General features: G+C 38.5%; 1 protein-coding gene across 1 annotated transcript; it reads right to left on the bottom strand.

Annotated features, from left to right (window-relative positions):
- Positions 1-33662: 33662 nt before the first annotated feature.
- LOC132032407 (uncharacterized) lies at positions 33663-44083 on the bottom strand. Its single transcript, XM_059422032.1, has 4 exons — positions 43972-44083; positions 35736-35867; positions 34344-34560; positions 33663-33741 (listed from the first exon to the last, which is right to left on the bottom strand). The coding sequence occupies exons 1-4, from the start codon at positions 44081-44083 to the stop codon at positions 33663-33665; spliced, it is 540 nt and encodes a 179-aa protein (XP_059278015.1).
- Between the last annotated feature and the right edge of the window lie 28006 nt (positions 44084-72089).

Raw genomic sequence — 72089 nt, 5'->3', positions numbered from 1 at the left:
CTTACATACTCAGTACAATGCTCGTACTGACCCCTCTTCTTCGGGGGCTGCGTTCATGCCGCGCAGGTACACCCAGACGAATCGAAGCTAGCATACATGATGTTCCTGCAGGGTTGGTAGGCTCCACTTGTTCTGTGGGGCGGAGTGCTTTGCCGAGTCGAGTATATGAGCCATGATGTTTTGTTCGGTGTTAGAGACTTTGCGGACGAGTCGAGGGTATAGAGCGACGACTTTGTAGACGGTGTCGGGAAAGAAACCGGTTAACATGTTATTATGTTTCATGTCACGGGTCCCACATGGCAATAGACTTTACTTATAGAAAAAAAAAAATTTGAGTTCACTATGTATCCTATTTTTTTTTATTTGATACAGGAATTTACCTATGTGATAAGAGTCAGAGGGTTCGCTCGGCTCCAGATGTGGGGTCGGGTGCCCATCACACCCTGATCAAGATTGGGGTGTGACACCCTTTATGCCTCATACTCTTTTACCTTTGTGTTGCACTCAACATTGATTTCAAAACCAATCATAACCATATCGTATTTGTCTTTGATGATAGCCTTGCTTTATCGCTTTATCGTCGTACGGTAAACTCATAACTCATGGCCACATTTTTCTTTCCAACTTATTCATTTATATACTTTACTCATTCTGTCTTGGTATAGGATATTCGTAGGAGATGCATCTTCATTTTCTCATAATATGACTACTTCTTCAGCGCGCGTACTTCGCATATTTCTTTTTATTTCTATACCCATACTTATTCCTTTACAGTCTTTCCTCCTCAATTTATCTTATTACCTTCCATTTTATAATCAATCCTCTATTCCTTGCACAAGGAACCCTATTCTTAACTCAGTACCGCTTTGTCCTTTAGAATATATTATTTCTATGCAATCTATTCTTCGCTTCCAAAACCTATTTTGTTCATTCTGCTCATCCCCTATGATCCTTACTATGCTGATCCTTTTCCTGATAATTGTTCTATTTCGTTATTCATCTTTCCGTAGTCTTGGTCTTTTACATCCAACCACAGATATCACTCGTGATCTCAATTATATAAATCACAAACTGCTACTACTTTGCCATACCACTATGCTCTAATTTCTTTTTCGAGTTGGCTTCCTTTTTCCTTTTGCTTGCTATCGTTTCTGTCATGGCGAAACCTCTATGCTGGACTTTCCCCTAACAAGGTCTTATAAGCTTCCTTATCTACTGCCCCATGGCTCGCTTATTGGTTTCACACTTGCATTCACTCTTAATTCATATAAAACATGTCACCTCTTTAGTCGTTTCCTCGCTATACTTTACTTACTTTGTATTACAGTTCTTGCTATGTTCTCATTATATCCTGATCATAATCAACTCTATAGAGTGCCACTTCTTGATCTCATTCGCAAGCCTGCTTATAAAATAGAATAATCCTCGTGAAGTAAGCATAAGACCTGTTACTCTTTCTGACCCTATTACTGTCACACCCTTATTCCGATAGGGTGTGATGGGCACCCGACCCTTACCTAGGGCCGAGCGAACCCGCTGACTCTCGTAGTTCTTATAAACATACTGGGCCCTTAAGTCATAACGTAAATACAAAATGAAATTTTCCAGAAAATAAACATACTTTACATCTTTTCAATTCAAATAAAATCTGCAATCGCAAGAAATTTGTAATATAATGCATAAGAATACATCGGCTTACATAGCCGCTCACAACTAACATCTTATACACACGACTCTGTCTGCAAAGTCTCTAACATGATTCAGATACCATGACACAAATATTCTGACTCAGTTGCACTCCGGACGATATGGAGCTCGACCATCCAGCCGGAACATCTCCTACTAATACCTTCAGCTCACCTGGGTGTACCTGCGCGGCATGAAACGCAGCCCCCAAAGAAAGGGGGTTAGTACGGAATGTGTACTGAGTATGTAAAGCATGGAATATAGGAAACGAGATCATATCCGAAATGAGGAGTACAGAATATGTGCATAATAGTCAGAATACCGAAGTACATACATCTGTAATACAAATAGTGCATAAGAGGTACAGAAGACAGATATAATAATCAGAATGCTCAAAATACTTAGCTTTCCTTCGAAAAACATTTCTGTCTCATATGTATATAGGATAGAACATATCATAGTAGCTGACATTAACCGATGTGGGATTCGCCTAAACTAATGTGGGATTCGCCTAAACCAATGTGGGATTCGCATAGACCAGTGTGGAATTTGCCTCACCACTGGGTTTGCCCCACCATTGGGTTTGCCCTACCACCGGCTCTGAAATCAATAGATCATATTTCTGAATACGTATATATAACATTTCATCACCTTAAACCGAATCATCATATTGTCATATTACTAGATTAAACAAAATCGTCATATTATCATATCATCAGAACAGATTCATTATATTATCGGATCATCACATTATCAAACCATCATGTCATCAGATCATCAGATTATCATATCATATACCCTATGCGGTCCGTAATAGGACCCGGCGGACAGAGACATGGTCGCCCTCCCCGCCTGGGCGCCACAACTCATCATACTTACTGGAAGTTTTCATATCTCCGTATCTCCGTCACACATCATATCATATAACCACGGTACCCGGCCAAAGGGGCTCGGCGTGCATCGACACATCATAACACCATAATATTAGTCGCTCATCATACTTCGGAAGCTCATCATACTTCGGATTGTGCGCACGACAGTAACCGGCCCGAGACTCGGCGAAGGAAGTAACAATAATGTGCACGAGCAGAATCATAGGATCTATATGCAACTCAAAACATTTACACAGACTTAACAGAATAATCAAACAAATTATCATTTACAAGCCAACGGCATTAGTCAATTCAAATCTCTTCCGGATATTACTCGGAAACATATCAAATAAAACTCTATCAATCATAGTTACGTATCCAAATCATATGCATACGAATTCTCATTTCGTACATTTACACAGATTCCATAAAACAATCAAACAGACTATCATTTAAAAAAATCCAAACAATAGCCAACTCAGGCTTCTTTCGAATGTTATTCGGGACATATCAAATATAACTTTTAGCAGTCAGAGTTACGTATCAAAATCATATGTATACGGATTCTCACTTCAGACTTAACAGATATATAAGTAATCATATACGGGAGTCAGAATGATAGCCATCTTAAGTTCTTTTAACAAATTGTTAGAACTATACAAAGGAGCGTCTTGTGGGCCCACTGACAAGTATCAAACCGATCCGGGCCCGCCTATGGAGGCTAAGGTCATTATATGCTATCGAACCTCCTACAGACATATCGAAGCGATCCGAGCCTTTTTATGAAAGTTACGGACGTTCGTAGTTTTAGACTCTTTTACAAACATAATCTTTTATGCACATTCATATTTAATCATACAAAAGGCATATGAACCATAATTTAACTACGTTACGAATACGGATATCAAGAAGCGAATAAGGATCATAGACATGCTCGGATCGTAGAAGTAGAGTTACCTCGGGGATCATATCATAGCCTACTTTAACTAGGACATGCCAAAGAGAGAAAGGTGAGCTTTACATACCTTGGCCGCCCCCTAAGCTAATCCAAACTTACGCCTCGGCTTCTCACGCTCCACGATAATGTCATTAGACATCCGACATTAGCCATTGACATTGAAGAACCCAATTTTAAGTCATCACTTTTTCTACAAAAATTCTGGCAGCATTTCCCCTATATATTCACCAACCCCGAGAATTCAACTCGGCCTAATCTTCAACACAATACCAACAATCATATAAACAACATCCATAATTAATTCAAAACGCATTCTAATATCAACAACCTTCTTCCACATAGTTCGACGACATTTCATTTACATTCCATAAACAGCATACAATCAAGCCAACTTCATTGATCATACGTTCAAGTATTAATCCGAGACCATTCAAACACGATTTAAGAACATTCTAAGCGAGCCGCACAATATTCCAAAACAGCCCGTCCAATACACCATGCACCCGAAACCTTCCAACTTCATTAGGGACATTCATAACACGTTTTCTTCTTCCAAATTCATAAACTACGCCAACAATCCCATACATTACAACATTATCCTCATAATTATGAGAAACATATTAGAATCATATTAACTTTCAAAACGGTCCACACGACTACAACTCCCATTTGGATCATTAAATCTTCATTTCACATCATAGAATTCACCATACGACAACCAAATTCTACCAAATAAAATTAGTCCATCTCTTCCACACAAAACAGCCACCATTCGGTCAACACATCAACACACACAACTTCATGCATTTCATCCATTTCAACACATTACAACATGCTCAAAATGTCCATAACAATATCAACCAAACACTAAATAAAATTTATTCGTCATACCTACACCAACTACACATACACGGCTATCATTCAACACACCCAAGTTTCATGATTCTCATCTACCTTCACATACTACAACATGCACAAACATCTATAAGAACATGTAACCAAGATTATATCTCACCTTCTTCATTCAACTTCACCACTCGGCTAGGATTCCAAATTGCAACAACGAATGACTTTATCCCTCCAACAACCACTCCATGTCGTAGAGAACCTTCCAATTAGTAGGGAAACAAGAAGAAACCAATTTTTCTTGGTCAAGTTTTTGGGACCATATTCGGCCAGCTATGGCCGAATGGTTACCCCTCTCTCTTTCTTTCTTTCTCTTGAATTTTCTAGGATGAAAATGATAAGTTGCCTTGTATTGTTATCACTTATGTATATATATATATATACACATGCACATGGCCGGTCATGTGCCATCTTTTCCTCTCTTTTTTTTTTCTTTTTCCTTTTTCTCCAATTTTCTAGAATTTTCTTGAATTTGTAAAGGACGAACTCTAGTCTTGCATGATCATCTTTGTATATATATATATATATATATATGACCCTTAAAAAAATATGAGATGGACACATAACCCCCTTTTATGGCTTAAAACAATTGGCCAAACTAGGGGTGGGGCCCACGACCACTTGTGGCTTCTCCAAGAAGTCATGAATAATAACAATTTCCAAGTTTCAAGTTTGCCCTTAATATTCCACCATACCATAAATGATGAATATGCAACTTATGCATTCTCAAAAAATTTATAACCTTGTCCTTAACTTTCCGCCATTGACTCGGAAGATCCAAATGTACAAAATGCGAGATATAACAATTACACTTACCACATAAGTTGTCTTACCAATGTATTCACATTCGTTATAACCCTTCGTATCTTGTACCCCTGTCTCAGTCATACTGTTACTTTATGTGCTAATAGGCTTGTCATATTTTACTTATGCCTATCCATCCCATCAATACTTCAATATTGCACTCTATTGGAGTTACCCTTTCTCTTGTATGTCATGTTTTAGTACTACCAGTCTCCCTAATTTACTCTAGTATTTCTCTTTACCATATCAATGTCGATCTTTTACTGCTACTATCAATTCAACAACATTTAACTCATCTCTTGTAGTCGTCAATGATACTCCTAACTTAATCCCATCCTGCCATTACTTTTTACACAACATCTTTTCCCACTAGGACATATTACAAGCTTATGTCTTATCTCCTTTAAATTCTAGGAAATTTCGGCAGAGAATCCTCTATATTTCTTACTATCCAAAACCTGCAATCAGCAAATACCAACAATGCCTCACTGGGCTAATATATATATACGACATATCTCAGCCACACAGGGCTGCCAATTTCAAGTAAAAGTACAAAAATGTTGAAACTTACCACATATATCACACCTCGAGATGTACCTGATCCTTTAGCGATCTGCCCTGTCATACTTTTCTATTTACTTTCCCTTTCATTCTTCAGCTTTACATTTCAATCATGCCTCAATATTCTTACCTTAGCCAACATACATCTTTCGTACCGTTGCTTACCTTTGTGCTGATTCATTCAATTTGTTTAGTTCGCAAGCTTATAACTGAACTTATTGTCAAGAGATACATTTAATCAATTCCTCTGTTGTACTTGACTTACCTCTATGACAACCAATCATTATCATATAAATACATATTCTGATAACATAGCCTCAACGAAGTGACTTACCTCTATAGCTTCCAATATCATCACTCACTTTCTTCTGTCGATACCGTTCTTCTGCTGAAATCAAGGGTTAGTATAAGGAATCTCATTTTCTATAACTTGACTCTATCGTACGATCTTAGATGTGAAAGAAAAGTAACCATCCTAAATGCACTGTAGCCTCCTGTTTATAAATGTGGCGCGCAACACACCATAAACAAAACTCTACTAGACACGACTTTGCGTACAACCCCTAGACGAACTCGCTTCGATACCACTTTGTCACACCCCAATTCCGATAGGGCATGATGGGCACCCAACTCTTACTTAGAGCTGAGCGAACCCTCTGGCATTCACATAATGAAACTGGACATATAAAAAAAAATTCAAAAATATAATAAAGTACTTTCCGTCAAACCATAGAAATTTGCGAACGATACTCAATTAATCAAAAACTGATTAAGTCAAGCTGACATATCGGCCTATATGGTTGCTTTACTAAACGCATGACATCTTAACATACTAACCACAGGACACTGTCTGCAAAGTATCTAAGAGTAAACACTTGAATCATTGAATCGGGACAGGGCCCCGACATACCCGTACACACATATGATAACCATAATGACTCAGCACTGCTCTAGGAAGAAAATGGAGTTTGCCAATCCCAGCTGATAGCCAACCATCCTAGCTGAATACTTTTACCTACAAAATAATCTGGGACTATGTGGCATGAACACAGCGCCCCCAGGCAAAGGGACGTCAGTACGAATAATGTACCGAGTATGTAAGGCATAAGAACATCAAGTGCAGATGGATCATGAAAACCAGTATCAATAATTGAATGCATCTGTGGCTAACATCTAAGAATATCTGCGTATCTCTATATGACTGAAACTAACTCTATGGCGTATGATAGGCATAGATTATAATATACTGATAGTGCCGTGAAACGTACAGCCCGATCCATATATAATATAATAATGCCGAGGAACGTATGGCCCGATCCATATATAATATAATAATACCGAGGAACGTACGGCCCGATCGATATATAATATAATAATTATATATATACCGTACCCGGCCCTCTAGTGAGGGACTCCGTGTATAATGCATTGAAACTGTGCACGAATACATACCCGGCCCGAAACTCGGTGAATGATATATTAACAAAGATGCACGAGTAGAATATCATGAGCAACCATATGCAAACTATATCATCAACTGGGACTTAATAGAATGATTAGAATGAACCGACACTTGAGAATCAAAGACAACTGTCATGTCAAGTACCGCTGAGAACTAGAATTTATTGAAATTATGTACGTTCATCGTCCGTTCATTTTATGTAATTCATGCCAAAAAAAGAAGGAATGGATAGCCTTAACATACCTGGTCTTAGCTCAAAGGCTCAAGAACTCAACTCGTATTGTCTCCACGATCTATATGATAACAACAATGATACTATCGTTAATTATAGAAATGATTCTCTTAATCGTATAATGAAACTTTAACTTATCCTAAAATAAAATGGGCAACATGTTATATCCCGTATTTTGTACATTGGAATATTTTAAGCTAGTTGTGATAAGTTAAGGACAAGGCTATTTTTCGATTTTGTTTAATGCACAAGTTGCTTGTAAATTTTATTGGATGGAAATATTAAGGAAAATTAGGGGCTAGAAGTTGAAAAATATATTTCATGAAATGGCCGGCCGTGTGGGTGTGCGGGCTCCCACCACCCATGACTTGGCCAATTGCCTTACGCCATGAGATGTACATGTGTGCACCTTGTATTTGTAGGGGCTATGTATATATTACTACTATATATAAGAGGGAATGTGAGGACTTTTGTAGTCCTCACAATAATTTCCCAAATTTTTAAAAACTTTTTCATTAATTACTTTTATGTCCTAATTTTATTTATTTAAGTCAATTTTTTTGTTTTTTGTTTTTAAAGTCTACTTTTCAAAAGCTATCGAGCACAGGGACTTTTGTAGTCCTTACAATAATTTTCAAATTTTTTTAAAACTTTTTAATTAATTACTTTTAGGTCCTAATCTTATTTATTTATGTCAATTTTTTTTTTTTTTTTAAAGTCTACTTTTCAAAAGCTATCAAACCTCCTACCTCATTTTTCACGTTCTTTGATTTTCTGATTGGTGCTCGATATCCGCATTTGAGCCCAATTAATCCAAATAATTCGCGCTGCATCGCGCCTATTCGGGGTTCCTCCAAAGATTTTTTTCCATATCCATGTTCGAACCCCTAATCCCTAATTAAGAGAGGAGCGATCCGTCTGCACAAGTTAAATTATGTATTTCTCTTAAAAGTTCATTAACTATGTATAGATTATTTATTTAGAACTAAATAACTTCAGAAAATTAGGATACATAAGTTATAATTTCATCAAAATGGAAGTTAAAATATTAAAGGAGTGGAATGAAAATTTTGCTTTTATATAACTACCCACTTGTGGGACTACAATGGGTATATGGTTGTTGTTGTTGTTGTTGTACACTTGTACTAACACAAATTATATTTCTTTAGTTAAAATATCTGCTTTTATATCTTGAGTTTGGGCCCGGGCTTAGCACGGGCCTCACATAACTAGTATATGCATAAGTGATGACAAAGCAAGACAATTCATCATTCTTTCACAACTCAAGAAAATTGGAGAAGCTTGGAGAAAAAGAGAGACCATTCGGCCAAGGCTAGCCGAAATTGAGGTCCAAAAATCTTGATCAAAAAAAATATTTTCTTCTAGCTTTTCTACCAATTGGAAGGTCCTCTATAACGTGGAGTGGTTATTGGAGCAAGCAAGCATTCATTTTTGCAAGTTACAAACCCTAGCCAAGTTGAGAAGTGAAGTGGAAAGGTAAGGTTTAATCTCCTCTTTCATGTATTATGGATGGTTGTGCGTGTTGTTGGGTGTAGAATTGGATGAAATTCATGAAATTATGTGTGTTGGTGTTGTAGCCGTGAGTGGGCTGTTTTGTGTAAAAGGAAGGAATTAAATTTACTTAGTATTCTTGGTTGTTGTTGTTGTAGATTCTATGATGAAAATGAAGGTTTGATGGTTCAAATTGAAGTTGTAATCGTTGTGGGCTGTTTTAGAAGCTAATGTGATTTTAATATAGTTTCTTGAATTTATGAGAATGATGTTGTTAACGTGTGGATTATTGGTATAGTTCATGAACTTGGAAGAAAGAAATGTGTTGTTGTTGTTGTTCTTATTAAATTTGGAAGGTTTCAGGTGGTGTTGCATAATGGTTGGGTTGTTTGAATATTGCACAGATTGTTTGAAGTGTTCTCGAGTCTTGTTTGAATGGTTTTGGATGGGTACTTGAAAATGTGGGCGTTGAGGTTGACTTGATTTTATGTGGTTGAATTGAATGTAAATGAAATGCCGTCGAATTATATAGAAAGGAATTACTAACGAAATGTTTTGAATTAATTGTCGATGTTGTTAGCATGGTTATTGGTATTGTTGTTGATGATTTGGCCGAGTTGAATTCTCGGGGTTTGTTGAATTTATAGGGGAAATGCTGCCCGAATTTCTGTAAATAAAGTGCTAGCTTAGAATTGGATTCCTGTCATATCCCGTATTTTGTACATTGGGATAATCCGAGCTAACCATGATAAGTTAAGGACAAGACTATTTCGGGATACGAGGTGGAGACTTTTAACCACGATTTTGTTTTAAGGCATAAGTTTCTTATGATTTTATTGGTATGGAATATTAAAGAAAATTTGGGGTTAAAAGTGAATTAAAGGAAGTTCATAATTCATGAACAAAAGGGCCATGTGGCCGTGTGATATGTGTGGGCCATAGGCCACATGTGTTAATTATATATGTGTATATTAGATGATAAGTAAGACTAGTAGTCATCTTTTTTCAACACTTAGAAGCTTAGAGAAAAATTGAGAAGCTTGGAGAAAACAAGAGAGGCCATTTGGCCATAGCTCTAGCCGAACAAGGTCCATGGAAAATTGATCAAAAAATATTTTTTCTCAAGCATTTCAACTCCTTAGAAGGTGCATAACAACGTGGAGTAGTCGTTGGAGTAGAAAGAACGAGTATTAATTCAGGCACCAACCTTAGCCAAGTTGAAGAACTAAGTGGAAAAGGTAAGGTTCAATCTTCCTTTTTATATGTTATGGATGGTTTGTGTATGTTGTGGGATGTAGAAATGGATAAAACTCATGAAATTATGCATATGGATGTTGAGCCGTGAGTAGGTGTTGTATGGTGTAGGAGTGATGAACTAATTTTATTTAGTATTTTTGTTGTTGTTGTTGTGGATTCTATGATGATAATGAAAGTTTAATGATTCAAGTTGAATTTGTATTCGTGTGGGCTGTTTTAGAAGTTAATGTGATTCTAATATAGTTTCTTGTATCTATGAGAATAATGTTGTTAAAGTGTGGATTGTTGGTGTAATTCATGAATTTGGGAGAGAGGAATGTGTTGTTGTTGTTGTTCTCGGGTTTGGGAAGATTTCGGGTGGCATTGTACATTGGTTAGGTTGTTTTGAATATTGTGCGGATTGTTTGAAGTGTTCTTGAATCTTGTTTGAATGGTTTCGGATTAGTACTTGAACATGTGAGCGTTGATGTTGGCTTGAATATATGTAGTTGAATTGAATGTAAATGGAATGTTGCCAAAGTATGTAGAAAAGAGTTACTAATGTTAGAATGTATTGTGGATTAATTGTTGACGTTGTTGGTATGGTTGTTGGTATTGTTGTTGATGATTTGGCCGAGTTGAATTCTCGGGGTTGTCGAATTTATAGGGGAAATGCTGCCCAAATTTCTGTAGCTAAAGTGCTAGTTTGGACTTGAATCCCTAAGTATCTATAGCTAATGTTTGGTATATAATGACGTTATTGTAGATCTTGGTGTCACACCCCGACTTTACTAGGGTGTGATGGGCACCCGACCCCGTGTACGGAGCCGAGCGAACCCGCTAACTCTTATTACACATATGAACTCTTTGGATTCTTAAGACAAAATGAAGTAAAATACATAGCAAATTTTTTTTTTTAAAGAAAATCTTTTCGTCATTTCTCAAAGTAAATACAGTTTGAAAATATGAGGGCTCCGTCTAATAAAACACGTCAACCAGTGAAACTCTTTTTAGAGCTGACACCTTAGACCCACGACTACGTACGCAAAGTCTCTAACGTAATCGGATATCATAGCACGTGTGCGCTGACTCGGCTACACTCCAGAGCAAACGGAGTTCGCCAACTTCGCTGAAACATCTTCTATGCTAACTTTGCGTCGTTTGGGTGTACCTGCGCGGCATGAACGCAGCCCCCGAAGAAGAGGGGTCAGTACGAACAATGTACTGAGTATGTAAGGCATGAATAGTAACATAGTAAGAAATGTATACATGAACAATAACCGCATAGAAACATAGAACATGTCATGTCAAGCTGTGACCTGTACATAGGAATCATATCCTGCATGGTCAACATAGAGCATATCATAGGATAGCAGAGTAACCTGTGCATATGAGTGCCCCCGGGGGCGGATGCCTCGCATGCTTACTTGGTCATATCAGGTCATAGCACCGCACGAGGCGGCTCGCCCACATAGCGCCGGAATACTCCAGCTCTGCCATAAATCCCGCGTCCGGGATGATAAGCCAGCTGACCAGGTGGCAATGAAACATAGTTTCCTTTCCCATTTCCCCCATGTATGCATAGTTCCCATCCCCCCAACCCTTGTTCACATTTAGCATGCAGGGGAGCCCAAGGAAAATCATGTACTTATCGGAGTGACGTAAGGTCGGAACCCTCCAATCGCATTATGGAGTAATCATGGACGCTTTGTCTCACCTTGGAGGAACGATAATCATAAGGCGAGGCTATCAACGTAGAACATATCATAGTATATCGGGTCATAGGCATAGCATATCTGACATCATCATTGTCATCATAGAATCATTGTCATCATAGAATCATTGTCATCATAGAGTCATAGTCATCATAGAACCATAGCCATCATAGAATCATAGTCCCCATAGAATCATAGTCCCCATAGAATCATAGACATCATAGGATCATGGACATCATAGAATCATAGCCAAAGAAAGAAAGTGAAGCCTTACATACCTCTTTCCGCTCCTTCTGCTTCTCCAAATCCTTGTTGCAAATTCGCCAAAATTTTCAATTTGGTCATGTTTACCACATCTTGACTAGTGCATTTTGGAGTTGGATTTCTTAAAATGAAACTTAGCTACCGAAATTTCGGCGTTTCCCCGTAAGTATACCACGCCACCAAGTTAAACTTGGTCGATTTCAACAACAAACCCGAGAATGAAACTCGGCCAACATTATTACCAACAATGCCAACAATTATTCCCAACAATACTTACGATATTCACAATTGATTCCTTAGTACCCGAAATCTTCAACCAAGATGTAATCACACATTTTTCTTGTTCTAGTTTCATAAATCATACCAACGACCACCCACAATCAACATCATTCATACAATGTAAGAATTTAAGCTAATGTCACCTTAACTTCTTCCACATTCCGATAACGATTACAATTTCACTCCAAACCATCAAACTTGCATTTCTCATCATAGAATCCATGATAACCACAACTAAATATCAAATGGAATTGAATTATCATAGCTTATCAATCCATGGCCTATTCGGCCACATCACCACAACAACATATTTCATGAGTTGTCCATCTTTTCCCATATATTACAACAACCAACATGCTACATGCACTAAATCCATCCTTTCTATACAATACATTACATGCATAATTAAACACTATATACACACACACCACAACTCACGGCCACAATCCAACATCCATAACTTCATGACTTTTATTCATCTACACATACTATGATATTCACAAACATCTATAAAACATGTAAAGAAGATCAAAACTCACCTCCTTCCCTTAACTTCTCTCACACGGCCAAGCTTGTTTCTTGCTAAACAAATGGTTTCCGTCTTCCAACAACTACTCCATAAGATAGAGGACCTTCCAATTGGCATGAAACTAGAAAGAAAATAATTTTTCCATGGCTACTTCAAGGGGGCAGTTCGGCCAGCCCCCTATTTGGCCGTCCCTCTTTTTTTTTTTTTTTTTTTCTTTCTTCCTCTCTTGTTTCTTTCTCTCTTCTTAAAATATGATCACTCCTCCCTCTTATATATGTATATATACCTTGCATGCATGTGAGGGGCACATGCCCCTCTCTAGAAAAGTCTTCCATTTTTCTTGATTTTTCTTGAAATTCCTTTTTATCAAAAGATGACTCACTTGTCATCATTTTCCATTCTTTTCTTTTTCTTTGTGTCACATGGCCAATTTGGCCCTTTTTAGAATTTTCATGAATCCTTGGTGAAATTACTATTTTACCCCTCGACTTTCCTTAATATTACTATTTTGTCCCTAACCTTCCACATTATTTTCACGGCCCATTTTGCGAATTTCTCTTCTTGCCCTTAGCCCTTCTCGATAGTTCCACAATACCAATACTCATAAATAATATTCCCGACAACTCCGACACTAAAATAATTTTAGAACATAGTCTTGTCCTTAACTTTTTACGTCGACTTCGAAATTCCCAAACGTATAAAATACGGGCTATAACACTTGGGGAGCCCGAGACTTAAGTTCAGATTAGCTTAGAAAGCGGACGAGGTATGTAAAGCTTACCCTTTCTTTCTTTTGGCATGTCTTAGTTGTAAGTAAGCTATGATACGAGCCTCGGGGTAACTCTATTCTTACGATCCGAGCATGTCTACGATTCTTATTCACTTCTTGACTTTCGCATTCTTAATATAGTCTAGCTATGGTATTTATGTCTTTTGTATGATTGGATTTCAAAGGTTGCATAAAAAGTTTTGTTTACAAAGGTTGTTATGTTGAATAATGTCTCTAACTTTCACAGAAGGGCTCGGATCGCTTCGATATGCTCGTAGAAAGTCCTAAAGTGAATAATGTCTGTAACTTTTCGGGGCGAGCACGGATTGGGTTGGTACATGTCTACGATCCCTCAAATTTCTTTTAATGCAGTCCTAATGGTATTTAGAACGGATTTATCATGACTATCGTTAACACTTGAGCATTGATTTCTCATGACTATCGTTTGATACTTGAGCGTTCATTTGTCTACTTATCTATTGAGACTTAAAAGTGATTTTTATGCATATGGTTTCTCACTACTCTGCTCGTGCTAGCTGTTATTACTTCCTTCACTGAGTCCCGGGCCAGGACACGCATTCATGCGCACTCCACTGCATTGTTCACCGAGTCCTTCACTAGAGGGACGGGACACGCTATATATATATGTATATGATGATGTGATGATATGGGGATGGCGGCCGATGGATGGCATATGATGACTATATATATGATGACTTCATTCACCGAGTCCCTCACTAGAGGGCCGGGACACACTATATGTATATGTATATGATGATTTTACTTCCCGAGTCCCTCACTAGTGGGCCGGGACACGTTATATATGCATATGTACATGATTTATGTTTCAGAGGCAAGTCTTATGGTTTTCTGGTTACCGTACTAATTTTCTATACTCCTTATGTCAGTATGATCCTGTTTTGTATTTCATGCTTTACATGCTCGCTCAAGCATATTTTTCGTAATGACCCCTTTCTTCGGGGGCTGCGTTTCATGCCATGCAGGTGTATACAGATGAGTAGGAGATGTTCCAGCTGGATTGGCGAGCACTATTTCCTCCGGGAGTGCTGCCGAGTCAGAGTGTTTATGATATGGTGTCTTGAGTTATGTTAGAGACTTTGCAGACAGAGTCATGTATGTAACAAGTTAGTCTTGTAAGCGGCTCTGTAAGCCGATGTATCATTATGCATTATATTACAGTTTCATATGTTTACAGATTTTCCTCGATTTGAGAAAGACGAAAAGCATGTTTTTGAAAAGCTTACATTGTGCACTCGTTTCATGGTTTAAGGGCCCAGTATGATTATGAGTAACACGAGAGTCAGCGGGTTCGCTCGGCCCTAAGTAAGGGTCGGGTGCCCATCACGCCCTATCGGAAATTAGGGTGTGACAAATTGGTATCGAGCGAGTTCGTCCTAGGGTTGTACGCAAAGTCGTGTCCAGTAGAGTCCTGTTTATGGTGTGAAGCGCGCCACATTTATAAACAGGAGGCTACGGGGCATCTAGGGTGGTTACTCTTCTTTCACATCCGAGATCATGCCATAGAGCCAAGTCATAGGGGATGGGATTCCTTATACTAACCTTTGATTTTAGCAGAAGAATGGCATCGACAGAAGAAAGTGACTAGCGATATTGGAAGTTATAGAGCACGCAAGTAAGCAAAGGTATGAAAGATATATGTTGGGTAAGATATTATAGTACGATTGAAATACAAGTTGAAGATTAAAAGGGAAAGTAAACAAGAAAGTGTAACGGTGCGGTTGAGTTGGGCATACGAGGTATGTTCATCATTTTCGCATCGTTGTTGATATTGGGAGCCCCGTGTGTGGTGATATATATATATATATATATATATATATATATATATATATATATATATATATATATATATATATATATATATATATATTGGCCCCGTGAGGCATTGTTGGTATTTCTGTGCGTGCAGGTTTTGAGACAGTAGCAATTACAGAGGAAACTCTGCCAAAATTTTCCTAGAAATAAAGAGAGAATGAGATATGGGTTTGTAATATGTCTTGAAAGGTCGTGCCAATAGTAATGGTAAGATTTGACTAAGCTACGAGTACGGCTGACATCGAGAAAGAAGTTACTTGCTGAATTAAGGATAATAATAATTAGAAGGTCAATATCGATACGGTAAAAAGAATTTGGAGAGGGCTTGTAATCCTAAGAGATGATTTAGAAAGGGCTGGTAAATCTTGATGGAGTGTTATCTAAGGTACTGACTGAATTGATAAACAGGGATGAATGATGACGAGCTTATAGTTGAGAGGAGTAATAGTATGATTAAGTCAAGAGTACCGAGGAAAAGAATTGTGACAGATATGAATGTATTGATAAGACAGCTTGTGAGATATTAAGGACAAAGTGGACCAGAAAGGGTAAAGGGTTAAGAAGTGTTACATTATAGGATTGATTACGAATAAGATATAATGTGAGCATAATGAGGATTGTTATGAAAATAAGTAAAGCCTAGTGAGAAGGTGGCCAAAGCTATGATGTGATTGATGTAGCTAGAATATAAAGGCAAGTGTGAAACGAAAAAGTGAGCTATAGAACGAATAAGGAAGGCTTATCAAGTTCTGTAGGGGAAGTTTGGAATAAGGGTTATATAATAACGAAAATGATGGCGAGTGTAAGAAAAGAAAGGGTAATTGGAAGAAGAAAATAAGAAGGAAGCGAGATAACAGTGTAGTAATAGATCATGACATGTGTAGCCAAGGATACGAGTACTATAAGTGACGGGACTGTGAAAGACTCGGTTATAGAAAGGATGAGGAACGAGGTAAAATGAGAGTAGAAATCCAAAGGCCGATAACCAAGTATTTATAGGTAACGACGATCAAGGTGTGTTCCTCACCATTGGGAATCTAGAAGTCTAGGACGGAAAGTAGTCATATCCATAGGTGAAAAGTGAATATTGAGGATTGAAAAGGGCTAAGATAGTAATTGTGGAGTCAGAAGAGTAAGAGACCCTTTCTAATTCGGAAGGGGATGTATTATGAGAAAATTTTGGAATCTGTTAAGACTTCAACATACTCCAGGTTATGTGATGATGGTCATGCGGTGAGGTGGACGCGATTATATTAGCATTAAAGCTTCGTATTTCATCAGAGTTCCAAGGTTAAGCGTGTTGGAGCGAGAGAAATTTTAGGATGGGTGACCCCCTGGGATGTTTTCTGAAAGTCTTACAAATTCAGACGTAAGAAGCAAATGAGAGGCTAGAGTAGTCTAAGAGAAATTAGAGTATATAGAGTGGGCGAAAACCTTAAGAGGTCGCGTAGGCGGGGTTGATTAAGCCGGTGAAGAGAAAGAAAGTGCACCATAGTTCTAGAATCGGGGTGAGTTGAATAGCGTTTGGAAATACCTTGTAAGCAGGATAGTAGAAATTATACATATAGGTATGCACATGATATCCCATACATGGCTATATCAGCGGATATGTGTATTCCGACAACCAACGTGGCGGTATATGGAAGGCATTAATCGGACAGGGTAACGAAGTTCAAGTGAAAAAAATATATAAATGGCACAAATGTTGCAAAGGCAAGGCGAGGCTATTTTTTTTACTACGGGTAAGCTTAGAAAGTACTAATGCAATGATATTTGGAAAATAAAGAAAGTGAGTAAATGGAAGGCAAGGGGATCAAAGTTTCGGAATAAAAGTGTCGCCTAATTAAGATTGGAAATACGGACATAAGGCAAAGTATAATCAGATAATAGTATAAGTACACCCTTAAGGGGGGAAGTGGGTGCGAGAGATGCAAGTGTAAGATGGAGACAATTGACACTACAAAATATTTGATACGGATGTTTGGGCTACAGGTGAGGTTCCTTGCTGAGACAAGCTAGTAAGATCTAAAAGCCAGTAATAAAGGGATAGAAGTCAGGATGATAATTGAGATAGTACTGAGAATTAATTGTGGAGGTCTTAAATGATATGACATTGGAAAGTGGATGCTTAAAAAAAAAGGAGAGAATACGACAAGGGAAAGTAACGAGTAACGTACAGAGACATTGTGAAAGACAACACTGCTATGCTGGATTAGAGGTTAAGATGTGGGCAGTAGAGTTGTTCGCTAATGATACTGCGACCTACAAGTAGTAAGGGAGAAAGATATAAAACCCCCTATAGTAGGAGTGAATAAAGGAAGGGAAAGGAGTACGACAAAATAGGCTATAAGCGAATGTTGGTACGGAGGGGGATATGCGAAGTAGAATGAACCAGGAGAAGGAAAGACCGTGACCAAGATTGAATATACGTTATACAAGTCGTACAAGAGTAGTTATGTTACCTATGAATATTTATATGTCAGAGATGAGACCAAGCGAATACTTAATGAGAAAAGTTTGGATTCAGTAATAACAATATGGTTACGAGATTTTGGGTGCATTAAGGAAAGATGTAAAGGTGGTTTAAGCCAAATTACCAAGACAGAATTAGTACTAAGGGCAAACAGGACATGGCTATGGTTGAACCACAGATCCATCCCGATACCGTTTGTAAGATAAGAGAGGCGAAGACAAAGTAACACATAAGGATTAGTGAAGCCACGCTAAGGTATTGTTTTGGGCTAAATTGAGCACCTTCGCATATTCTTATAAAGATTGCAGCAGAATGTGTGACCGGAAAGTTGAGAGCGAGATCTAAACAAAAGGACGATAGAAGAGTTTGTATTAAAGATAAAGAGATGACACGAGACAATGTGCCTAGAACGTTACAAGTTGAGTAAAGAGGATTATAAGATGATTTAAGCAAGATGATCAGAACTAGCTGGCTACTAAAAGTGGGTAAATTTACATGCCAAAATTCTTTCAGAATTATATCAGCTGATGATAGTTAAAGCAGGGGACGACTATTACCAACTCAGAGACGACAGAAATCATATGACGACAATCGGCGTTGACACTTAGAATTCCAGATTGGCGAGTGAGTATTCTTGAAGATATCACCCATGAAAAGTGTAATGAGATTCGACAAGAAGGAAAAGCTTAGCCCGAGATGTATTAGGCCTTATTACATTCTTCGTAAAGTACTACGGCGGAGCGATAGCAGGGAGGAGATGACTTGAGAAGCTAAAGAGAAGATGAAGAAACATGATTGGTACATAAGACTGCATGCTATAGTAATAAAGGAAACCCCCCGAGATCCTTACAAGACCGTATGAAACTAGTTTAACATTCGAGGACGAATGTTCTAAAGGGGGGAAGGACGTTATATCCCTTATCTGGTACATTGGGATAATCCGAGCTAACCATGATAAGTTAAGGACAAGACTACTCCGGGATACGAGGTTGAGACTTTTGACCTTCGACTTTGTTTTAAGGCATAAGTTGCTTATGATTTTATTGGTATGAAATATTAAGGGAAATTAGGGGCAAGAAGTTGAAATAAAAATTTCATGAAAAGGCCAAAGTGGCCGTGTGTTAAGGTGGGACCCACATGTCGGGATTTTATAAAGGACATATGAAGAGATATATGGGTAGTACATGTGAATTTGAGCAAGTCCTAAGAAGGACCCATAAGCTAAAAATGAGTGTAAGCCCTCCAAAAGGACGATTTAAGAAAACGTCTTCGGGTGATCCGACTTCGAGGGGACAAAACGGTATTATGAGTTTGGAATTTGGGAAAACTCCCAGAATGAAAGTTGTAGATAATTGAAATAGATTTCCAACCATAGGTGGTGGGTTCACAGGTGATATCGGGATAAGGAGATATGGACGTTTTAAGGTAGAAAGGTCAGTGGGCCAGGCCCAACCCGAGCCCAACCGGGTCAGGCCCATTACCCACACCTTTTTAAATGAAATATCAGCCTTTTCTCCTCATTTTTCATACCAAAACACCCAGAAAATTCTGGAGAAAAAGAGAGAGAGCTAGAGAGAAAAACTAATTTTGACCAAAATCCGCGCCCCGAATTTCGAAGCCCATGAAGAGAAAAGTGTCGTACGTCGCGTTGCCTTCAATTTGAGCTAAAAATCAACCAAGAATAAGAGGTTGGACGTGGTGGCTGCACACTTGAGGTAAGATTAAGTTTTCTTTTCATTATTAACAAGTTTATTCAGAGTTTTAACGGATTAGAACGGAGGGAATAGTGTGTAGAAATGGATGGAATTCATGAAACTTTGTATGTTGATGTTGAGCCGTGAGTATGGGCTGTTTTGTGACAAGGAATGAATTAAATTTACTTAGTGTTTTGGTTGTTGTTGTTGTGGATTCTATGTTGATAATGAGAGTTTAATGATTCAAATTGAAGTTGTGATTGTTGTTGGGCTGTTTTGGAAGTTAACGTGATATTAATGTAATTGTTGTATTTGTGAGAATGATATTGTTAATGTGTGGATTGTTGGTGTAATTCATGAATTTGGGAGAAAGAAATGTGTTGTTGTTGTTCCTCTTGAAGTTGGGAGGTTTCGGGTGGCATGGCATTGTGGTTGGGTTGTTTCAACTATTGTGCGGATTGTTTGAAATGTTCTTGAATCTTGTTTGAATGGTTTCGGATTAGTACTCGAGCATGTGAGCGTTGATGTTGTCTTGAATGTATGTAGTTGAAATGGATATAAATGGAATGTTGTCGAATTATGTAGAAAAGAGTTGCTAGCGTTATAATGCATTTTGAATTGATTATTGATGTTGTTAATATAGTTGTTGGTATTGTTGTTGAAGATTTGGCCGAGTTGAATTCTCGGGGAAGTTGATTTTATAGGGGAAATGCTGCCCGAATTTCTGTAAATAAAGCGATAGCTTGGAATTGAATTCTTAAGTGCTTATGGCTAATGTTAGTACTTAATGATGTTGTTGTAGATCTTGGGAAGCCCGAGACTTAGGTTTGGATTAGCTTAGGAAGCGGACGAGGTATGTAAAGCTTATCCTTTCCTTCTTTTGGCATGTCTTAGTTGTAAGTAGGCTATGATACGAGCCTCGAGGTAACTCTATTCTTACGATCCGGGCATGTTTATGATTCTTACTCATCTATTGATGTTGGCATTCTTAATGTATTAGAATTATGGTCCTTACGTCTTTTGTATGATTGGATTTCAAATGTTGTATAAAGAGTTTTGCTCCAAAAGGATTTTATGTTGAAAAATGTCCCTAACTTTCATAGACGAAACCGGATCGCTTTGAAACGTTCGTGGAAGATTCTCTAACGAATAATGACTTTAACTTTGGGCGGGCCCGGATTGGTTTGATGCATATCCGTGGTCCCCGAGATTTCCCTTTGTACAGTCCTAACGACTCTTTTTGAAAGAACTTGACATGATTATCATTTAACTCTCGAGCGTCGACTACTTACTTATCTATTGAGTCGGTAATGATGATTTATGTGCATATGGTTTCTCACTACTCTGCTCGTGCATGCCTCAATGCATCTTTCACTAAGTCCCGGGCCAGGACACGCATTCGTGCAACTTCACTGCATTGTTCACCGAGTCCCTCACTAGAGGGCCGGGACACGCTATGTATATATGTATATGATGATGTGATGATATGGGGATGGTGGCCAGGATGGCACATGATGATTCTATTCACCGAGTCCCTCACTAGAGGGCCGGGTACGGTATGTATATATATATGATGACATGATGACATGATTTTACTTACCGAGTCCCTCACTAGAGGGCCGGGTCACGCTATATGTACATGTATATGATGATTTTACTTACCGAGTCCCTCACTAGAGGGCCGGGACACGTTATATATGCATATGTACATGGTTTATGTTTCAGAGGCAAGCCTTACGGTTTTCTGGTTACTGTACTAATTTCCTATACTCCTTATTTCAGTATGATCCTGTTACTGTATTTCATGCTTTACATGCTCGACTTTTTCGTAATGACCCCCTTTCTTCGGGGGCTGCGTTTCATGCCACGCAGGTGTATACAGATGAGTAGAAGATGTTCCAACTAGATTGGCGAGCTCCATTTCCTCCCGGAGTGCTGCCGAATCAGAATGTTTATGATATGGTATCTTGAGTTATGTTAGAGACTTTGCAGACAGAGTCATGTATGTAACAAGTTAGTCTTGTAAGTGGCTCTGTAAGCCGATGTATCATTACGCATTATATTACAGTTTCATATGTTTACAGATTTTCCTCTATTTGAGAAAGACGACTAGTATGTTGTTCTTGAAAAACTTTCTTTATGCATTCCTTTCATGATTTAAGGGCCCAGTAAGATTATGTGTATCACGATGATCGGCGGGTTCGCTCGGCCCTAAGTCGGGGTTGGGTGCCCATCACGCCCTATCACAGGTTAGGGTGTGACACTCTATGACCTTCTTACATTCCAGAAATTATGAGTCTATGTTGATGAAGAGGCTCATATGAGATAAAGATAAGAGATACATTATGAGTATGATAATGATGATGATGAGCTTAAGTCTAAAGATTCTAAAGTTCATGATATGATGCTTCTACAAAGCTAATGATCCTAATTATGATTAATTGATGTCGTCCTTTGTACTACACTCACTTTATATGCTAATTCCTTCAAGGTGAGGCAGAATGCTTATGAAACTCCATAATGGAATCGGGAGTTCACGACCTTATGTCACCCCGATAAAGTATAGTTATTTTTGAGTTCCTATGCATGCATTATGATGAGTACATGATGATGATATTACACCGTGCCTATATGGCCGGGCAGACACCGCTAAGGCGGGCAGCGTATACACCATGTCTAGATGGCATGGGCAGACACCACTAGTGGGCGACATGAGATGGTTACCCCGGACGCGGGTGGCCTGGACGCGGGCTAATGATGATCACACCGTGCTGGTATGGTCGGGCAGCTTATACATACATGCATACAAGATATGATGATGTTTATGAAGTAAGGTAGCATACATTATTTCCTTCTTGAATGTCAGTCAGTTACAGGTTGTTCCATACTTGATGTCTCCTGGTTTCATTGATGTATCAGTATTGTTTATGCCTTACATACTCAGTACACGTCCTCTTCTTTGGACGCTGTGTCCATGCCCACAGGTGGACAGGGAGACGGCTCAGATCCATAGGAGTTATCAGCAGATTTACAGGAGCACTCCATTACTCCGGAGGTGCTATTTTGAGATATTATTTTGTGTACATATTTGGGCACGACGGGGTCCTGTCCCGTCCTTATGTCTAGTACTCTAGTAGAGGCTCGTAGCTACGTAAGTGCGGGTAATATGGTCTCACGATTTTCCTTATTGTATATATATTATCTTGATAGCCGAAGGGCTTATGTATATAAATTCAGATATCCTTGAAATTGAAAACGGTTTCCCTTATGACAAAATGTGTGAGGACAATAAATGTATGTAGGATAAGTATGATGAGTATTAGAATGAGTGGTGCTTGGTAGTTAGCTCCGGGTACCCGTCATGGCCCCTCGTCGGGTCGTGACAATTATCAGCATCATCATTATCCTCATCACTATTATCAACATCATCATTATCCTCAACACTATTATCAACATCATCATTATCATCATCACTATTATGAAGAGCTTTTACCCAAAGTATCTCGAGAATCTTGAAAGTCATAAACTTCTAGCATTTCTAGGAATAGGACATTGCGAATATCTTAGATGACATCTCTAGAATTGAACTCATCATCATGGTCATTATCATTATCATCTCAAAGAACATTGTCAACAATACCAAGAAAATCTCGAAGATTATGAATTTATAGCATTTGTAGGTGTTGGAATATTGTAGATATCATGTGTAGGTTTACGATAAGGAAATCATGCCTTTAGAAAGAAGGGTTAGCATTACATACCTTCACGTCTTCTTAATTACTTAATGTTCCTCTCCAAAGTTCGAAAAATCTACATTCAAGAGGATTCACACTAAGGTTAATTATTGAACACATTCTTAAGTTCAAACTAGAGCAACTAAAAGGCTAACGGAATTTGGGCAGCACTTCCCCTATTTTATCAACATCCACCATATGGCAAAACAACTCCCAAACAACATTAACATCATCTATAATGTCATAATAAAGAAGTTATATTCAATTAAATCTCAAATTTAACCAAAATCCCCTTTTGAGTTCACGTTATAGTCATCTTCTTCATTACAACACTCATAGCTTCTCCACTTTAATTCTTTTCCTTTCTAAGGGGTACTAAACCTTTACATCAACTCAACCATAAGAATAGGATGGAGAACATACCTTGTAGTAGTAGAATTTCACCTTACTCAACTCTCTCTCCAAGACCAATTTCACCACAACTTTGAAAGGAAGCAAGAACCATCACTCTCCATGGATTTACCTTGAGGTTTTGATGTTGATTCTCTCTTTAGATGATATGGAAAGGTGTGGAGTGTTAGGGAAACTTCAAGAAGTCTCTACAAATGTAGGGAAATAAGTGTGGATGGTTGGAATGAAAATGAGGTCTTTGGGGATTTAAAAAGGTGGGAAAAATCGCTCCCTGACTCAATTGGCGATGAGTATGCGGCCTAGCACACTAAGTGTGCGGCCGCACACATCACACACTCTCCACCACTTGGGGGTGGTATTTACTAGTCAGTACACCCAAAATGGGGAGTTGGCGGTCAGTATGCAGCTCAGCACACTCAATGTGCGATCACACACTGGCCCAATTTCTCCGTTTCCGTGAAATCGCGTTCTTTTTTATTCGTTTGACCTTCAATCCTTGTGGAACCTTCTTAGCACTTGTATAAAACTTCATTAACCATCTAAGGGTCCTTATAGCTCCCCATTCAAGACATTACCACACAATGCATAACTCAAACAATATGAAATCTTCCCAAACCATGACTCAAATTTCAATCTTTCAACAAACTTACTTCCACCGCTACATATGACCCTGAAACCTTAAGGTACATTCTTGGAATTGTTGGATAAAATTCTTAACCTTATAAGGGATTCATTTCCCCTTTAGTCCTGTGCTAGTTTACTCATAATGCAAACAACACGAAATTTCCAAGATGTAACATTCCTCCCTCTTAGGAACATTCGTCCTCGAATGTTAGGCTCTTAGGGATTTTACAAAAATTTCGCCAGAGTTTCCCCTGTAATATGTCACTACCATCCTATCACAATAACCCAAAATATAAATATCACCTCACAGGGCTACAACTAATACAACAACAATGGCCATACACGACCAAGAAATCATCGAAAAAAAGCATTACATACCTAAGGACAATGGTGCCTCCATCTGAATCTCCTGCGGGGGGTGGAAATAAATGTGGATACCTTAACTTCATATATTTCTCAGCTTCCCCAGTCATTTCTTCACTATTATCGTTTCTCCATAAGACTTTAACTGAAGCTACATCTTTGGTTCTGAGTCTCCGAACTTGTCTATCTAGAATAGCAATAGGAACTTCTTCGTAAGATAGTTGTTCTGTGACCTGAACATCATCCACAATTACAATTCTAAAAGGATCTCCAATGCACTTGCAAAGCATTGGCACATAGAAAACTGGGTGGACTGATTCCAAGTCCAAAGGCAAATCTAACTTATAAGCGACCTGGCCTACCTTGCGTATAATCTTGTAAGGCCCAATGTATCGAGGGCTAAGCTTGACCTTTTTGCCAAACCTCATGACGCCCTTCATCGGCGACACCTTCAAGAATATACAGTCATTCACTTAGAACTCTAAGTCTCGTCGACGATTATCTGTATAAGACTCTGAGCTGTTAATAATCGGTCCTGAATAAGCTTGACTTTTTCCATGATTTGATGGATCAAGTCTAGCCCTATTAACTTAGTTTCTCCCACTTTGAACCACCCAACCGGTGATCCACACTTGCGTCCATATAAAGCCTCATACGGGGCCATTTGGATGCTAGAATGATAACTATTGTTATATGCAAACTCTATAAGCGGTAAGTGATCATCCCAACTACCTCCAAAATCTAACACACATGCCCATAACATATCCTCAAGAGTCTAAATAGTGCACTCAGCTTGTCCATCAGTCTGTGGATGAAATGTTGTACTAAGACTCAATTGAGTCCATAAGCCTTCTTGGAAGGATTTCCAAAAATTAACCGTAAATTGTGTCCTTCTATCAGCAATAATAGATACTGGAACACCATGGAGTCGTACTATCTCTTTGACATAAAGCTCTGCATAATCATCAGCTGCATATGTAGTTCTGACTGATAGGAAATGAGTTGATTTTGTAAGTCTATCCACAATTACCCAATTTTTTTTTCCTTGGCTTACTTCCATTTTCACGATCCCTGATGCTTCTGAGTTATTCATTCATTGTTCACTCGCTTTCACTTTTGTTACCTGTGCAGTTATATCTCTTTACACCTTTTACAGAACTCGTTCAGTGATGTGTTTCTTGTAAGTTGTTACTCAAAATCCATCATCGTTCCGAATTATTGAAGTTTACAATATATTAACTATTTTTGTCAATCACTCCCTTGGTATTCTTCCAAGAAATATGTCACGACCCAAACCGATGGGCCATGACCAGTGCCCAAACTAGACACCCGTATACGAACCTGCTCGATATGATCAGACCGAAACTGGAAATGATATGGCAATCTGTAAAAGCACGCTATAAACTAATCATATCATACATCAAAAAGAACCTGTCTCTTGAGAAGCCACAGCTAACCAAACATAACAAAATATGCAAGCTCATAAGGCTGCCACTATGCACAGAAATATCCAAAACGAACTATATCTGCATAGCTGATCAAACCGTAAATACGTAACCCACATATGTCTACAGACCTCTAAGAGTATAACAAAGCCTATGTTGAAGGAGCTGTACCAAAACGACTCGAGCTCCGGAACACTAGAGCCCTCCAAGCAGCTGAGCTGAAGTCCTAAACCGGAGGATCACCAAACTGAGTGTTTGTACTTGCGGGCATAAAACGCTGCCCGCGAAGAAAGGGGGTCAGTACAAATAGTGTACTGAGTATGTAAGGCATGAAATCAACATGTACATAAAATCCTATAAAACATTTGAGACATGTCAATGAATGGGCAAAATAAATGCATCAGTACAACTATATCAAAGAAACACATATATCCATAGAAATATCACAACAAAGGCCACAGCGTCACCCCCTGTCAACTGTGCCATAAATACACACACCACAACAAAGGCCACAGCGTCACCCCCTGTCAACTGTGCCATACATATACACATCACAACAAAGGCCATAGTGTCACCCCCTGTCAACTGTGCCATACATATACACATCACAACAAAGGCCACAGCGTCACCCCCTGTCAACTGTGCCATATATATACACATCACAACAAAGGCCACAGCGTCACCCCCTGTCAACTGTGCCATATATACACACAACAAAGGTCACAGCGTCACCCTGTATCAACTGTGCCTTATATATATACAACAAAGGTCACAGCGTCACCCCCTATCAACTGTGCCTTATATATATACATGAAGAATGAAAATGGGTGTAGTGCATAATCAAAATGAAATAATAGAACTCTGTAATGTCACAAAATAGCTATATACATATATTATACACATGGCATGCATAGGCTTTCAACTAAAAACTATCGCTCTATCCCACCTTGAAGGAACAATTTATAAGGTGAGATCAACAACAATGAAATTAATCAAGAAAATCATGAAATAACTTAACATTTTTACATCATCGTTGAAATCATATTTGAGACCTTTAAGCATAAAATCATCCTCAACGTAATCCTCATAAAACATTCTCATTTTTAACATCATAAGAAGCTTTAAGAGTCATAAACTTCTAGCTTTTGAAATCAAGGAGGTTATGGAAACACTTATGGAATCATGCCTTTGAAAGAAAGGGACGAGCCTTAACATATCTTTCAGTCGCCTTAGCCGTTCAACGTTTATCCTTCCAAGCTCGTAAATCTACATATAAACCATTCATACTATTATTAGGCTCAATGTCATATGCTCATCTTAAGCCTTCAATTTAATTCCGTTTAGAATCTGCCGAAATTCGGGCAGCACCTCCCCTGTTTATATGCCTAGCCCGAAATCACAATCCAACAACCAACAACAACAACAACAATACCAACATCACAACAATATTATCAACACCAATAGGCTCCATAAAACATCCCACACGATGTTTTCCAAATTTCTCAACTAACCATAACAATATCCACACTACCATAATCAAAAAATTATATTCAATTTAATCTCAAATTAATCCAAAATCTCCTTTCAAATTCATTCCATAGTCATCATCTTCACTTTAATAATTTGCAACTTCTATACTATTATTCTCTTCTTTTATAGGACTTGCTAAACCTTCAAATCAACTTAATCATGAGAAATAGGATGGAAAACATACCTTACACTAGAAGAACTTCACCTCACTCAACTTCTTCCAAGACCAAATTTATCACAACATTAAGTGGAGACAAGAACAATCCTTCTCCATGACTTAGCCTGGGGCTTTGGAGTTTAATCCTCTTTTGTGATAGTATAGAATGTTTTGGAATGGAGGAGAGTGTCACGACCCGACTAGGGGCCATGACGGGTACCCGGGGCTAACCACCGAGCACCGCTCATACCATTACCCATCGTACTCATCAAGCGTTCATTCATTAATCTTATACTCAAGTCATAGGAAAAAACCATTTTTCACTTCAAAACATAATTACCTTTATATACATAAGCCCCTCGGTTATCAAAATAATGTACATACAATAAGGACATCGTGAGACCATACTACTCACACATACGCATCTACGAGCCTCTACTAGAGTACTAGACATATGGACGGGACAAGACCCCGTTATGCCCAAAACATATTATATACACAAAAGAATAAATCAATGGCACCTCCGGAATAATGGGGTGCTCTCAAAATCTGCTAGTAGCTCCTACGAGTCTGGATCACCTCCCTGCCTACCTGTGGGCATGAACACAACGTCCAAAGAAAACGGACGTCAGTACGAACATTGTACTGAGTATGTAAGGCATGAATGAAATGAACATAATAGAGAAATCATAAGACATAAGATGAAGATATAACCTGCATAACTTTTAAGGGTGGATACGTTTCATATATAGTCGTAGTACATGTATCATCATAGCGCATACATCATCATATCATAGATATCATCATCGTTAACCCACGTCCGGGTAACCATCATATGCCGCCCACTAGTGCTGATCATGTCCGGCCTTCTAGGTGCGGTGGAATCATAAGCAGCCCTCCTTAGCGGTGACATGTCCGGCCATTTAGGCACGGTGGAATCACAAGCAACCCGCCTTCGCGGTGACATTTCCAGCCATTTAGGCACGATGGAATTATATCATCGTGCATATCATAGACTTATCATTATTATACATCTCATAGGCATATCATGACCTTATCATAACTTAGCATCATTATACATTTATCACCAAAACATACATTAGAACTTGAAGGCAACTATAGCTATATCGGGGTGACATAAGATCGTAAACCCCTGATTACCTTATGAAGTGATCATAATCGTTATATCTCACCTTGGAGGGACTAACGTCTTAAGGTGAGTGCACACAAGGAAAAACATCAATGGAACTATACTTAGAGTCATTAGATTGTAGAAACACCATATCATATTCCTAGCAAGAACTTTATGGAATTAACATATCATTGACTTTAGAACTTTTAGGCTCAACTTTTAGTCCTCATCATCATGCTCGCATCGTATCTCTTTTCTTTACCTTATGAAAAGCTCTTTATAACTATAGACTCATAGTTTCCGATGTGTAGAAAAGTCATGGAAATGTAGAAAAATTCATGCCATGGAGTCATGCCTTAAAAAGAAGGGACTAGCCTTATATACCTCTTTCATTTAGCTATTCTATCATTTGATCATTCTCCTTCGATGCTCGCGTTTCTACCTTCAAGAGATTTCGCATTAACATTAGCTAATCGATTATAAGAACGTGCTTACTAAAGCTAGAGAAAATTGGGCAGCATTTCCTTTGTTTATACAACTTTCCTCGTATTACATATCAACTCCCAAACATCCATAACAACATTCACAATATTATAGGCAACAATCATCATTCATTTACATTATTCATGTTACACAATTTCACTTCAATTCCTCCATAATCATGGTCATAGTTCACTATTATGTTCTCTCACATATAATGCTTATCCCATGTTCTAAATTTCATTCATAACATCCTTACAATCATAATATATCAATATTCATGATTTAATCCAAACTACTACTCAAAAATGACACTATTCCCACATTCATGACCCATTTTCTATATTCTTCTACAATCCAAGTGTTTCAACTTCTTAATACCTTAAACAACATGAAAAGATCATAAAACTTAGCTTAGATAGTGTAGGAATAAGCCTTGAGTGGGAATACTTCTCTTGCACTAAAACCCTACTTCACTCCCATAGGAATTCCTTGGCTTGGGTGAACTTTAATGTGTTTCATACACTTAACTCTCTTGGTTTGATGAAGTTAATCTTGAATCTCTCTTGAGTTCTTATGAAAGAAGTGTGTGGAACCCTCTAGAAGCCTTGAGAGAGATAAAGAAGTGTGGGAAATGAAATTAGTGAAGTGGGATCACATTAATATAATTGAACTTAACTCAGCCCGTCGGGACTTCCACGGACACTTATACGGTACGTAGAACATTTCACGGCCCGTATAAGTGGTCGTGGTTCACCATCAGGCAAACATCAGCTCTGCTGGGTGTTATACGGACCGTATAATGTTATGCGGACCGTATAAGTCTGTCGTATAACCCCATTCCTCTGAAGTGATTTCCATCGTTCGTTTAATCTCCAATCCTTATGGAACCTTTTTAACACTTGTTTAACACCTCGTTAACAATCTAAGGGACATTATAAATCTTCTCCAAAACATCATTAAGCCATCATTAATTCGATACTCGTAAATCTTGCCCGACACACAACATATACCTTGCTTTTCTTAACAACTTTCGTCTCCTACCTCAAATGTCTTTGAAATCTCATTTAGAATCATCAAATGTTATTTCTTACTTACCAAGACATTGTATATTTCGTGCCCTTCTTTAGTCTATTCACTGTATGCTAACGGGAAATTTCTGAGGTGTAACAGAGAGCCTTCAAGAATATTCTTGTAGTGGAGAGAGAAGTGTGGAAAATTCTAGAGAGGTGTGGAGAGGTTAGGGGAGTTCTAGAGGATTATGGAGTTGAAGAAAATGACCAAAATGAAGTGTATAGGCCCTTTTATAAGTGCCAAATTCGGATTGGGCCGGGTCAAAACATAAGTGGGCTTTTAAGTGGATTTTTCCGGATTCCTGTCCAGGTTCGGGTTCCTCTGACTGTCCGTTTTAAAATGCCTATAACTCCATACTTCGATGTCGGATTGATGAACGGTTTGTTGAGTTGGAAACTAGACTCGATGAACTTCATTTTAGGCTTTTGAAACACCTTGAAACTCCTCATATGCTTGGAGATATACCCCTTCAAATTTGACCCAAAATCTATCCAGAATTTTGTCAACTTTTTTTCCAAATTTTCGACAACTTTATTTTCTAAAACTCTCCATACATGATATTTATCATTAATCATACTTGATAATGGTCATGTCCTTTGGTTTCAAGGTTGTCCTTCCCGGTTACGACTTACGAGGTCGTAATTCATCCTTTACTTCGTTGTTACGAACTTCCCATGGCTTGTACCTTCCAAAACTTCATGGAACATCTCCGATACTCCATTAATATGGTAAAGTACATGGCATGCTCAAGCTCTGAGAATGCAAGGTGTAACAAAATACAAGTGAGTCGCTCTTTTGGTATGATTCTTCTTGGTACCTGCACTCATTTGTCCCTTTTCATGCTTGATTATTCTCGATACCTTTCATTCTTACCATTTAATTCTTCCCAAAATTTTATTCTTATAATCATCGCCTCTATACCCGTATGACTAAATCAACCATGTGAATCTTTTGTTACATATCGATATCATTTCATCTCTTAGACCCTCGGAGGTATATAATAGTTAGGAAACTTCTTCTTATCCTCGGAATTCTCTTCGAGTGCCTGTTTTCACTTATCTTATACCTAAACAAAAGTTATAGTACTCGTATGATGTATCATCCTAAGGGGTTTGGAGTCCGATGTTAATCATGTCCCGTAGTGAACCTCTTAAGAGTACACCTTTATGGTCATATAGAATCAACACTTATCTATGTAACCTTCTCTGTTTCACATCTATCATTATATTGAGGTTAATGCCTTCCTTCTATCATAAGCCCCTCCTTTAGTTCTGTTCCATAATCTACCTTATTTTACAAACTACCATCTTGAACTTTCCGCCCCTCTTTCGTCCTTCGATCTGTACCTTTTATCATTTTATCCTTACGTCTCTACTCGTCACACTGCCCTGTAATGTTGAGGGTTAATTATTTTATTGTCGTCTGATTTCTACAACCATTAAGTGATAGTGTAGATGCCCTTATCATAATGTTTCTTACCGTAATTTCATTGAGACACATAAAAAGTCTTATGCATTAGTCACTCTCGTCAATATAGCTTATGACTAATCTATGTTTCCGTTACCGCATTGTCCATAACTTGCCACCTCGTAGTCTGCTTTTTCTTAATGATCTTTTCTGGAGACATTGCCGCATAGCTCACCTGGGATGTAATTCCATTTGTTACCGTCTTAATACGTACATAAGATTAGTCCACTAGTCATTCAAGATCATAACTTATTCTTTTCCTTTGATAAAACTATGACCTAAAACTCAACGTTAATCATTCCATAATCCTCTCTAGCTAGCTCACACTATCATAGACGTATTCTCTTCTGCTACTCCAATGTATTAGTGACGGGGTAATATGTAGCCTTTTTTGAATCTCTTGGGGAGATGTTGCATAGTATAGACGTAGTCGCTTTCTTCTTGGGGCACAAGGTAGTTTACTCATCAGATATCCCATATCTCTTCGTCATTATCAAATTAATCACATGTTACCTATGGTACGATCCACCTCAATCATCCCATAACATCCAGTAACATTCATGCTTAGTATCGGGATATCCGCAAAGTGTGATTCTCTCTCGTACTTTGCTTATCAGGTTACTATTACTAGTGAACGTTCTTTTTAATCGCTTCACTCCTACCTTTTTATTCCTCTGTCTTTGACATATTCCTCTTATTCTGATCATTCACATCACACATATTGGACTTTGTCACTTACCGTTCTTTTTGTTTTGTTGATCAATCTTATCTCCTTCTTATTACCATAGTCTTGTTTTCCTCCTTTCTATACGTCGCACTTGCCTTCGTGTTAATAATAACAAACCCTTATCGTGTGACCATTCTTGGTAATTAACCTGAGCTATAACGCAAAACGTATCCGTAGTCATAAGTTCAACAAACTACCAAGCAAGGAGCTTTAGTATACATATTACTTTCCATCTATTGTTTTGAGGCATCGATAAGGGCGGTGGGGCTGGCCCATGATAACTTAAAAGCTTCCCCCCTTAATCATCGGGTGAAATCTAACTTGTCAATCTATATTGGTATTACATGCATATGCATATACATAAACATATTAGGTTCATTCCGTCGCTCATCTTTTCGAAGACATACAAAGATTTGTCAACCTTTTTCCGATTTACAAACTTTTTCTAGGCTGCTCCTCCCTTTAATTCTCTTCATTACATAAAATTTCCTTCAACTCCAGACACATCATTTCCGCTTCACGTTCTTATATCCTATCCTCTCTCATCTACCATAGTATCTTATTATCCCCCCCCCCCTTCCTTCCCCCCCCCCCCCTCCCTTTTTTTTTGAACTAATGCTTATCTATTAAACTTATTCCATAACTAACTGTCAATCCTACCTCTGATTACTTCACACTACACTCTTTTTTTTTCTTTTTTTTATAATTCCCCTTAAAGGTTTTCCACAATTCCCCTTAAGTCCTCAGGAAATTTCAGCAGAGTTTCCTCTATAATTGTAAGAGTCCCAAATCTGCATACAACCCAGAAAATACATCCCATGCCTTATAAGGCCATATATATATATAAATACATATGATATGAAACTCAACCACACAAATATGATTGCTACAAAAGAATGCAAAATAATAAAGCTCGCCTCATAAATCGTATCCAAACACCCTTTCATAAAATTCCATCCTTCCCTTCTAAATCTCTTCATCAATCGACCCCCTTCAAAGAGGTTTACATACTCACAAATCATATATTTCCCTTGTTTTATTTTCTTTGACACTTTATAAATAAATCTATATTTACTACTACAATTAATACTCACATCACATTATTTAGCGATAAACTTTACTTCCTTATATAGTCACTCACATTCTGAGGTTCCACCACAGAAACCCTTACATTGGCCCTACTCGAGAATAGTGATTCGATACAAATCGGTCCAACGGTAGTTGGGAAGTTCTTCTTTTGGATGCCCCTCCACAGGCTGCTCCGTGGCGCCCACACCTTCCACAAATGTACCAATTATGCTGACTCTCCCTGATTTACCACTATTCTCATTTGACCCTCGTTCTGAGGTTACCATCGATATGGGTACACAATTGGTCATCTCCCAATACTTGCCTATCCTTCACCTGTTCGGCTAGTTCTTCTTGAATCTCAGACGGGTTTGTCTCTATAGAGGACATAACTTCCGATAGATTCTCAATAGCATTCTCCGATGGATCTGTCTCATAAGAAGGACTTAATCTGGAAGCCCCTGGATTATCTGTCTCCTTTCCCATAGAAGTGATCTCACAGCTACAAAAATAATCAGGGTTAGGACTAGAAATCTCATACCCTGCAACTTGACTCTATCGCACGATCTAGAATAGAAAGAAAGGTCGATCATTCTTAAATTCCCCGCAGCCTCCTGTTTATAAGTGTGGCGCGCTTCACACTCATAAAAAAGACTCTACCGGACATGGCTCATAGACACAACCTAGGATGAACTACTCTGATATCACTTTTGTTACGACCCAATCGGAGGGTCATGACGGGCACCCGGATCTTATCGTGCTTTTCTAATAATATCTAGGTAAGCCACATGGCTAACTCATAATTATCATGCATTAATAATACAAACTCCATCGGGCTAAGGCACTCTTATATAAACATCATTAGCTATGCCCATATGTACACAAGCCGACAAGGCTAGGAGATATCTAGCTATATACATCTGTTTACGAGCCTCTACGAAGAGTACATAAAATCATAATGATGGGACAGGACCCCGCTATGCCCATATATGCACACCACAAGAATGATACCAACTATTGCAACTCCGGATCAAATTGTACTCTCCTAGGAAATCTCTTAGAAAGCAGCCTAAGGATCGAGTCTGTCTCCCTGTCTACTTGCGGGTATGAACGCAATGTCCACAAACAAAAGGACGTCAGTACGAATAATGTACTGAGTATGTAAGGCATCAATAACAACATAATAGAAATATGAAGAACAATATAAGATAAATGAATCATTTATACCTCAAATACTTCTTAAGACATTCATCATGCTTACTCAACCTTTCTCTAAAGGAAACATTCCATACATACATATATATATATATATATATATATATATATATATATATATATATATATATATATATATATATATATATATATGAGTGTGAATATATGTGTATATATGTGTGTGTGTGTGTGTGTGTGTATAATGATACCGTACCCAGCCATATAGGCTCGGTGTCACTTGTACCCGGCCATAACAAGGCTCGATGTTATCCGTACCCAACTGTAGTGGTGTGCACAATAGATATCATACCCGGCCATATAGGCTCGGTGTCACAACATAGTTTCATACATTTATGAAATACATAAGTATTCGAGAGAAACATTACAACACTATTAGGGTGACATAAAGTCGGTAAACCCCCGATTTCTATTATTAGATCACCATTGTCAGCATCATCATTATCATCATCACTATTATCAACATCATCATTATCATCATCACTATTATCAACATCATCATTATCAGTATCACTATTAGCAACATCATCACTATCCTCATCCCTATTATCAGCATCATTATTAGCCTCATCATTATTATCAACATCATCATTATCATCATCGCTATTATGAAGAGCTTTTACCAAAAGTAACTTGAGAATCTTGAAAGTCATGAACTTCTAGCATTTCTAGGAATAGGACATTGCGAATATCTTAGATGGCATCTCTAGAATTGAACTCATCATCATGGTCATTATCATTATCATCACAAAGAACATTGTCAACAATACGATAAAAATCTCGAGAATTATGAACTTGTAGCATGTATAGGAGTAGGAATATTATGGATATCATGTATAGGTTTACCATAAGGAAATCATGCCTTTAGAAAGAAGGGTTAGCATTACTGTCACGACCCAGCCCCGTGGGCCGTGACTGGTGCCCTACTTAGGCACCCAAACAAACTTACGAACCAGATTGTCGTATTAGGGCATATCCAATTTACCATATTATTGCAACTCGGATGTCATACAAATACATAAACGACTCGGTCGCCCGTGCAGAAATCATCAGATCAAAATCAAAACGAGCGGAATGCACATCGCCCAGACACACACATACATACAGACATATGGGCCATGTCGGCCATAATAGCATACGGGCCGTTTAAGAACGCAAAACAGAATCACATACGAACACCGGACCCATGACCCACAAATATGACTACGTTCTACGGACAAACGGAACATACGAACATATGACGGACGGGGCCTGCAACAAATGTGCATATACATAGCAAAACATATATACCAAGTATGAGCTCGGATCGGGGGAGCACTCCGAAATAGCAGAATGAAAAGCCTAAACCGGGATCTCCCAATCGAGCGCCCGAACACACGCGCGCATGAAACGCAGAAGGAAGGGGGTCGCACGGAAAAGTAGTACGCAAAGCAGAAGGTACGGTAATCCAAATCATGAGTCGAAGATAAACAAATACGTAAATAACAATGTCGGACACATGTGGAATGCAAATGTACAATGTAAATAAAAATCATGCATAAGGCTCGAACGTGGTCACCCCCCGACGCCGGTGCCACAACACATCATACCTTAAATCTCCGTACATCTCCGAACACATCACAAAGTCACACACATCAAATCATGCGCATCGATGCCATATCACATCATAACACCATAAACGGAACCGGACCTATGGCGAGGTCGCGTCCGTAACACACACACACACACACACACACACACAAATCATAACCATATATATATATATATATATATATATATATATGTGTGTGTGTGTGTGTGAGTTAATCGGAATTAACATACAAAAGTCGCGGACTTGTAAGTCATCAATTTTTCCCAAAAACACATCATAGGTTATTCTTTGAGAAATTTCGTATCATTCGTAGTGAGGAACGTTCAAATAATGTTACAGAACATTTCTAACGGACCTTGGAGTCATAGACAAACATTTTCCTTTCATATCATACGGAAACGAACCAAACAAACCAAATAAAGAAAGACTCGGGGCTTGCGGGCCCACCTCGGGCCAAGTCGAGGCGGCAGACATAAATAACAAACATTAGGCTCCCTAAGGTCATCCATCAGAGTTTCGGAGCGATTCAATTACATTTGCAAAAGTTACAAAGGTTTAAGCATTCTTTAAATCAATTATAAGGATTATAGTTCAATTGCGCTGAATGAATAGTATGCAAACTCAAACTCGGATTTCTAAGGGCAGAATTATCCCCGAGGTTCCGTTTTAGGCCTAGTAGGGCTAGGACATGCCATATGAAGAATAGGTAAGCTTTACATACCTTACGGACGTCTTATGCTCGCTTTACCTCCAATCCCGTTTCACCTAGAATCTGCAAATGATCACATTTACCAGTTACTATTCATGAGACTCTATCTTTCAATCTTGGTTTAATACTTGTCTACCAAAATTTTGGTAGCACTTTCCCTATACGTATAGCACTCCCAAGACGTAGCTCGGCTCAATATACCAACGACAACCCAACAACACCATCAACAACAACAACAACACCAATAATCGCTACAAAACACATATTAACATAAATAGTCCTACTTTATACCTAAAGCATTAACTATCATTTCAACTTCACGCTTTCCATCCAATATCAACGTTTCCATATTCATTCACGAATTCAAGGCCGTTCAAATACAATTATCATCATTTCTCAAAATACACAAGGTTTCCATCAAGCCATAATTCATCCAAAACCTCTTAATCTTCACTATGCATAATCATAACCTTTTTCCATCTTCCAATTTCATAAATCATAATCGCAATCCACATCTAAGATCCTACTTTCATCATTATATAAAAATTGTATAAAAATCACATAAATTTCTCATAACAACATACAACCAACTTTCATGCTAGCTTAATTCATTAAACCTTCCTTTACATCACAAAAGCCACAACAACATACTTAACACACTAAATAAAATTTAATTCATATTCCATTACTTCTCCATACACCCCACGGCCACATCCTATTTTTTCTAAATTCAATTAAATTCATTTGTCTTTCACTTCCAATACAAATTCCACCATAACTACAACTAGATTACCACATAAAATTCAACTCATATCATCTACACAATTATGCACACTCACGGCCACAACCCCTCTTCACACACACACAATTTCCATAATTCTCATTCCATTCCAATCATTATAACATACATACATCTTCCATAACACAAAAGAACAAGATTCTTACCTTTTTCTTGAAATTTCAACTATCAAACGTCCTTCTTTTGCCAAACTAATGGTATCACGTCGAAGAGCGTCTTGAACTTGTTACTAATTCAAGAAGAACAAGATTTTTGGATTGAAGTTGAAGGCTAGGAATTTTATTTTTTTTTCTCTTCTTTCTCTCTTGGCCGATTGCTCTTCCTTTTTTTTCTCTTCTTTTCTTGATTTTTCTTGAAGTTTCTAAGGTGGAGTCATGTATATATACATGCTCCCTTAATCATAAAATGGTCACATGATCTCCATGTGCCATGGGCTTGGGCCAACCTTTGTTGGCCGGCCACCCCTTGTACTTGGGCTCAAATTTTTCTCTTATTTATTTTGAGCCCAATTACTTCAAATCTCGTTTTGTAATTTCCGAAACTAATTTCCGAAATTTCCAATTTTGCCCTTGGCCATCCTCCGGACTTCCACACTAATATTTTTCATAAGCAACAACATCCACACCTCATAAAATCAAAGCATGGTCTTATTCTTACAAATCACAATTATGTCCAAATTTCCCGAACGTGCGGAAACACGGGATATAACAATTACATACCTTCACGTCTTCTTAACTACTTAACGTTCCTCTCCAAAGTTCGAAAAATCTACATTCAAGAGGATTCACACTAAGGTTAATTCTTGAAAACATTCTTAAGTTCAAACTAGAGCAACTGAAAGGCTAACGGAATTTGGGTAGCACTTCCCCTATTTCATCAACTTCCACCATATGGCAAAACAACTCCCAAACAACATTAACAACATCCATAATATCATAATTAAGAAGTTATATTCAATTAAATCTCAAATTTAACCAAAATCCCCTTTTGAGTTCACCTCATAGTCATCTTCTTCATTGCAACACTCAAAGCTTCTCCACTTTAATTCTTTTCCATTCTAAGGGGTATTAAACCTTTATATCAACTCAACCATAAGAATAGTATGGAGAACATACCTTGTAGTAGTATAATTTCACCTTACTAAACTCTGTCTCCAAGACCAGTTTCACCACAACTTTGAAAGGAAGCAAGAACCATCACTCGCTATGGATTTACCTTGAGGTTTTGATGTTGATTCTCTATTTAGACGATATGGAAAGGTGTGCTATGTTAGGGAACCTACAAGAGCTCTCAAGAAGTCTCTAGAAATATGGGGAAATAAGTGTGGAAGGTTGGAATGAAAATGAGTTCTTTAGGGATTTAAAAAGGTGGAAAAAATCACTCCCCGAATCAATTGGCGGTGAGTATGCTGCCTAGCACACTAAGAGTGCGGCCGCACACTCTCTCCACCACTTGAGGGTGGTGTTTTCCAGTGAGTACACCTAAAAAAGGAAGTTGGCGGTCAGTATGCAGCTCAGCACACTCAATGTGCGACCGCACACTGCCCCAATTTCTCCATTTCCGCGAAATCGCGTGCTTTTCGATTCGTTTGACCTCTAATCCTTATGGAACATTCTTGGTAGTTGTATAAAGCTTCATTAACCATCTATAATGACCCGTTCCATCATTACAATAATTTTTGAAATATTCGTGACACCGGCTCCTAGAAACATGCTTGTACTCCCCTTACAATTTGAGAACCGTTAACTTGATCTGGAAATTGTATGAGTTCTGCATAAAGAATTAGATCCGGGCCCTTGGGCCAAGTTTGTTGCTATAGAGCCATCCAGGCAGCCCCATCGGTGCCGCAGCAACGGGTTGTCACCCGCAAAAGCGGCATAGCAGAGAATCCCCATGGACCGCCCCAACAGTCCATTTGACACAGAAGCGGTGACGAGACCGCCCCAGCGGTCACGTACAGTGGTTCCTCCTATTTAAGTGACATTTCGGGATTTAACTTCATTTTTCCAAACCCTAAAAGGTCCAGCCGCCCATGAGGCAGTTTTAGAGCCAAAAATGATATTTTCTTGGGAAGGTCATCCCCCTAACTTCTTCCATCACTCCTCCTAGTATTAACTCGCATCAAAGGTCATTTGTCTAGAATCACAAACAGGTATCTCTTAAGTTCCCAAAGAGATGAATCCTTTGTCTTCTTGATATAAACCCTTGGATTATTTTTCCCTTGTTCTTTATCCCAACATGGTTCTTAATCTAATCCTTATTTTCCCATTGAAAACACAAATAAGTCTCTACTTTGGATCTTGAAAATGGGTTTCTTGAAGATAAGCCTAAAATGGAAAATTGACCAAACTAGTGACTTGAATATGGTCATGATTGTCCTAAATAAAGGTTGAATGATCAACTAGCATAGTGGAAGTGAATCTAAAGGCGAAATAGTTTTCATATCTAGCTTATCAATGTCGGGATTCTTGATAAACGCGCTAGATGGTAAATACTACTCTCGGGTCTCATGGGTGTCTCCAAACCTCTTGTGTGGTTACGCTATGGTAGCTAAATTGAAGAATCAACGGATGTTCGTGGCACCCGCTCGGCCATGAGGTAGGTTATGGCTTCTTTTCGATAGACTCCGGTTAGTTTTCCATATTATTGTACTAGAAGAAACGGAGAGTGCATGTATAGGAAATCAAAAATTGGGATGGAATTCTAGGATGGTATTGTTGTGTGTGACTTGTTTGTTTGGCCTTGTGGCATGTATACTCCTTAGGTATTGATGTGGGTTTTGTTTATTATCGATGGATTTATGTAACTTGGGAGTAGCGGACGGAATCTAATTGTGCCTATCGATGAAAACTTTTGTTAATACGTGATTATATTGTAGTGAATCTAAATGCTATATGGAAAGATAACATGTATTCATAGTAGTGATCGATGTCATAGTTAAATTGTGATGAATGACTCGAGTGCAGGGTGAGATTCTTGTCCTAAATAAATGTGCTGATTTAGGGAGATGGTAATATCATGTATAAATTGATTGACCTGGTGTGTGTTGGAACTAGCCACCCCATTACGTGTGTTTTGACTGTTCGATTGTGTTGTATTGATGGCATGTCTAATTGGCAACTATCGACTTCTATTATCGTCATGATTTGGACAGAATTGACATAACCGTTGTTGGTACTTCACTAAATTGATATATATTGGCATACCCACTGTTGGTATTGTGATGCGATACATTATTGGCGTACCCCGTTGTGGTACTTGTGTTGTTGAACTTGATTGTTGATGATTGACATATGCATTGCACGCATTCTCTCATATTCATCATGCATGGCCAAAATTCGGTGATGATCCGGTATCGTGGATTTAGTGAAACTAATATTTGATAAACTCTTTTACTTGAGTGATTGTGAGAAGGGCGATGTCTGAAGATCCATTCCGAAATCATTGATTATATGAAACTGATGTTCGATGAACTCTTTTACTTGAGTGATTGTGAGAAAGCCGATGTCCGAGGTTCAATTTCGGAATCGTTGATTGTGTGAAACTAATATTTGATAAACTCTTTTACTTGAGTGACTGTGAGGTGGCCGATGTCCGATGAGCTATTTCGAGCATCATTGTTGCATGGCCGATTCTGATGTTATTCTAGAATCGTTGTTAGTGCATGGACTCCGGAGGGTCCCCCAGGGTGGTGTCGGTGAGACTCCCCCTGTGATCAATTAGCCAGGGTCTCGTCTGTCTGTTGGGCAAAGATCCGGGACGGGTGGCACTTAGACTTCACGAGTCATGCTGGCTTGTTCTACCGTGACATCGATATTCTGTCCGGAGTACATTTGTACACGTCATTTGAATGGCATGGCATCGCATTCATACCATTATTGCACTGTATTGAACTATTATTTGATTGTGATGTTGTGATGATTGGATTGTAATGTTTCTACGGTGGTGATTGGATCGGATTGGATATACTCAGACTTATCATATTGGGTTTAGATACTTTACATGGGCAACGACGAACATTTGGATTTCGATTATTCGTGAATTATATTGTTGACTTGTGTCTGTTAAATTAACTTAAAACTATTCATAAATTGTTCTAAGTGAGGTAGGATAAAAAGGTGTCGTAACGATGAGTTCGCCCCTAAACACAAATAAACGACTTGGAAATTGCAAATATGTTGAGAACCTATGTAGGTGATTGGCCAACTTATAATTCATTGGAGAGTAGTTGTGGGTCAAGTTATATTGACGTTATGATGTACTGTATTTGGATATGTGATTGGGTTTGGTGTTTATCATCATTATTCATGAATTCTTTACCAATATGTATTACTAACCATTGTCGACCTATGATATTTACTAGGTACGCGTGGTTGTACTGATATTGCACTTGCTACACTCTTTTTGGGTGTAGATTGTTTCAAGTGTTTTATCGAAGTTTATGCGGAGTTACGCGGTGCTTGTATGGAAAGCCTCCTCCCATTTCATTCCTGGATTAGATGTTGGGTCTTAGAGTATAGTGTCATTTTGAAATTTACTTATTCGCTCTTGTATTAGTCTAGATTAGGTCATGGAAAATTGTATCGAGTCTATAAATATGTATTGTTGAAATTATGTAAACATTTGAGTTAATGAGGATATTACAAAGTTCCGCTGTTATCCTTAGATATTTGTTAGTTAAATGGTTTGTTGTTTTATTGATGTGAAAAATGAATGAGAGGGTTCGCCTCCCGAGGTGAGAAAGGTAGGTGCCCGAACGGTCCCAAATTGCGTCGCGACAAGTTGGTATTAGAGCTAGGTTACCGATCTACTAGGTACAAGAGCAATGTCTAGTAGTGTCTCGTGGAATGGTACGTAGACATCCGTACCCGTCCACGGGAAGCTATAGGGCATTTTGGAAAATTTCTGTTCCTTCTTTCAATTCGTGCTACTTCAGTCAAATTGGTATCTCGGTGAGCCCGATTGGTAGCTACGCACGAAAAGCAAGTGGTATTTCAAATCAAGTCTGATATATGTTGGTCGAGTTAAGATTTTAGTCGCGAAACGATCCAAGTTAGTATAATATTGGTGCCAGATATTACGCCCCAGCGGTTAGCATATCGCTGTGGCATTACCACTGCAGCGGGTAGGCCACCGCTGAGGCGGCTCCTTCCTTTTGCTCCTCGACTACTTTTGCGGCTCAACCACAGCCGAAGTGGTACTACCCGATTTGGAGACTGAAACTCTTCCCCGTTTTCGCCACCGGCTCGTTTCCCAATTAACGTACCGGATAAACGAGCAAAGAACAATTCAAAATAGCAGTTATGTCATAACAAGCCCGACAAGGGCAAGAACCATTCAAGTTGCTAATACGAAACCGACTATCATTACTAAAGGAAAGAAGCTAAACAGTTCAACATCTAAAACAAATATCCAAACATTAGCCATAAACCAGGCCAACCGAAAACCCAAAAGAAAACAACATCATCCAAACAAGAGAAACAAAACAAACCAAAGAAAAAGAAAGATTGTCTAAAACTGCAGAACCCAACATGGGCAACCATATTATCATCAAAAGGGAAAGGGGGAGAGGTGTCTTTAATCATCCATCTTGCTCATGGCGTCATCATCATCAAAGCTACCGCCTGCCTCCACCTGCCCACCTGCACCACCAGCTTCACGGGGTATCTCCAGGAAGGAATCCCTGTCAGAGTCATCCTCGTCGCCCACGGGAATCGGCATGCCAGGGCGCATGGTGTCCTATATGGCCTTAGTCCCTCTCTAGTTATAGACGAACACTTTATCTCGGGATCTATTTCGGGCAACCTCAGCATCGAAGTCCTCCCGAAGTTTCCTATGATTTGTGGCCAAGGTAGAATAGACTATCTGCATAGAAGCAAGCGACCTCCTATAGTCTTCTGGGTGTTGAAATAACCCTTCAAATCATCCTTGGTGACAAAGGCTGCGGCATCACATGACGAACTGGAACCACCGGAAGGCATGGGCATCGCCCAGAACCTGGCCTCTATCTCATCAAAGCGCGTATCTATGCACTCAAAGGGACCCTGAAGGCAAGAGGCCCCGATCCCATTCCCCTGACCGCCCTCATCACCGACCTCATCATCAGCCCCAGCCCCGCTACCTCCCTCTCGGGCATCACTAACCTTCCTTCTCTTCCTAATCTCCCTGGAAAGGCAAATGTAGTAGCTGATGCACTTAGCCACAAATCAATGGGTAGCCTATGTGAAGCTCCTCTGTAGAAGAAAGAATTAATTCGTGAGCTTCACCAACTAGCCAGCTTTGGAGTTCGCCTAATTGATTCAGGCAATGCAGGATTTGGTATCCACGACCCAACTGTTTCGTCCCGAGATATGGAGGTGAGAGAGTGCCAATATGAAGACCCCCAGTTGAGTCACTATAGAGATACGTTTCATGAGAACGAGAAGTCGCCATTTGAAGTTCCTGCAGATGGAGTTCTTAGGTACCGAGATAGGCTATGTGTTACAAATGTTGCAGGACTACGTCGTCGGATTCTAAAAGAAGCTCATTACTCTCGGTGTTCTATTCACCCAGGCGCGACAAAGATGTATCACGATCTTAAGTTAATGTATTCATGGGATGGAATGAAGAAAGACATAGCATAATTTGTAGCTCAATGTCCAAATTGCCAACAGGTGAAAATTGAGCATCAAAAGCCAGGAGGATTGCTACAAGCCATGGAAATTCCAACCTGGAAATGGGAAGTGAGAAAATTGGATTTTATTGGTGGTTGCCTCGTTCCCGAAGCAAGTATGACTCCATATGGGTGCTCGTGGACAGACTCACGAAATCAGCCCATTTTCTTCCAGTCAGAACCACATATTCGGCAGAAGATTATGCAAGGTTGTATCTCAAAGAGATTGTGCGACTTCACGGCGTCCCGATGTCCATTATTACTGACAGAGGAGCACAATTTTTAGCTAAATTTTGGAAATCTTTCCAAAAAGGTTTGGGTACTCAGGTAAGGCTTAGCACAGCGTTTCATCCAAAAACTGGTGGGCAAGCCGAACGCACTATTCAGACCTTAGAAGACATGTTACGGGCATGTGTTCTAGATTTCGGTGGTAGCTGGGATGACCACTTACCTCTCATTGAGTTCGCATACAACAACAGCTGTCATTCCAATTTTCAAATAGCCCCGTATAAAGCCCTATACGGAAGAAAGTATAGATCCCCAATTGGGTGGTTTGAAGTAGGAGAGGTACAACTAATAGGCCCGGAGTTGATTCAACAAGCAGTGGAAAAGGTCAGGTCATCCAAGATCGATTGTTGACAGCTCAAAGTCGCCATAAATCCTATGCGGACAACCGTCAGCGAGACTTAGAATTCCAAGTTGATGATTGGGTATTCTTAAAGGTATCACTGATGAAGGGTGTGATGAGATTTGGTAAAAAGGGAAAGTTAAGTGCTCGATACATTGGACCATACCAGATTATCCGCAAGATAGGTTAAGTAGCTTATGAACTGGACTTACCTTCATAACTTGAATCAGTCCATCCAGTTTTTCATGTATCAATGCTCCGTAAGTGTGTCGGAGATTCTACTAGGATCGTGCCGATAGATGATGTTCAAGTGACGGAAAGGTTGACTTATGAGGAGGTACCCATTGCCATACTAGATAGGCAAGTACGGAAACTTAGGAATAAAGAGGTAGCCTCAGTTAAGGTCTTGTGGTGGAACAATAATCCAGAGGAAATGACTTGGAAAGCAGAAGAAAACATGAAGTCCAAGTACCTGCACTTATTTTAACCCCCGGGAGAGATCCAAGATGAGACGTCAAGATTCTGAGGTATGTATGCTGTCTCGTGCGGCCATAATTTCTCACATGTGTTGTATCCCCGTGATGCAATGTTATTGTGTGTTGTTGTGACAGGGTGGTAGTACCAAATTATAGGGGAAACTCTGGCGAAATTTTTATAGAATCCCCGAGAATTTAACATTCGAGGATGAATGTTCTTGGGGGGGGGGGGGGGAGGGGAGAATGTTGCACCTCTCGTTTCTATGGTAGGAAAACTTACGGCTACCTAGTCGAGTGTACCTTGGAATGGAGTCCGAATCCAAGATTTGTGATATTACATATTTTACCCTCGTGGATGGAAGTTCTAGCGTATGACCCTCGCGATTTGCAGGGTTATACGTCGAACGGACCAAAACGACGCAACGACCGAATCGAAAAGTTGCAGGCACCAGCCATGATCGACGGGCAGTCGATTAGGCCATCAATATGACTCTGAGATTTCTGAGCTGCAGAAGAAGTTCGACGGGTCAGGTCGACGAGCCGTCGACGTGTCGACGGTCCGTTAACCCGACCGTCGAACTAGACATCTGGAACCTTCTAATTCCAGGTATAAATATGTGAGACCATGACTTATTTATCATTTTTCCTCAACATCAGACCAGAGAACCCCTTGAAAATTTCTCCCCAACATATTTCTTTAAGTTAGTGAAGATTAAGGTAAAATCCTTGCCCGTAAACCCGAACTAGTGAGGGCAAAATATTATTTCTAGGGTTTAGTCAAGGCAAGAAGCTTGGGAGGTGGAGTTGAAGTTGGGCTTTGAGATTCTAGACTCTTCAAGGTATGTGAATGATGTTTATCTTTTTATTTAAGTTAAATATCGAGAGCTTTAGTGATTATAAGCAAAAGGAATATAGTTATGGAAATGATAAATTGAATAGAGACCAGGATGGGAATAAGAGTTGTTTTGAATAAGGATTCGGGATGGATTAGATTATATTTTGCTATGTAAGAGCGGATGATGTTGTTGTTGATGTTGTTATTGATGTTGGATTGAGTTGGAAGTTAAGGGAAATATTGCCCACCATTTAATGTGGTCTTATTACACTCAATAAGATTATCAAATGAGATGAGAGGCCTAATTATGGTTTGTGTTATCCCAATTGTAGACTTGCGAGTTCAAGAGGTAGAAATCGAACAAAGTGACACACTTCAAGGTATGTAAGTCTAGTCCCTTCTTTTTCTAAGGCATGATTCTTTAATATGGCCTCCTTTATCTTTCCATGAGTTTCTCATATTCCGGAAATTATAAGCCTATGACTACTAAGCACTACTCATGAGGTAAAGACGAGAGATGTGTTACGAATACGATGATGATAATGATGAGTCTAAGTCTAGAGATTCTAAAACTCATGATATGATGTTTTCACGAAGCTAATGATTCTTTGATATTGTTCATTGTTGCTAGGCTCACCTTATAATGTTAGTTCCTTCAAGGTGAGATATGATGAATATGATTACTCCATAATGGAATCGAGGGTTCTCGACCTTACGTCACCCCGATAGAGTTATAGTAGTCTTGAGTTCTTATGTATGCTTTATGATACGTAAATGATGATGAGATTACACCGTGCCTAGATGGCCGGACATGTCACCGTGAAGGCGGGCTACATACGATTACACCGTGCCTAGACAGCCGGACATGTCACCGCGAAGGTGGGCTGCATACGATTACAGCGTACCTAGACGGCCGGACATGTCACCGCTAAGGCGGGCTGCATATGATTGCACCGTGCCTGGATAGGACATGACACCACTAGTGGGCGACGTGCGATGGTTACCCGGACGCTGGTTAACACTGATGGTATATGTGATATGTATGACATATGTTTTCTTTTAAAGGATAAACAGGTTATATCTTCATCTCAAGTTTCATGATTTCTTTGTTATGCTAGTATTATTCATGCCTTACATAGTCAGTACAATGCTCGTACTGACGTCCCTTCTTTTGGATGTTGTGTTCATGCACATAGGTAGATAGGGAGGCAACTCAGATTCATAGGAGCTGATCAGCGGACTTACAAGAGCACTCCATTATTCAGGAGGTGCTATTTTTGATAAATTATTTTGTGTATATAGTTGGGCATGACGGGGTCCTGTCCCGTCCTTACGTCTAGTACTCTAGTAGAGGCTCGTAGATACATACGTATGGGTAGCAAATGTCCCCTGATGATTACATTGTACTTTTGTATATCATTTTTGTAGCCGTGAGGGCTTATGTATGTAGATATGTGTTGCTTTGGAGGTTATATATATATATCAGCTCCGAGTACCCGTCATGGCCCCTTAGTCGGGTCGTCCCATAAACCTGTTGAATTTCTTCTGGATTCTATGCCATTTTGCCTACAAGGGATTTAGGAAGGTGGTAGATTCACATCTTAGTAATTTTGTATCAATCTAGAAGAGAACAGTATGGAAAATCGAGCAAACCCCTCCCCGTCGTAGAATCCGCCGGGCAAAACCGTAGGCATCATCGGCACATGGTCTCAGATCGCTATAGCGGTGCCGCCGTTACGATCAATGCGTACCGGCTACAACAAGCCATTTTTTTCCCTTTACCGCTAAAGCGGTAGTACGACCGCTACAGCGGTAATTCAGCTGCTGAAGCGGTAATTCAGCCGCTGAAGCGGCATCGTCGTCCCCAGAAAACCCATCAAGAAATTTTAGTCCACAACCCCAAAATACAACCTAAACATCTTTTTCCAGCACAGATCTAACCAAAAACTAGTATGCATGAAGTCTAAGTCCATTAAGGGACTGTTCTAACAACAAACCAACACAGATTTCGTGGACATTCAAATCAGTCCTTTAAGTGAATTTTCTTTACTATGTTGAGGTTTTTAGGCCCAAATCTATTTATAAACTATGTAACATTTGATGTTTATACGATCCTAATGCTAAATTAGCTGTAAAATTTAGCCTATTAACACCCCATGAACCCATCAACCAAAAGCCCAAAAACCCCAACTTTGGCGGTTAACAAACCCATCAATCAAAGCATAAGGACCTAGAAATCATGTTTGAATACTCAATTACAAGTAAAGAGGAGAAAAATTCATACCTTGAGAGTTGAGAAATTCGGTGTGATTGGCGATGGCTATGAAAGACCTAGAAAGCCTTCTTCTTCCTTCCTCCTAGGGAGAAATTTGTTATAGTTTAAGGCTGGGATTAATGTGTGGGTTGAAGTGGGGGCGGTTAAGGGTATTTTATGGGGTTGGGAAGGGAAATAAAGAGTTTGTAACCGATTGGGAGTGGGAGGAAAGTCGGGGGTGAGGGGGAGTGTTGTGGAATAGGAAGAGGTGGAGAAGAGGAAGGGGTTTTAGTTTTCTGAATCCCCATCACCGCTCCGAAATGGCAAGCCAACGCTCGCATTACATTTAAGCGGCGCAGATATACCGCGTAACCGGTAAACAAAGGGTTAAATCCCACCGCACAGATCGATTGCCAACCACTATTACGCCTCACCATGTGTTTTCCCTATGAACCTCTGTGTAAAATTTATCTAAACTTACCCGAGTCATTACCCTTGATGCACCCTTTTCATTCGGGGACGAACGGTTGTTTAATTGGTATTTGATGTAACGACCCGTTCCGTCGTTACGATGAATTACGAAATATTCGTGATGCCGGCTCTTGGAGACATGCTTGAACTCCCTTTACAATTTGAGAACCGTTAACTTGATCCGAAAATCGTATGAGTTGCGCGTGAAGAATTAGATCCGGGCCCCTCAGGCCCATTTTTATGGCTTCAGCGCCATCCAAGACGCCCCAGCAGTGCCGCAGCAGCGGCTTGTCACCCGCAAAAGCGGCATAGCAGAGAATCCACATTGACCGCCCCAGCGATCCATTTGACGCTGAAGCGGTGACGAGACCGCCCCAGCGGTCACGTATAGTGGTTCCACCTAAAGTGACATTTCAGGATTTGACTTAATTTTTCCAAACCATAAAGGGTCCAGCAGCCCATGAGGCAGTTTTGTAGCCAAAAATGATGTTTTCTTGGGGAAGATCATCCCCCGAACTTCTTCCATCACTCCTCCTAGTATTAATTCTCATCAAAGGTCATTTGCTTAGAATCACAAAGGGGTATCTCTTAAGTTCCCAAAAAGATGAATCCTTTGTCTTCTTGATATAAACCCTTGGATTATTTTTTCCTTGTTCATTATCCCAACTTGATTCTTAATCTAATCCTTATTTTCCCATTGAAAACACAAATAAGTCTCTACTTTGGATCTTGAAAATGGGTTTCTTGAAGATAAGCCTAAAAAGGCAAATTGACCAAACTAGTATGGTCATGATTGTCCTAAATAAAGGTTGAATGATCAACTAGCTTAGCGGAAGTGAATCTAAAGGCAGAATAGATTTTATATCTACCTTATCAATGTCGGGATTCTCGATAAACGCGTTAGATGGTGAATACTACTCTGGGTCTCATAGGTGTCTCCAAACCTCTTGTGTGGTTACGCCATGGTGGCCAAATTGAAGAATCAACGTATGTTCGTGGCACCTGCTCGGCCATGAGGTAGGTTATGACTTCCTTTTAGTAGACTCCGGTCAGTTTTCCATATTGTTGAGTTTGAAGAAACAGAGAGTGCATGTATAGGAAATCAAAGATTGGGATGGAATTCTAGGATGGTATTGTTGTGTGTGACTTGTTTGTTCGGGCTTATAGCCTGTAGACTCCTGAGGTATTGACGTGGGTTTTGTTGATTATCGGTGGATTTATGTAACTTGGAAGTAGCGGACGGAATCTAATTGTGCCTATCGATGAAAACTTCCTTTAATACGTGATTATATTGTAGTGAATCTAAACGCTATATGGGAACATAAAAGGTATTTATGGTAGTTATCGATGTCTTAGTTAAATTATGATGAATGACTCGAGTGTAGGGTGAGATTCTTGTCCTAAATAAATGTGTTGATTTAGGGAGATGGTAATTTCGTCTATAAATTGATTGCCCTGATATGTGTTGGGACTAGCCACCCCATTACGTGTGTTTTGACTGTTCGATTGTGTTGTCTTAATAGCATGTGTAATTGGCAAATATAGACTTCTGTTATCGTCTTGATTTGGACAGAATTGACATAACCGTTGTTGGTATTTGACTAAATTGATATATGTTGGCATACCCACTGTTGGTATTGTGATGCGATACATTGTTGGCGTACCCCGTTGTGGTACTTGTGATGTTGAACTTGATTGTTGATGATTGACGTATGCATTGCACGCATTCTCTCCTATTCATCATGCATGGCCGATATTCGGTGATGATCCGGTATCGTTGATTTAGCGAAACTGATATTTGATAATCTCTTTTACTCGAGTGATTGTGAGAAGGCCGATGTCCGAAGATCCATTCCAAAATAGTTGAATATATGAAACTGATGTTCGATGAACTCTTTTACTTGAGTGATTGTGAGAAGGCCGATGTCCGAGGTTCAATTCCAGAATCGTTAATTATGTGAAACTGACATTTGATAAACTCTTTTACTTGAGTGACTGTGAGGTGGCCTATGTCTGATGAGCTATTTCGGGCATTATTGTTGCATGGCCGATTCCGATGTTATTCCAGAATCGTTGTTAGTGCATGGACTCTACAGGTCCCCCAGGGTGGTGCCAGTGAGACTCCCCCTGTGAGCAATTAGCCAGGGTCCCTTCTGTCTGTTGGGCAAAGATCCGTGACGGGTGACACTTAGACTTCACGAGTCACGCTGGGTTGTGCTACCGTGACGTCGATATTTTCGTCCGAAGTACATGTGTACACCTCATTTTCATGGCATGACATCCCATTCATACCATTATTGCACTGCATTGCACTATTATTTGATTGTGATGATTCTACTTTGGTGATTGGATTGGATTGTATATACTCAGACTTATCATATTGGGTTTAGATGCTTAACATAGGTAACGACGAACATTTGGATTTCAATTATTCGTGAATTATATTGTTGACTAGTGTCTGTTAAATTAACTTAAAACTCATCATAAATTGTTCTAAGCGAGGTAGGATAAAAAGGTGTCGTAACAATGAGTTCTCCCTTAAACACAAATGAACGACTTGGAAATTGCAAATATGTTGAGAACCTGTGTAGGTGATTGGCCAACTTATAATTCATTGGAGAGTAGTTGTGGCTCAATTTATATTGACGTTGTGATGCACTGTATTTGGATATGTGATTGGGTGTCACGACCCAACCGGAGGGCAGCGACGGGCACCCGGTGCTAGCCCACCCGGGCACCTCTTAACATACTTTCACATCATATCTAGGTGAGCCACATAGTTAAACCATACTTTTCATTCATCATCATTCTAATCTCATTGGGCGACGATTCATTTATATCAACATTAACAACTATGCCCAAATAAATGTACATAAGCCGACGAGGCTTAACAAAAATAATATCCCAAAATATAGGCCGACAAGGCTGAACACATCTAACCATATACACATGTCTGCGAGCCACTAAGAAGAGCATATCATATTATATAGGCGGGACAGGACCCCGTCGTGCCCATAATTATGTACACAAAAGAATTTATACCAAAAGCTGTGGCTCCGAATGAAATGGAGCTCCGCTATGTAGTCCCTGAGAAATATAGCTATAGATCAAGTCTGTCTCCCTGGCCACCTGCGGGCATGACGCAGCGTCCACAAACAAAAGGACGTCAGTACGAAGAATGTACTGAGTATGTAAAGCATGATCAGCATCAATATGAAAGCATAATAGACAACATATGAAATATCATAGGATGGGAGATAATAGTATCGTCGTCATAGCACTTACTTGCCTTTCATAGGGACATTCCATTTCTATTGCGTATCTGTGTACATACATCCATATCCGTGTCCGTACTCATTTACCTTTTGTCTCCATTTTCGCATTCGCATTCATATTTCCATTCATACTCATATTCATATCATATACATTGCATATACATAGTCTTTACATAGCATTTACATATACTTAACATATTCGTACTCATATTGATGTCTTATACATAGCATTTATATAGCATACCCAACCACGAGGGTTCGGTGTTTCACATACCTGATCCTACCAAGGCTCAGTGTCATACATACCTGGCCCTACCAAGGCTCAGGGTTATCCGTACCCAACTGTAGTGGTGTGCGCGCATTATATATATATATATATATATATACATATTCACTATATTCTACCCGGCCATATAGGCTCGGGGTTTCATAATAGCCATACACAGGCACACATACATATAAGCTCATAAGCATCTTTAGCATTATTACTATCATCGTTCATTATATCTATCCTTAAAGGATTACTCGTCATATAAGGAACTTAGTACAATCGTATCATATCGAGAATCATAAGCTTAGTAGCTTTTAGAGATAGGATCATTGAAGAATATCATAGGCTCATAAAAGAATTGATATTTGGCCAAAGAACCATGCCTTATGAAATAAGGGTTAGCCTTACATACCTTTCCGTTCAACTATTCTATCACTTGCACATGCTTCTTCAATGCTCACGTTTCTACCTTCATTAGAGTTATACTATCATTAGGAAATCGATGACTTAGCATACATGACTAAAGCTAGAGAAAATTGGACAGCATTTCCTTTATTTATGAGACTTTCTCCATATCATATATCAACTCCCCAAACATCAATAACAACGTTCACAACATCATAACAATAGCCTTTATTCACCCACATTATCCTTTCTTCTCAATTCACTTCCAATCATCCACATTTATGGTCATATCACACAATTACGTTCATTCATATACAATGTCGATTCCATGTTCTCAATATCATTTATAACATGATTATAATCATAATGTATCAAGAATCATAACTCAATTCAAATATTTTCTCAAAAGTGACACTATTTCCACATTCATGACCCATTTCTATATTCTTTTGCAATCGAAGTGTTTCAACTTTCAAATACTTAAACAACATGGAAATGTCATAAAACTTACCTTAGATGGTGTAGGAATGAATCTTGGGTGCAAATACCTCACTTGAGCAAAACCCTAGTTTCACCTTCACTTGGATGCTTGTCTTGGAGGAACTTTAATGGGTTTCTTATACTTGGTTCATTTGGTTTGATGAAGTTGAACACTAATTTCTCTTGAAATCTTGTGGGAGAAGTGTAGAGAGATATGTTTTAGAGAGACGTGGAGTGAAAAAGAAATGAAATAAAATGAGACTTAGTCCCTTATTAATAATCACAATTCAAATTTCATCAGAACTTCTCACGGACCAACATACGGTCCGAATAATTTATATTGATCGTATGTATGGCCGTAGATTTTGTCCAGAGAGCGGTCCGTGTGTTTTATACGGCCAGTATGTTTGGCCGTATAATGCTCTGTCAATCCGAACTCATTCTCGTCGACTCGTTTGATCTCCAATCCTTATGGAACCTTATTGACAGTTTTTTACCACATCATTAACAATCTAAGGTATGTTATAACTCTTCTCCAAAGATTCGTTAAATCATCATTAACTTGTTACTCGTAAATCTCTTCCGATACTTATCGCATGCATTGCGTTCTCTTGGCAACTTTCTCGTCTAACATCGAATGTCTTTGAAATCTTACTTAAGGTCATCAAATGTCATTCTTTACTTATTGAAATGCCGTATACTTCGTACTCTTCGTTAGTCTATTCGCTACGCACCAACGAAATTTTTTCCGAGGTGTAACATTCTTCCCCCCTTAAGAACATTCGTCCTCGAATGTTAAGTCCTCGGGGAGTTTATAAAAATTTAGCCAGAGTTTCCCCTATAATATGGCACTACCATCCTATCACAACATCCCATAATATCAATGCCTCATAGGGCCACTACATAATAGCAACAGAATTTGGCCACAGACGACTCAAATGCATAAAAAGGAAAACATACATACCTTATGATCTTGATGTCTCATCTCGGCCATCTTCCGGGGGCTGAAATAGATGCGGGTGCTTGGATTTCATGATTTCTTCCTATTGTGAACAGTTTGAGTCTGCTTAATGTGGAATTAAAGTAAGAATTCCAGATCTATCCTTGATTGGATCTGAGGGACAGTTAATTATGAACATGATTTGGAAATGTGGTTGTCACACCCTGATTTTACTAGGGTGTGATGGGCACCCGACCCCACATTCGGAGCCGAGCGAACCCACTGACTCTTATTACATACATAAACTCTCAGACTCTTAATCAGACAAAAATGATAAATACAACAAATATTTTGGAAATATCCTTTGGAGTTTACAAATCGACAGAATCTGTAATCATGTGGAATTTATGGCATAATACAGAATGACATGACGGCCGGTGGGGCCGCCTACAAAACTGACATCCAGAACCCACAACTCTGTCTGCAAAGTCTCTAGCAGATAATCAGAACACATAACATGCATAATCTGACTCGGCGGACTCCGAGCAAATGGAGCTTGCCAACGCCGCCGGAACATCTCCTACAAAAGCCCGTACTCATCCGGGTGTACCGCGCGGCATGAAACGCAACCCCCGAAGAACGGGGGGTCGGTACGGAAGATGTACTGAGTATGTAAAGCATAAAATACGATAAACCATAAGCAAATGCATAGCAGAAAATAAATGTAATAACCGGAGTATCAGAAATGCTTACTCATAAAACATAAGCAAATGCATAGCAGAAAACATGCCATAGCCGGTTCCCATCGGAGACTCGGCAAACGTAAAGTGGTCACCCCCGACACCGGCGCCACAACATATCATATCGGTCGCCACATATCATAACATATCGGCGCCACATATCATATCATATCATATCATATCATATCATATCATATCATATCATATCATATCATATCATATCATATCATATCATATCATATCATATCATATCATATCATATCATATCATATCATATCATATCATATCATATCATATCATAGTGTGTACATGGCACATCATACACCACAATCCATGTACATATATACCTGCCCCCTCACACCGAGGCACGGCGAACAATGCAGTGGAATACGCGTGATAACATATCCTGGCCCGGGCTCAGTGAAGGAAACATTGAGGCATCCACGAGTGGAGTAGTGAGAAACTTATGCATCATAAAATATTTACAAAGACTCGACAGAATAATCCGAGCGGCAGGTCACTTAGGAAAGAAATCAGACGATAGTCATAGCACGTACCTTTCGGATGCCGCGGGGGATTATATCAAATTAAAACTTCTGGGATTATTTGTGCATGTCAAAATATAAAACATTTACAGAACTCGATAGCATAATTCAGATGACAAATCATATAAAGAAATTGAGCGATAATCATAGTATATATCTTTCAGGTATCGCGATGGTTCATGTCATAGTATTCTTTCCGAAATCGTTGCATATTTCGAAGTATGTATAAGACTCATTAAAATAATTAAAGCAATTGTCGCTTAGTAGTTAGAAGAGTAATTAAGAGTTTCCTTTGGTTTCTGTTCAAAAATAAGCCAAACGGAACAATAAAGAAAAATTCAGGAATAGTGGGCCCACCTCGGGTCAAATGAGGTGGCGAACATAAATCATGTATTTTAAACTTCATGACGTCACTTATGAGGGTTTTAAGGTAATAGGATTTCATTTACACAAATTCTAGAGGTTTAGTCAGCTTTTCTAAGTATTTGCACCCTAATTAGTTCAATTCCACTGAATGAAAAAGGGGCGATTTCGGACGTAGATTCCGAAGAGTAGAGTTGTCCCCGAGGTCCAAATTCAAACCTATTATATCTAGGACATGCCAAGAGAAAGAATAGGAGAGCTTTACATACCTCTCTTGCCCTTTACGATCGCCAAAACTCAAATCTCGTTTCGTTCAAAACCTGCAAATGGTTACATTGACCAATTACTATTCATGAGACTTAAAATTCTATTCTTAACCAATACTTGTCTATAAAAATTTGGGCAACATTTCCCCTGTACATATAGCATCCCCGAGATTCAACTCGGCCAAAACAAAACAACCAACAACAACCATATATAACAACATCACAATAAAACGCAATATAACATAACTAGTCATCTTTCCAACATAATGTCATCACCTTCATTCCAACTTTACATTTTCAATTCAACATTGAGATTCTCGTATTCATTACTAATTAAGATCATTACAACACAATTCGGAAGTATTTCATATCGTTTCCCTAGGATATTCATAAGATATACCAAATATACCAACTTTCCGCCAACACCATATTTCATCCGAAGCTTCTAATCTTTAGCATATTTATTCATAACATGTTTCCGTCTTCCAAGTTCATCAACAATCATCATAATTTGTACCTTAGCAACTTAATTTCCATAATGACATAAAATCATACTAAATCGACATAAGCTTCCACATTTTATTTCAATGCAAACTTACATCATTTTACCTCCATTCACATTGCAAGGATCACAACAACACAACTAACATATTAAACAACATTAATCCATTTCCATTCCAACTTCAATGTACCACACGGCCATACCATATATTTCCAACTTCAACCAAATTCTTTTAACCTTCATTTCCAATATAATTTCCATCATAACCACAACTAGAATACAACATAAAATTCAACACACTATAGGTATACACATATACACACACGGCCACATGCATATATGTATATCCACTTTGTAAACTTCCATATTCCCATAGTTTCTACTCATTTTCATATACTACAACACAACCAAACCTTCATAACATAATAAAAAGGGATGAATTCTTACCTTTTTCTCCAATCTTCTTCACTTGAGTAAGTTGTCCATTTGAAGAAACAAGTCCTCTTTCTTCCAAACCAACTACACTAAGTTGTAAAGGACACTTAATTTGGTAGGAAAACCACAAGACAATAATTTTTGGATCAAGATTTTGAGGGGTAAAATTTTCCATGGCCAAACCCGAAATGGTCCCTTTGGTGTTCTTGGTTTTTCTTCTTTCTCTTAGCTTTGTTTCTTGAAAATTCTAAGGATAAAGGCTACTTATATTAATTAATCACATGGGAAATTTGCATTAAAATCTTGTGGGCTTGGCCCTTCATGGCCGGCCACCCCTTAAGTATTGGGCCCAAATTTTCTTTTCATTTATTTGGCCCAATGGATTAAAATTCTTGTTTTATAGTTCCCGAAACTAATTTCTGAAATTCCAACTTTGCCCTTGGCCTTTCATAATATTTCCACATTAATATTCCTTCACAAACAACTCATGTGTTAGATGTAATCAATTATAACCTTATTTCTTACCAATCACAATTATTTCCAATTTCACAATTATCTCAAATTATCCGAACGAAAAATACGGGATATAACATCCTCCCCCTTTTAGAACATTCGTCCTCGAATGTTAAATTAGTTTTATAGGGACTCCGTATGCGTATTTACGGGGAGTTTCTTTTTATACGGTCATCGCACACACATTGCATTTTGAATCAACACCAAATAAGGGATTTTGATTATCCGTAGGTATAGGGGACAAATGAGGATATTTCTTTTTCATCTCCTCTTGAGTTTTCTTAAGTCACCTCCTTACTTACTATTCCGCCAAATAGTCCCTTAATGGAGCCACATCTTTGTCACCCGTAATTTTCTTTCCCGCCAATGGGATCGTTATTGGCCGTTTCTCGTAGGCAGCTCTTCTATTTACTCCGTGATGCCCTCCACGGAAATATCATATGGGTCACAATGTATTTGCGAAGCATAGGATGCGGAACACTAGATGCACCGCTTCCCAATTAGATAGTAAATCTAGATTCATAGAAAACCTTGTCTACTTTTCGAATAATCCGATAACGTCCGAGACATCTCGACTATGTTTTCCCCTCAATCAATTACACCTCTCATGGGTGATATTTTTCGAAAATGTCCAATCACTATCAACCCGAGTCCTAAGCGTCGACAACGATCACTTGTATATGACTTCTATCGTCTCCGAGTCGCTAATGACTCCCTTCCCAACAGTTTCACTTTATCAACTATCCGTTGAACTATATTTGTACCAAGTAACTTAGCCTTGTCACTATTAAACCATCCGATAATCGACGACGCACTTTTCTTACCATACAAAACCTTGTAAGCGGTGTGTTCTATTGCTATTATTATTATCAATAGTTATAACAAATTGTATCAAGATTCATTTCCGTTGCCTCGAAATCAATGACACGGTTCGTAACTTATTATTAACGTCTATATACCCTTAGCCCGTCCGTCGCGCCTAAGAGATGAAATGTTGGTTTAAGACTTACTTATATTCTCAATTCTTTTCGGACGGATCTCCAGGGTTAACCATATACTAAGTATTCCGTTCGACATAGCAAATGTAGGTCCTTATGAAATCTCAATACCTTCTTGAAGTATACTCTTACATAGTCCTGGTAATCTTGTTTAGCCATTTCATAATTTTCTTAATTTCATCTGTCATATTTTTGGCATTTATTTCATATCACTCCGTTGTCTCTGATTCAAACTCTCTCATTTCCCTTTTTCTGCAATTTTGCTCTTAATCTTCACTGCCACTGATTATATTGTAATCTCTCGCAAGAGTATGTAAACATGCGCAAGTTAATCCAAGAAATGCCTTAGCATCGCCTTACTAACCTTTAGGTTGTTCCTTGTCTTCTCCCTTTGTCTTACAATCAGTATCGGGAGGGATCTTTAATTGATCCTGGTCAAGTTCTGCTTACTTTTAGTACCAATTCCACTTGGGTAATTTGGTCTAGACCATCTCCGCATTTTTTTCGTATCGTATTCAACATCTCGTAACCATACTGTTATTATTGGATCCTTACATCTCTTATCACTCATGTACTCACTTGGTTTGCTTGTTGTGCAAATATTCGTGAGTTACATGACCATTCTTGCATAATTTGCGTAAAAGTATGTTCAACCTTAAACATAGTCTCTCTCTTTTTTTTTTTTTTCTGACTCATTCTATCTTACATATCCCATTCGTACCAAAATGCGTTGATTCTATTTGTCGTATTCCTTTCTTTTTTACAAGCATCCACTACCTGGAATCATATTACTCACAACCTTCACCGACAGTTCCCTAGTACCACTTTAATTATCATCCAGGCTCCCATTCGTTTGTTGTCGGTTTTGGATTTCACCAACTGGTTTCAAAGATAGAATCTCGCAGAAAATTCAAGTGTTCACCTTAAACGTGCTGTAATATCAGTTGATCTCCATCTTACCTTTGCGTTTCTCTTATCCGCTTCCCCCCCTTTAGGGTGTTCGTATATCATTATCTATTTACCTTCCATCTTATGTCTCCATTTAAAATTTCCAGACTCACATGTTTCTTTCCGAATACCTCTAGCATACCATACCGTATCCACGTCTTTCTTTTTCTTCTATAACTTAGATTACCTCCGTATGAAATTCTAACACCTTCACAAATAGTAAAGTTTCCCAATATCTCGTACAAAATCTAGTCTGATGGCTAGGGCTCAGACAATATCACCATTGTAACAAATTGATCCGAGCCATATTCTAGTAATTCCCATTAGTGATTAGTGCTCGGATAACGCCATTGTGGCAACAACATATCCAAATTGTATTGTATTTATTCCCGTCAAAAGTTAGTGCGCATAATCATTTCAAGCTCTTCATTTCATAACATTTATATTTTGACGATAAATATTCCAAGCTTTCCGACAATACCATCTTTCTTCCCATAAGTTAGGTACCATCTACCTTTCCCAATAACTCACAACATTTCATCAATTCTCTTTCTCTTATGGTTTTCACAAATTCTCATATATACGTAATATGTCGTATTTCCTTATGCTTCATATTCTCTCACTCCTTCAATGTACTCATTGTTAACTTACAATCTTACCCGAAATCATATTAACTTCATCCTAGTAGTGGTCTTATTTTATGACCTTTTGTTGCATCACCTCTTCTGTCCATAACTATATGATTCCCATTTATCCCAAACTCATGGTCAATTAATGGCACTCATCTTGAGTGCTCCCTTGGGTAATTTTCTCATTTCTTCGTCTATGTCCATTTTTCCTTCCACGAATTCCATTTCTAATTCGTTAATCACACTTCGATAAACTGCTGCCGGGAGACATTCTTCAGTCACCATCAGAAGGAACTAGAGCCTGGCAAGCACCGCAGGGCACCCTAGTACTTGGTTCGCACGATTTACCTTCAGATTTATTCTTGAGTTCTGAACGAACTATTTAGGTCCAATTACTTACTCGTATGCTTTACATCCTTTCATCATAGTCACATTCGGTTACCGGGCATTATTGCCCGTCAATTTGGGCCTCCTTCCAAAGCACAATATGGTTGGAACATTTTCTAGCCCATTTAGATGAATTGCAAATTCGCCGTTCATATACGCTTCTTCAAGGCAAGATTTTTCCCAAATACAAATAATGCCCTTTACAGATGGCGTGAGAGGTGTTCCTTAGAACTTAGTCCAACATAACTTATTACTCTTTCTTTCCTTATTCTTCTTATTATTCCCGTCAACACATAATCTTAATTCCACGCTTTACCCCACAGAATGTAACAAGTCTTTTTCGTACATTCTATAGCCCACTTTTCTGTTCACACTTTACCCGTGTGTCCTAGTCACATAAATCATGTCATATTTCATCGCCAGACGTTTCTTATCTTCGGGCCCATCCTCATTAAGGTTTCTATCTATTCCGCATATTCTAATTTCCTTTTGGTTATCCTAATTTCCCCATTCATCTCATACGTCTACATTTATGAAACCCTTAATGCACTTCCCAGGGGGTCACCCATCCCAGGATTGCTCTGGTCGTAGCACGCTTAACCTTGAAACTCGAGTGAAATACGATGCTTTAATGCCAGTATAATTGCATCCACTTGGTCACATGACCTTTACTACATAATCTGGGGCAAATTGAAGTCTTACAGATTTCGAGACTCTTCCATAATACGTCCCTCTTTCCATAATTACTGTTTTACCCTTCTTATTCCACAATATTTATCTTTCGTTCTAAACTCCCAGATTCCCAATAATAACAGATATACCTTCGTCGTCACTTCTTATAAGTCCTTCGGATATGATCCTGTTTAGATCCCCACTCAGTATCCCTACCTAATAATTTACCACAGAACCGATTGTCGGTTTTTCCCTAAGTCTCCCAACAAACTTCACTTCTATTAAGCATCAAATGTTATCCGTTTCGATCTTTCAGGATGCTAACCGTCTCTTTCACAATCATTCTCCACGCCATACCCCAATCCATAACTCTTCTGAACAGCGTATCTCATTTATTACCTACTTACAATATTTTCTTTCCCCCTTTTTGACATATCTGACGAATTATCCTAATTAACAATTTTAGCAGAATCTCTTTGACCATTCTTGCTATTCAAATTCTGTACGCAGCAAATGCCAACGATACCTCACGGAGCATACGGTTATATGACGCATTCCAACCATCCAAAGCTTCCAATTTCCGGTAGCGAAATAAATATATCAAACACTTTTATATCATCATTTACTTCCTTCTACCGTATGTAAGGCCCACATATAGGAATCTCCTATGACTTGGCTCTATCGCACGATCTAAGACAGAAAGAAGGTCAACAATCCCTAGATGCCCCGTAGCCTCCTGTTTATAGATGTGGCGCGCTTCACACATAAACAGACTTATTTTGCTACAACCCCTAGGCACCCGCTTCCACTTTGTCACACCCCGATTTTACTAGGGTGTGATGGGCACCCGACCCCATATTCTAGCCGAGCGAACCCACTGACTCTTATTACACACATAAACTCACGGACTCTTAATCAGACAAAAATGATAAATACAACAAATATTTTGGAAATATCCTTTGGAGTTTACAAATTGACAGAATCTGTAATCATGTGGAATTTATGGCATAATACAGAATGACATGACGGCCGGTGGGGCCGCTCTACAAACTCATCCGAACCCACAACTCGTCGCAAAGTCTCTATATAATCGAACACATAACATGCATAATCCACATAAATGGAGCTTGCCAACGCCGCCGGAACATCTCTCCTACAAAAGCCTCGTGTGACACATTGTACCGCCCGCAGGCATGAAACGCATTCGAAGAACAAGGGGTCGGTATGCGGAAGATGTACTATGTAAAGCATAAAATACGATAAACACATAACCGAACGGATAGCGGAACAAATGTATATCAGTATCAAATGCTTACTCATAAAACATAAGCAAATGCATAGCTTCCAAAACATGCCATAGCCGGTTCCCATTACTCTCCTCCATATCGATCGTAAATGTGCACATATCATAACATATCGACTTGGCCATATCATATCATATCATATCATATCGAGTGTGTACATCTAAGACACCACAACCCATGTACATATATACACTGCCCCCCCATCACACCGAGGCAGGAGAATCAACAATACCGTGATAACATAAATTGAGGCATCCACGTAGAAACTTATGCATCATAAAATATTTACAAAGACTTTATAGATGTGGCGCGCTTCGCGATAGTCATAAACGGATGCCGCGGGGGATTATATCAAATTAAAACTTCGGGATTATTTGTGCATGTCAAAATATAAAACATTTACGGAACTCGATAGCATAATTCGGATGACAAATCATATAAAAGAAATTGAGCGATAATCATAGTATATATCTTTCGTATCGCGATGGTTCATGTCATAGTATTCTTTGTCACATAAGACTCATTAAAATAATTAAAGCAATTGTCGCTTAGTAGTCGGGTGTGATGGGCACCCGACCCCACATTCGGAGCCGAGCGAACCCACTGACTCTTATTACATACATAAACTCTCGGACTCTTAATCAGACAAAAATGATAAATACAACAAATATTTTGGAAATATCCTTTGGAGTTTACAAATCGACAGAATCTGTAATCATGTGGAATTTATGGCAAAATACGGAATGACACGACGGCTGGGGCCGCCTACAAAACTAACATCCGTAACCCACAACTCGTCTCGCAAAGTCTCTAACGGATAATCGTAACACATAACATGCATAATCCGACTCGGCGCAAAGACCTCCGGAGCAAATAGAGCTTGCCAACGCCGCCGGAACATCTCCTACAAAAGCACCGTACTCATCCGGGTGTACCGCGCGGCATGAAACGCGCCCCCGAAGAACGGGGGGTACGGAAGATGTACCGAGTATGTAAAGCATAAAATACGATAAACGAATCATAACCGAACAGAGATACGTAACATAAATGTAATAACCGGAGTATCGAAAATGCTTACTCATAAAACATAAGCAAATGCATAGCGAAAAACATGCCATAGCCGGTTCCCATCGGAGACTCGACAAACGTAAAGTGGTCGCCCCCGACACTGGCGCCACAACATATCATATCAGATCAGAAATGTGCACATATCATAACATATCAGATGGCCATATCATATCATATCATATCATATCATATCATATCAGAGTGTGTACATGGCACATCATACACCACAACCCATGTACATATATACCTGCCCCCTCACACCGAGGCACGGCGAACAATGCGGTGGAATACGCGTGATAACATATCCCGGCCCGGCTCGGTGAAGGAAACATTGAGGCATCCACGAGTGGAGTAGTGAGAAACTTATGCATCATAAAATATTTACAAAGACTCGACAGAATAATCCGAGCGGCAGGTCACTTAGGAAAGAAATCAGACGATAGTCATAGCACGTACCTTTCGGATGCCGCGGGGGATTATATCAAATTAAAACTTCTGGGATTATTTGTGCATGTCAAAATATAAAACATTTACAGGAACTCGATAGCATAATTCAGATGACAAATCATATAGAAGAAATTGAGCGATAATCATAGTATATATCTTTCAGGTATCGCGATGGTTCATGTCATAGTATTCTTTCCGAAATCGTTGCATATTTCGAAGTATGTATAAGACTCATTAAAATAATTAAAGCAATTGTCGCTTAGTAGTTAGAAGAGTAATTAAGAGTTTTCTTTGGTTTCTGTTCAAAAATAAGCCAAACGGAACAATAAAGAAAAATTCAGGAATAGTGGGCCCACCTCGGGTCAAATGAGGTGGCGAACATAAATCATGTATTTTAAACTTCATGACGTTACTTATGAGGGTTTTAAGGTAATAGGATTTCATTTACACAAATTCTAGAGGTTTAGTCGACTTTTCTAAGTATTTGCAACCTAATTAGTTCAATTCCACTGAATGAAAAAGGGGCGATTTCGGACGTAGATTCCGAAGAGTAGAGTTGTCCCCGAGGTCCAAATTCAAACCTATTATATCTAGGACATGCCAAGAGAAAGAATAGGAGAGCTTTACATACCTCTCTTGCCCTTTACGATCGCCAAAACTCAAATCTCGTTTCGTTCAAAACCTGCAAATGGTTACATTGACCAATTACTATTCATGAGACTTAAAATTCTATTCTTAACCAATACTTGTCTATAAAAATTTGGGCAGCATTTCCCCTGTACATATAGCATCCCCGAGATTCAACTCGGCTCAAAACAACCAACAACAACCCAACAACAACCACTATAAAACGCAATATAACATAACTCGTCATCTTTCCAACATAATGTCATCACCTTCATTCCGGCTTCGTATTTTCAATTAAACATTGAGATTCTCGTATTCATTACTAATTAAGATCATTACAACACAATTCGGGAGTATTTCATATCGTTTCCCTAGGATATTCGTAAGATATACCAAATATACCAACTTTCCGCCAACACCATATTTCATCCGAAGCTTCTAATCTTTAGCATATTTATTCATAACATGTTTCCGTCTTCCAAGTTCATCAACAATCATCATAATTTGTACCTTAGCAACTTAATTTCCATAATGACATAAAATCATATTAAATCGACATAAGCTTCCACATTTTATTTCAATGCAAACTTACATCATTTTACCTCCATTTACATTGCAAGGATCACAACAACACAACTAACATATTAAACAACCTTAATCCATTTCCATTCCAACTTCAATGTACCACACGGCCATACCATATATTTCCAACTTCAACCAAATTCTTTCAACCTTCATTTCCAATATAATTTCCATCATAACCACAACTAGAATACAACATAAAATTCAACACACTATAGGTATACACATATACACACACGGCCACATACATATATGTATATCCACTTTGTAAACTTCCATATTCCCATAGTTTCTACTCATTTTCATATACTACAACACAACCAAACCTTCATAACATAATAAAAAGGGTTGAATTCTTACCTTTTTCTCCAATCTTCTTCACTTGAGTAAGTTGTCCATTTGAAGAAACAAGTCCTCTTTCTTCCAAACCAACTACACTAAGTTGTAAAGGACACTTAATTTGGTAGGAAAACCACAAGACAATAATTTTTGGATCAAGATTTTGAGGGGTAAAATTTTCCATGGCTAAACCCGAAATGGTCCCTTTGGTGTTCTTGGTTTTTCTTCGTTCTCTTCTCTCTTTGTTTCTTGAAAATTCTAAGGATAAAGGCTACTTATATTAATTAATCACATGGGAAATTTGCATTAAAATCTTGTGGGCTTGGCCCTTCATGGCCGGCCACCCCTTAAGTATTGGGCCCAAATTTTCTTTTCATTTATTTGGCCCAATGGATTAAAATTCTTGTTTTATAGTTCCCGAAACTAATTTCTGAAATTCCAACTTTGCCCTTGGCCTTCTTCAACACTTCCACATTAATATTCCTTCACAAACAACTCATGTGTTAGATGTAATCAATTATAACCTTATTTCTTACCAATCACAATTATTTCCAATTTCCCAAATGTGCGAAAACACTGGATATAACAGTGGTCATTAGTGTATCTGTTGCTATTTGTTGGCTCTTCTTTGAGTGGTCAGTATGAAAGCACTCTTTTAACATAACAAGTTTAATCAGATTGTCCAAGATTAGTTTTAGGAGGTGTCCATAACTAAATGAATGCTAAAATGCTACCCGAATACATTTGAGTGCTTGACAATTTCAACAATATATCTTTGCTACGATTAAGTGTTAAGTAGAACGTTGTGTTGATGTTTGGTCTTCTTCAGAATCATCTTCCCATTTCTTTTAGTCAATGAAGCATGCTTTTGGTGATACCAACCTGCTCTTCTTTAGCTTTAAAACTGGAAGAGAGAAGAATAATTTGTACTTCTCCTTGCCTTATTTCGGTTAGTCTTTATTATGTGTAACTGATTTCATATAGTGTAACTTTAAGTATATTTATGCTCAGCTTATGGGTTTAGTTTCAAGTTAAGTTTTGAAAAGATGAATAGGTTGTTGAAGTTCAGATTTGTTAGTTTGCTAGCCTAGTGGCATTAAGGCCAGCAATACTTGATCACATTCATTAAGTCTACCCTCTTGGTATTAAACCTCAACCGATCGTAGATGCCAGTATTAGATCATAACTTGTTTAGCTAAGTATTTATCCAGAACAAGATAATACAATCCTCAAACCATTTGTTCTTGTCCCTATCACTATGTCTAGTTGGTTTCACTCATCACTTTTTAACAGAACAAGATTTAAGTAATGAGATGATCTGAACTGATTTCACTATGTCTTTCGAACCAAATATGTTCGTCATGATATGATCTTTGCTTGTTATTCCATCTCTATCATTTGGTTTTACCTGTCAAGCCGAGCCGAGGAAAGCTTTGGGTGGTTTAACCTCCTCTAATAGTCAGCCATGCTTGGGGTTCTGGAAATTCTTTGATCTTGTGCGGCATTGAAAGCATGGATGGTGGTAGCCCCATTGCCGCCTTAGTCTTTTTAGCCTATTGCTTTGTTCTAATATGGTCAGTCTTGGAAAGTTAATTTTTCTTTAAGAATCTGGTTGAGTTGATGCCTTCCTTTCCATGTGTTGATTTACTAACTGCCAAAGTCTTATTCATTAAGTTTGTTCTGAGTGCTTGTTGTCCCTGTTGTGTGTCAAGACTGAGTTTCCTCACCTATACCTCCTTAATGATAATGTTGGTTTCAAATGAATAAGTTGTTTGTCAAAGGAAAATAACAAAGTTCTGGGAGTCATATGTGGTCATTATTTGATAATAAGAAATGAAGGGAATAGACTCTTTTCGCATTCAATTAGCAGATCTTAATTTGTACATGATTGCTTAAAAAAAAATTATGAGTTATTGCATTTGCATGATTTCACTTTCCATGCTAACATGATAGGTTTTCCTTTTAGTATTGCCAACCCTATCTGTTTTCTTGAAATCTGAACTTAAACTAATTAGTACACTTTTGAGATGTATTGACCTCTTCTACCATGAAGCATGATGTTTTGGTAAGCAAATTTAATAAAGTATAAAGGCTCTCTCTCTTAAGATATGGTTTAAACACTTCAACTACTTCTCTTTGACATTGAAACACATAGGCTGTGATGTTGATCTTTCAAATCTGTGCTACCTTATGTTTTGGCTAGTTGTGCTGAATAACTAAGAGGAGTTCCTCTCAGTTAGTAGTTAAAATAAATTTTAGACTACATTAATCCTTTCCTCCCAACTGCTGAGAATCTGTCCAAATATCAGTTATGCCTTGATTTAGCCAAGAAATTGTGACATGAATTTGTTTTGGCTTCTCACATGTTTAGTGTTGTATCTTGGAGAGGGTAAGGAATGTGTTTGCTGTTTTCCAGTTAAAGGGCTATAAGATAATTTTGTCAGAAAGTCAGTATATGTCCTCATCTTATCTAGCAAGACTTAGTTTTGAACTTGTCTATCTCTCCCTGCGTAACAACAAGTTTGAACCCGTACTAAGCACTCTTGGACCTGTTTTCTTTTGTGTGGTTTATCTTCTAAATGTACTAAGATGATGTGTCATAAGACATGCCATTGTGATGAAGTTTTAATATTCTGGTTAGTAGCATAATTTCCCTGAATAACCAACAATGATTATCAACTCTCATTTACTTATTTTTATATTAAAAGTAGGTACGGGTTACTATGGTTAGTTTCTAGTTTTACCTATCACTTTTGATAGCCCTGTACAAACATAAGTGATCATTCTAAGTTTGAAATTTGAGGCTTAAGAGCATGAATTGAGTGTGTATAGGCCAAACATTTCATATGTGCATGCAGTATCCTATGCCTTCTAGCCTCTAGTTATTATGTTGAGTATGACCAAATGAACACAGTCTCCTTTTGATAAAAGCAAAGGAAGTGAGTATGTTCAGTTCTGTTTTATAAGAAAACTAAAAAAAAAAATGATTTGTACTTGAACATTGTATGATCATGTCTATTTAGTTTTCACATTCATGTAAATATTGATTTTTCTGCTTTCCATTATCTCTACACTAAGGCTTAGGTATCACCTTATTCTCTTCCTATACTCAATTGCTTATATGTTGCCCAAAGGAAAATAAAGACAGTTATATGATAGTTCAGTTAAAAATAGAACAGACAATTGTTGGTATATGCTCTATGTTTACATACGACCTGTGTACTTTCAGAATCACTATGTTTAGCTCAAACCATAATTTAAGTTAAGATGGTTAGGGGCTGTTTTAGGCTTCAATATGTGCTAAACTCTCTGATCGTTTGTTAAGAGGATTCCAATTTCTATGTGGTTACACTAGTAGCCAAGATTTGTTCTTTACTAGTTTCTGGCTTAGATGTTTCTTCTAACTTGTTGTTATCTTGCTGGTTGAAAAGCTAAGGCCAGATTCGGGTTCGGTTTAGCCTCCTCCAATAGTCTGCTCTGCCTAAGGTTCTACAAACCTTTTGATCTTGTGCGACATTGGAAACATGGATAGTGGTAGCCCCTGTTTGTTGTCTTTTCTTTCAAAGTTGATGTTTAGTCTGAGGTTCAGGTATTGTGTGGTATGCATATTTGTGCCTTTCTTTAAGTAAATAAGCATAGTTAAAAGATAAGAGTAGGATCAAGGAATGCCAACAACTGAAAGGTCCTTCATTTTATAAAAGTAGTTTAGTTGTGAAAATTTCCAGCTTGCGTTTTCATGTTTGAATCATGAAGTTGAGATGTTTTATGGGTAATGGTAAAGATGTTTGAGATAAATATATGAATTGTAACGAGTCCTTTCCAAAGTTAAATGAGATGTCTTGTGTAAATTCTGGAAACCAAGCAAGACGCGTGCTTCATTCCAGATTATGTGATTATTCTTATTAACTAGTTTTTATGCTTGTGATTAAGATCTCTGCTAATCCTTTGTTTTTTTCCCCTTCTTCATGCAACACTTGGGAGCATTTGGAGTTGAGGCAACTCCGGATTCTGCCCAGATTCAGAGAAAAAAGAAAACAGTGGCTGCATCCGCAATGCTCGTGTCTAGCTGTCCCCCACTTTCGTGTCAAGAGTCTCCGTCCCTCTTCCTCTCTTAAAATTTTATATCTTTTGTATTATTATACGTTATTTGCACCCTCTGACTAACATTTTTATGGGTTTGTATTTGTAGGATTTTATTTCTTGTTTGTTTGTGAACTTGTGAATGGCCGAGCTTTGTCATTGGCCACTTTTCCTTAGATATAGATCTTGGTTTAAGGATAGCTTAGGATGAAGAAATGACAAACGTCCCTTTAACTTTGCGTATTTCACAGGTTGTAAACATTTTCTAACCAATAGATAAGGCTGATTTTTCTTTTCCCTTCTTAAAGTTAATTAACGTTCCTTTTCTTTTAATCCATTTTAACAAAATGAGCGATTCAAATAGGGGTTTCAAAAGGATAAGATGCGTATTTTATGGGTAATCATTTTCTATTTTTATGCTAACATATTGAACAGGTTAGGTTCATTAAGTTTAAATGAGGAAATTGTATTAGGGCCCGAGTATAGTGGCTCAAGCTATTTTACGAAAGCTATAAGGTAAATATTTCATTTTATATAAACGCATACATATATATATTATCTTATTTTCAGTGATTCCTTTAATCATCCTTTCATATTTTTCATGTATATATAAATATATTATTCTCATATCACAAAAAAATATATATTTTCAAAATATGACGTCCATATTTACACATATCTTCTATATCATATTATACCTTCTATATATATTATATACTATATATCTCATTTTCTATACTATATTATACAAAGAGAAAAAAAATACGCATCCCTATATACTTATTTTTTATGTATATCTCATGCACATTAACTACATTAGTATTACCTTTACAATAAACATATCACATGTGTACATTAGTATCCCATAAAAATTATACACATGCTTATTCTACATTAAACATACTATTCTAAACGTTATATATATTTTCTCACGCATGCATCATCTCCTTTTACGAATGTGCATTTATTCACATAACATAATCATCTTAAAATCCGCTTTTCTTTTTACAAGTCATTTGGAGGAATAGTTTCTTTTCACAGTGCTTTTAAGAAATAGGTAATAATAAGTAATAAATAATCCCCCTCTAGTGTTAATTAAGCTAAGTTTAAAGACTGTCCTCGGATAGGCTCTGAGGGATGCTTAACACCTTCCCCTTGGGGTAAATAAAACCCTTACCTAGAATCTCACAGGTTTCAAAGACTAAAAAATGGAGTTTACATTTTTACGAATGGTTTCCTAATATTTTTCCTAAAATTAGGTGGCGACTCTGAACATTTACAAAACCAGAGGAAACATAGCCTATAAGTTGTGAACTAGTTTTAATCCGTTAAAAATAGGGCATCAAAGAACCATGCCTTATGAAAGAAGGGTTAGCCTTACATACCTTTCCGTTCAACTATTCTATCACTTGCACGTGCTTCTTCAATGCTCAAGTTTCTACCTTCATTAGAGTTATACTATCAATAGGAAATCGATGACTTAGCATACATGACTAAAGCTAGAGAAAATTGGACACCATTTCCTTTATTTATGCGACTTTCTCCATATCATATATCAACTCCCCAAACATCAATAACAACGTTCACAACATCATAACAATAGCCTT

Source organism: Lycium ferocissimum, chromosome 2 (genome assembly GCF_029784015.1).
Source record: "Lycium ferocissimum isolate CSIRO_LF1 chromosome 2, AGI_CSIRO_Lferr_CH_V1, whole genome shotgun sequence".
NCBI lineage: Eukaryota > Viridiplantae > Streptophyta > Magnoliopsida > Solanales > Solanaceae > Lycium > Lycium ferocissimum.
The sequence above is the reverse complement of the archived record's forward strand: the minus strand, read 5'-3'. Positions and strand labels throughout refer to the sequence as shown.

Excerpts from the sequence above, each read along its gene's own strand:
- LOC132032407 (XM_059422032.1), bottom strand. The coding sequence starts at position 44,083 with ATGCGCCCTGGCATGCCGATTCCCGTGGGCGACGAGGATGACTCTGAC. Across the intron at positions 35,868-43,971 it reads TGGGCAGGTGGAGGCAGGCG|CTCTTCATAATAGCGATGAT; the intron begins GTAGCTTTGATG and ends TTTTGGTAAAAG. Across the intron at positions 34,561-35,735 it reads TAATGATGATGTTGATAATA|GGTATGAGATTTCTAGTCCT; the intron begins GTGATGATGATA and ends GTCAAGTTGCAG.